The following is a 72,089-nucleotide window of genomic DNA, read 5'->3' as shown; positions in this document are numbered from 1 at the left end:
AATTGGATATTTATATGATGGATAAGATACTTTGGAGGGAAGAAAGCCTGAAAGGCATGGACATTAAAATCAACATTAATGGTATCTGGTTATTTGTGGCGTTCACTGTCTAGTATTTCGTTCGTACAAAACTTGAATGTCAAGCGAACGCTCAATTTTGTGACGTAGGTGCATACTTTCATCACACTAAAAAATGGAAATAATGCACGACGGGGGCACACCCATAAACGAAAGTGATATGTTTCTACAAAGAGAAGTATATGTCTTTGTGTTTTTATGTGGTAAATTATAATATAATGAAAGAAAGTGATTCTCTAGTTGTTGTTCTTTCGTGGTCACTGTTCACACACCTGTGGTGCTGAAAATGCACTGGTTACTTTTTCTACCTTAAAGTCATAACACGAAAGAGCAGGTCACTTGCTGTTATAGTGTGAGATTTTACACTACAGCAGCAACAAGGGATCATTTTGACAGCTGCATTTAAACCTCTATTATAATGAAGATACATTCAATTTCATTGACTATCATTTTTTTAAAACCAAATCAAAAGTGAACGAATTTTAACCCAATAGCAGGCGTTTAAATATGCATTAAGTTTCTAACTGTGTCAAAAGTCAAACTGTTACAAGATACCAAAGTAATCTTTAAAATCAATTCATCCAAGAAATGTCACAATGTATTTCTATAACTCGGTAACAACTGTAATTGTATGAATGACAGTTCTAAACAGCAAGTCTGAAAGTACTTTATAGGAGCTGTTTCTCTTTTCTTAGTTAAATCTTATAATTTAGATTTAGTTAATTTTTATTTTTTCCTTATTTTCTAGTTGATTTATAAGTAAAATTTTTGTTCAGTTTATTTAGAATAAGTTTGCTGGTTAGTAATTCACTTAAGTTAATTGATTTAATTTTGGGACGTGGGTGTTATGCAGTACAGATTTGAACTAGCACATTATGCACGTGGGTGGCCAAAAGGTTTTTTACCAGTCTATTCAGTTAGTCATCAGTCAGTCTATCCAATCGGTCAGCCAGTTTATAAAAACAACAGGTGTAGGAATCAGACTGAAAGAAGTAGTGGAATCCTGTTTTGTCTGAATAGTGGAATAAAACAAAGAACTGCATTTTGACCTTTTGTAGAATCCAAAAGGTGACTATTTGAGTTGAATTCACCTTCACAATTGATCATCTTTTAGTCTTACGTTTTGTTACTTTTGAATTTGAGTTTTGGACAAATAGTCAGTACAACCTAAATAAACATTATTTTGCAATTATGACATGAAACAGTGACTATGCCTAATCCTTTTTATAGCTGAGGTTAACAAGAATTTACTCAATTTTTCTGTTTTGTTACAGGATGAGCTGGATGACACAGCACAAGTATGGAATACACACCACATCAGGCCATCTAAAAACTTGCACGTTCCCAGCGGTCGGCCCAATGTGATGTATGCCCTACCTGAACTGTGCAGTACTACAGACTTCCTCACTCCTGTTGAAGTTGAACAGATTCAACTGTGTAGAGATGCATGCACTTTTCGGCAGACCATACCATGTGATTCTGCTGTGTATGACATTTGCAATGTTTTAATGGCAGAATATGGTCTAATGACACCATCAGATCCATATGATTCTGTGAAACTGTACATGTTACTGAGAGATGCCATTAGAGTATTACTGTGAGTATTGACTGGAAAGAGCCTGCCATGATAGGGTTCCACATGTCTCAAAACGGAGCTGCTTGTTTTCGATTATGAGACATTAACATGCATTCTAACTGTTAAACTTGATAAATAATCTGACTTTTTTTTTTTCTTTCTAAAGTATTAAAATAGAAGCAGAAAACTAAATGTTCCTATTACAACATTAATCCATCTAAGTGCTGATTTATGTTTGCTAAGTGCAAAAGTCAACATGCACAACACACAGCTGTGGATAAATGTAATTACTAAAAGTCCAGAAAATACAGTTCTTAATTTACATGAAGCATTGGAAACAAACTGCATATTTGTGTAAACATTTATTGTGAACATTCACAGGAAATCCAAACATGTATCCAAAAAAAAAAAAAAAACCTTGCAAGACAATTACTTAATGTTTAAGTTTACCTAAAAACATTTTTGGCACCACCAAAACAATAAAACAGGCCATAAAACAGAAAACCAAGGTTGGCAGATGTTACAAACACTCTGAATTTTGTTGTATTTTATTTATTGTTGTGTTTACTTCATTTCATCATCCAACCATCAAAATAAACTTTCTGTTGAATTTCTAAACATACTTTGATAAAGATGAAAATACAGCAATTTCACTGCTGGAATACTATCAGGAACTATTAGATAAAATTGCCAAAATTACAAGAACTGTGAATTCTTATCCCTTCAATTCCTAAAAACACTCTTTTACATTTAGAAATTCTACAAGAAAACAATGTTTTTAAACCAGCGTTATGTTATGTTCTCAACATTGTACGGTGGCCCTGAGGTGCTTGAAACACAACAACATTAACGAAAACACAACAACATTAACAAAAACACAACAACATTAACAAAAACACAACAACATTAACAAAAACACAACAACATTAACAAAAACACAACAACATTAACAAAAACACAACAACATTAACAAAAACACAACAACATTAACAGAAACACAACAACATTAACGAAAACACAACAACATTAACGAAAATACAACAACATTGGACGACAGGTCGTTTCTCTTTTGAACCGGAAGTTATGCTTGAGTGCTTCTTTTGAATGAGAACCCAAGGAAGCGGGAATACAGTCAATTCGTCATGTATTGCCCGAACTGTGGAAAGGAGGTGGTTGAGCCGTCACCAAATTTCTGCAGTAATTGTGGCAAAAGGCTTGAAGAAACTTTTATGGCGGATACTCCACAATGTTCAAGTAAGTTAAAAAGCATAAAGGAAGATTCATATTTCTTATGGATGTAGTAACTTGCTAACGCTAGTGGTCTCCAGACCGTGTCCACTGTCATTTAGTTGTTCATTATAAATGCAATTAAAAGTACACAAAGTCGCTATAATACAGCAGAATTGTATTAGCTATATATCGTAAGGTCCGTCACAGCCTTAGGCACTACTTTTTTTTAGGATAATTGGTGTCGTTCTGGTTCTGCTGCACTGCGATCAGGCTAGCCGCCTTTTTGGAAGCGAACTCGCACTTAATTTATACTTGTGGTAGCTTTACTTCAGTTCGTAATACATATCGTCTGTTTGCATGAATGTGATGTGCGACATTTTTTCTTTGCTTTACTTCTAGCACAACAGACTATCTCATCCTGCCCTACACCAGCCCTCAGCACCTTCCTTGAATACAGAAAAAAGAAAAATGAGGAGCGACAAAAATATTCTCTTGGGAAAAAGGGGTTAAAACAAAGGACAAAAAGAAAGTTAGGGTAGGTCCGGTATGGCTCCAACCAAAACAAGCAGCTTTTAACTAATGGACTTGCTTAAAGAAAGTTCTGCATAGCACAGCTATACAGAATAATTGTTTAACAGTAACAGCAAACTGTCAATTCATGATCAGTCAAAACAGTAAATCATCTATTGATTAATTACTGAGTAATAGTTGTCAAAGCATTGTTCTGTTTGTATCCAAATCTGTAGTTCAAAAGTAAAAGCTTGAAAATGACTGATATGAATAGCTAATGGATCTGTTTGCATGTTATTGTAATATAAGCCAGGAGGAATTAAAAACAACACATTTTTTTTACTATTCTTTAAAAAAAAAAAAAAACATTGCTCAATCTTCCACATAATTTTTTGTTTCAGATAAATATTGGATTGATGACCATTCTGAACAATTGTCTAAAGCCACGGCGTGGAAAAACCATTTCGGTTGCAACAAACCCAGAAGTCTCTGCCACACCTCTCCTCAGTCTTGCTATTAAAAAATGAAGGACTTCAACAAAGATGTCAAAGATGGACCTTTCCTCCTTCTGTACCCAGATGGGACAGAGGTTATTAATATCCCTGGGACACAAACACCTTTTACCCTTGCAGCTTACAAGGCTGAAGTTGGCAAGACATATCAAAGGATATGTCTTTTCCTCTGCTTGAAAAGAGACTTTGAAGAAGGTAAGCTCAGATGTCTGCGCTTACATTGGCACATTGCAATAACTGCAATAAATCTAAATCTTAAAGCTGTGCAATTAAGCATTAGTGGCATGAATCAATAAAGTAATAGGTGTACATAGATTGGCTCTGACATGTGAAGTTACTTTCTGGACACTTGATAGGTACATTCAGTTTTTTGTTTTTACCAGTGCTATGTTTGTCCTTTCTGATACAATGTAATATAGTTGACCGAATACAGTACTATCACTTAGTAGAAGTTAAGTTGTTTTGTTTTTTTCCCCTTGTTTTGCAGTTGGAAAATTGTCAGACTTGTCCGATTCTGACCCAGAGATTGTTATTAGAAAATCCTCTGACTTTGATCTTGCTGATACACTGGTAAGTCCAACTTCAAATGTATTTGGTCTGTCATTTTTATTTGGTTGAGTGATCACAACAAGCGCATTTTACCTAAGCTTCATTGGACTATGAAGATGTTAAATTGTGTTTCATTTTCTTCAGCCATGGGAACCTATGGATGAGAGCAGTCGTTTACAACAGGTGGCAGAAAACACAGTAAGTTATATTTTAGGGACATATCATAGCATGATGTGTGTACATGTATCAATAGTATTATAACCTTCATTGCATTTCATATAGTATGGATTGGTGACATGTTGAATGTGGATATTTGTAAATTATGTGGTTATGGGAACATGTCCAATGAAGTTTTTTTTTTTTTTTCAAGATGCTTGTTTTTAAATGTTGAATATACTGGATTGGAAATAATTATTAGACCACCCTTGCTTTCTTCATATGACTTCATATGTTCAAATTACCCATTAATATGTTTTTTCATTGTCCTTTAAGTAATGGTGTTGGGGATCTTGCACTTGCAAATGAAGTAAAACAGGTACAACTTTTTATTATGTCACACCACAATCCACAGATTTTTATCTCAAACCTTTTAGTAAAATATTTTGATAATTAAAAATAACTGTAGAATAGTCAATTATTAAGTTTCATTTTACTCTTTTCTCTGTTTTCAGGTTATGGATTTGGATGACAACAGCAACAATCCAAGCACCAGTGAATGTGTCCCTGTCCAGAGCTCCTGTTACAGGTGTGTAATGGCTTCTGTCATAAAGAAGAAGGGTGTGTGTTGTGTCATCATGACAAGGTGATACTGATAGATCTATTGTGTCATCTAAAGTGCATTTATTTACTTCGAATGTTGTAAATATAACTTCTGACATAAATGGAATGTTTTGTGAAGGACAGTTGGAAGTTCCCCCCCCTCCATCTATATTGTGTGCACGTTTTTGCTCCACAGAGACTACACCAATCTCTTTGAGCCCATTGTTATTGATGATGATGATGATGATGATGATGATGGGATTGAATATTTAACCGAAGACAAAAAGCAAGACCTGCCCCCAGAAGAACATGCGTTAGTAATTTTAATATTTTGTATTAAATTAACCAGCATCCTGCTCATGCATAATTACATAATGCTAAGTGTGATCAGTCAACTGCTTTAAAATATTTTTTTTTCTAGAGAAACAAATGTGCAGCCACATGATATTATTGCAGAACTGGCCATGGGTATTGACCACAAGAAAGTCAGCCGGTTCAATATATGTCGGACTGATGTGTGGGATGGAGCTGTTCGGGGCTTTCAGAGGAGCACATACTCCGACAAGAATGACATGTTCATCAAATTTAACGATGATGCTGGCTGGTTGGAGGAAGGGTTGGACACAGGTGGCCCGAGGCGTGAGTTTCTCACGCTTCTCATGGCCATTCTGAGAAATCGCCCGATCTTTGATGGACCCCAGAAAGTCGTTACATTGTGTGCAATTCGAGAGGTGAGACATTTTTTTGGGTTTGTGAAGTGGTAGTACTTCTAAAATCAAAATTTGCTGAAAAATCAGCTTATGTTTTTGTCATAAGCAGATCTAAGATTTAATTACCCACAGTAATTCTGTGCTCTGTACAACAGCTGCCAGGGAAGATGAGTATTTTTTAGCAGGAAAGATGATTGCCGTATGTATTGTACATGGGGGACCAGCACCACATTTTCTCTCAAAGAACCTGGTCAACTACATGATAGGGAATCCAAGTTTCAGCGCCACTGTTGAAGATGTTAAAGATGAGGAGATAGGGAAAGTTCTGAAACAGGTAGGAAATTACCTAGGCATAGGGAATAGATTTATTGTATGCCAAACTGGAGATTATTTTCATTTTATTTATTATTAATTTCAGATTGAGTTTACGAAATGATTATGACAAAGTACCAAGTTTGTTTTATCAAAGCTTGACAAATGTTTTTGCTGTGAAAGGCCCGATTTCAGCCTGTCTCAACAGATGTTACATTACAACACACAAAATGTTAATGCTATGTTTTTATTCATAACAAAGATGTTTTTAAATTTATAGTTCTGTACTTCTTCTGGAATACTGCTTGTTTTGTAGGTCCTGGAAGCTGATTCAGATGAATCTCTGCTAAATGTAATTTTGCAAAATAGTGGGATGTTCCAAACTGCTGGATGCTTCAGAGGGGTGAAGGCTTCTGAGAAGAAAGCTTTTGTAGAGGAGTATCTCAGATGGTACATCCTTGACAGAAACCACAGTGCCATTCAACGGTAATCAATAAATAGTTATAAATAATTAAAAACTATTCTGAAGTTCTATGCTCAGTACTCAAGATCATTGAGTGTTGATCTAGAGTATCAATGCTCAATGTAAATACTGTGAACAACTGCCACTGACATCATGACACTAATTAACTAAGAAAAACTAATTAGGTATAAAAAATTGGGATCAGATTAGAGATATGACATTAGTAGATCAGACATCAAATTAACCAGCTTCCTTCCTTAATTGTTTTTGTTTTTAATCTGTCGTAGGTAACACATCTTTTTGTGTTTTTCTGAAAAATTGTGTGAAATATTAGAATATACAGAGCAATACTTGCCAAATTCTGAGTTTCACCACTTCTATCATCCATTCGGAATTTTATGTGCAACAGGTTTTGAATCGTTGTTCACCATTACACAGATTAATCATAGGCATGGCACATGAAAAATATTTCAATGTGACTTATAAAAATATACTGTTGCATGACAATTTCGTTTTTTGCACAATGAAAACATTTTTTTAAGTTTCAATTTTATATTTTACTTTTAATGATAACTTTTGAGCACTGTGGAAAATTAGCTTTACTTTTTATTTTTGTTTATCTTTTTGACTTTATATATACTCTATCAATACAGTACATTGCTTATCGTTAACAGATTCAAAGATGGACTGGCAAGTCTTGGTTTTTTGCTGCACTGCAGCAGCATTCCAGTGTCCTGTCCCCCAGTCCTATGTTTCTCTGCCAAGGCTCTGACTGCTTCAGACTTGGAGACCATGTTCCAACCAGATCTCAGCCCTGTAGGAAGCAACAGGCGGCAAAAGGAGGGCAAAACAATTGTCTTCTGGGCAGATTATTTGCTTGATTGCGAAGATTAGTAAGAACAAATTGTGTTATTCTAAAATTGTTTGTTTTATTGGAAAACAAAAATAAAAAGAAATAATTTGTACAAGGCATTATCTATTAACTACATTGTTTATCATCTTTCAGAGAAAACAACTGCTGTATCTCTAGAGGAAGTCCTGATGTTTGCAACAGGTCTCACAACGATTCCACCAGCAGGCATGATGCCATCCCCACATCTTGAGTTTTTGAGTGATTCACCCTTTCCTATTGCAAACACCTGTGCAAACACACTTAAACTGCCACTTTTGGAATCTTACGCTGATTTTAGAGCTAACATGGACTTTGGAATACAAAATGCTCCGGGATTTGGATGTTACTAAAATTCAAAAACATGGTTTCTTGGTTAAATGTGTTTCCAAAAAATAGTTTGTTTTGCAAAACCTTTTCTTGTTATGTTCTTTCTCGCAACTTTTAGCAAGTTAAAACAAATACTCAAAACTGTTAATTAAGAGTGTAATGTCAGATTTTATCTTCATAGTTCAAACTAAATGCACAATTTTGTGTATTAAAAAAAGTTTAATTCCGAATAACAATGAAGTTTTCACTTTATATCAACAAAATGAACAGGAGACAAAATATAAGATTTGATGTTGCTTGTTTGTGTTCACAGCCTCGCAATGTTTTTGAGCAATAAATACAATTCCATTGCTGACTCCCAGTCTTGTGACTGCTGTTGTCCATGTTGTTGCATGGCTTCCTGTAGGTATTCCTCGATGTCTTTATCCCCACACAACTCTGTCACCTGACTTGCTTCTGGGAAAACATCCAGATCGCTGTCCTCAACAGGAAATCCACAATCTCTTGATCCATATCTGCAAAGTCAGAATATAATTAATAATAGAATTGTGACAGCTGTTTTCTCTATTTAGTACAAATACTTGGAATCGTCTTTTTTTTTGCTGGCTATAGTGAGCACTATCAGTGACAGCTTATACAGTGTATCACAAAAGCAAATACACCCTTCACATATAAGCTGTACTCACACTACTTTTCATTGTGTCAAAGTGAATTGTTGGTGTTATCCCATGACAAAATATACTTTAATAGCTGCGGAAATGTGAAGGGTGTACTTACTTTTGTGTACATTAATAGCTATAGGTTACTTGTACATAGATAATAAGTGTCCTAACAACACTTCTGCATTGTTATGTAATGTCAAGCATTATTTCTATTTGTGAAGATGTCAATTACCTGTGAGGCAAGAGATAGAGTTCGTTAGGAATCCCCCCAGGACATGATGCAAGTCTGCTTGGCCGGATCCTGTGGTTATTCCAGAGACCTTTGCATTCATCCAGGTCTTTCTGCAGAACTCTGGTGAAGCAGAATCTGAGCAAGCACTGGTGCTCATGGCTTCCGTTGAAGTTTCCAGAGTCTCTTAAATCTCCGAACAAGTCCATCCAAAACTGAGACCTGAGGATAAATTGAATTAGAAACGGTTCTGTTCTTTTTCATATTAAAATGATAAAAACAAATTGTCCTTCTCCATGTCCATAACATTGAAAGCATGCTATAAATGTATGTCACACTGAATATCGCGCCCTACTTTTCCACGTGCAAACTAAAACTTGTATAACATCTGATACCAAACAATGAAAAATTATAACTTGGACAAAAAAATTGCAAAAGCCTTATGAAAATAAATGTTTGAAACAAATTCACTTATTACCTGGCAACACGATAGCCATGTGACTGTCAACTCCATAGGCACTTCCTATGAAGTTGTCATGACAACAATAAACAAATCACAAGCTTAAACCTGCCTAACTAGAAAAATTTGCTTCACTGACATCTGACTTACGTGTATGTTGCTATAATCACCAGAACCTTGTTTTTCACACAAAGAGTTTGGACGTACTTTATAAATCCGTTTAAACTCAGACTTTATGCTTACATGGACTTTACACTGTGATCAGCTTTCGCTGTACTTCACATCTGAAAAACACAGATGTACCCACCTTCCTCTCCTGAAAGAAGACCACCATGACTCGATGCGTTGATTCCCTGTGGATGATCCGTAACTGTGGCTTGATGATCCAGCATAATAATCCGTATGCGCATGCCGGAGGGTACATTGTACTGCTGCCATAGTCCCGTTCTCTGTGCCTAGGTCTGTTCGCAGTCTCATTGGTATTACGCCAAGACTCTTGACACAGTTTATGTAATGCTGGGCAATGACAGAGGGATTGTTTGTTGCCCCACAAACAAGCCACATCATTCTTCTAGAAAACCCATCAATGCATCCTGAGATGGCCAAGCCGAATGGCTTCAGTTTGTCGTAGCCATCTACATGCCATATGTAATTGGGCCCCATAGAGTGGTACGTGCGTCTGGTAAACTTCCTGCGAGTCCTCAGAGCGATGCCCTGAGGATTCAGCTGCCTCAGCAGTCTCATTACAACATCACGTTTGACACGCAGGTTGTTTTTTGTTTGAGAACCTGCCACATGGTCCGATAGCCAAATAATTGGCCTGGTCCTCTAAGCTCGGTCATAATGGCACGTCTCACGTCAGAAAGTGGAGAGTAGTTGCCTCGTCTATGCAGCCCTGCTACTTTCAAATGAGCCTTTAAAGAACGCAGGCTAACCGACACTTCGTGGTTGGTCTGGAGCATGTCCAGTATCACCTCGTATGTATATCCTGACTCAAAATATTCCCGAATAACGGTACTGAGGTTTGGATCACTGAGAACATTCATGTTTTTAGCAATCAAGTTAAAGCCAGAATAACTTCCGGTTCAAAAGAGAAACGACCTGTCGTCCAATCAGCGACTTCTTAGGTCTCCCACTGGGACCTACCTCTTCCGTTGTGTTTTCGTTAATGTTGTTGTGTTTTTGTTAATGTTGTTGTGTTTTTGTTAATGTTGTTGTGTTTTTGTTAATGTTGTTGTGTTTTTGTTAATGTTGTTGTGTTTTCGTTAATGTTGTTGTGTTTTTGTTAATGTTGTTGTGTTTTCGTTAATGTTGTTGTGTTTTTGTTAATGTTGTGTTTTTGTTAATGTTGTTGTGTTTTTGTTAATGTTGTTGTGTTTTTGTTAATGTTGTTGTGTTTTTGTTAATGTTGTTGTGTTTTCGTTAATGTTGTTGTGTTTTGCACCTCAGGGCCACCGTAACATTGTGCTTACCAACAAATGAAAGGGTAAAGAATGAATGTATTTTGATCAATTAGTCAAACTCCAAATTTGGTTCTATTGCAAGTTTTTTGTCTGCAAACAAGTGTACTATTAAAATATCTTGATAAAATTTCAGCTGCGTGACAGAACTTTATTAAAACAAATGTGAAAACTAACTACTGGTCTAATCGCAACTGGCGGTTATTACAATTCTGGAAACTATACAAAATTGGAAATTGAAAAAACAACTCTTTTGCAATGTTCAGGACTTCTGACACAGTGGTGTTTCTCTCAAGTACAAGATGTCTGGTTCCACCTCCAAACTTGGACCTAACTTGATGAAAATCCCCACTTTGACAGTGCAGCCATCCCACTTCAACTCATTTTTCTGCATTATTGTTGTTAGGTCTTGCCATCGAGCCATAATTTCGCACAGTTGTTTGCTGGGGTACTTCAACATGTTTTTTCCTTGTCATCCTCCTTGTCTCAATCGTTTGTCTAATTCTATTTAAAATGCCTTCCTTGTCAAAATTTGCTTCCCTCTGTCGACAAAATGACACAACAGCCAAACGATCGCCATATGAAGGGACATATCTGGCAAAGTCTTCATCTTCCATGACACAAATGACGCCTCTGTCAATCTGCAATTAGATATGAAAATTTATAGAATGCAATAAGGACTTTTATACTTGATGCAGGAAAACTTTAGTAAATACTGTGTAGCATTTTCATATTGTATCATATATGATTGTGTTATGTGTAGCATCATGCTGTATTGCAGGGGTGGGCAATCCTGGTCCTCGAGGGCCGTTCTCCTGCAGCTCTTATCTGTCTCCCTGGCCCAACACACTTCATTGAAATACCTGAATCACCTCCTAAGAGCAGTCAAGTTCTCCAGAGTCTTGTTGATGACCTCATTATTTGACTCAAGTGTGTTGAAATAGAGATGCATCTAAAAGTTGCAGGACACCAGACCTTAAGGCCTGGAGTTGCCCACCCCTGTTGTATAGTAATTATATTTGGAGAAGAATTTCCCTTTCAGGAGAACAATCTTGAAGTTTACTTCAATTTCAACACAATGACCCAACATAATTTTTGTACAAAAACTGTATACACTTTTAATTAAACAAGGTGTAGTCTTACTATAAACTTTATAACTGAATGTGTCATCACCTTATCCGCTTTCATCTGATTTATGTCTTCTTCCGTAACATGCCTTGATCGAAGGAAGGCTTCTAGGTCCTCCTCCATGTCTAAATACAATAATTTGGAAAATGTAGAACAAGTCCATAAAAATATATTTTCAAAGCAAAGCTTTCTAAAATCATAATGTACACAATTAATAAAACTACAAGAGTTCAAACTCATAACTATTTTGATGTCACTTTTCTGTGGGGCACCATACATTATGTAAGCAGGAGCGAGTGCATGTACTTAAAAGAGGTTAAAAGAGATAGAGAAAAATACAGAATCTACAACAGAAAGAAAAAACTAAAGCATAACATAAGGTCACCAGAGCTGACCAGCCATCCTAGTAAAGCAGTGCCTCTCAATTCCAGTCCTCAGTCCTACTCTGCATGTTTTACATGTGCCTCTATTCCAGAACAGTTGATCCAAATGATTGCATGAGCTCTTCTGCAGCCAAGTACTGCAGATTCAATCCAGGTGTCTGGCAGAAGGAAAACACATAAAACATGCAGGGTAGGGGGGGCTGACGATCAGAATTGATAAACACTGTAGTAAAGAGAAAAACAGGAAGTGGTCACGGGGTCCTCAGACTTTCTGGTGCCCCAAAATAATGCCTGTTTTTTTTTTTTTCTTTTCATGTCTGACTGTTGACAAAAAAATATATATATATAAATATTTTTAATTCAATTTATTGATACTTTTATAACTATTTGGATACTTATACTTAATTGTCATAATATATTTTTTTAGTATTTCTTTAATTGTTTTATACTATTATAATGTACTGAGTTCTACTCCAGGTCAAGGGTTTTTACAGACACTTACTACATAGTTTAAAATAAAAAGTATTTTAATAAACCACAACAATGTATGAAAACATATATTGTGCTGACATTTCCCAGATTAGTTGTAATATTTAATCAAATTATTCTTTGTCTATATTTCAAAGAAATTCTGTGCTTTATCCAGAGGACATGTTTTGTCCCTCTTCCTTGTGATTGTATCGTATCATATTTTCCTGGTGACTGTAATCATATTTGCCCTAAATGTGTAATTAATGAGCTGTTGCATAGGCAACCGTGACATCGACATCAGCAGTCAGGCATTAGAAAGTCAGTAGCAAAAGTTTTGCCGGCTTTGATAATTCTCATGTTTCAACAACATTTAACTGCCAAATAAAGAACGATTCGGTATTTTAAAAGATAGTGTCAGTTCTAGCCTTGGCATTAATCCACATTGCAGCCCCCGCCTCCTTACTCTTTTCTTTAAGCAAGCAAACGGATGTCTGAACTACCTTTTCTTCCAACGGACACGATTCATATTTGAAATAGTAGTCATAAATGAAGGTAAACATAGTGTAGTGATTGTGTGTTTCCCCTTATGCCAGTATTATTTCCCGTACTTGCGAGGCTGATCTGAGGAAGTGCGTTACTGTGCATTTATTTCGTTAGCGGAACTCTGCATGCAGGTTGTGTGTTCCAGGGGGAGGGTTTTTGGTCAAGGGACTTTGTTTTGTGTTGATGCTCGCTGACTCTGGTGTGGACGTGTAAAGTTCGTCTGCATCGGCGTTAGAGCACATAAACCACTCAGTTGTACTCCTGTTCGCTATCTTCATTAAAGGAAGATCAACATTATCTCCTCCTGGAGTGTTTTTTATCCTGCACCTTCACAATCCGTATCGCGGACCCCGATAACAATATATTAATATTGCTAAGTATACAGTATTTATGGTGGATTAAGATAATTTACCTGTTTCGAGGTGTCTGTTATCTTTCTGTTGTCTGCTCCACCGCTTCCTCAGTTGCGCGGTAATCTAAAAGGTTTTGCGAGGGAACGCAAAAGTTTTGCGAGAGAACGCAAAAACAAAACAAAAAAAAAAAATCCCCATGTCCCCTAGGTGGCTCCCAGTAGAAGGGGATTATGGGAAGGAGAAGCGAGAAGAACGCGGGAGAGAAAGGAGGGAGGAAGTTAATGGAGGCCGATGCTAATGTTTCTAGAAGTCAAGGTTGGAGAAGGAACTGTATTTTTTGGATGTTTTGTACCAGTGATTCTGCACACGGAGTGTAGGATACCAGCCCAAGTGTTCTGTAGAGAAAGTACGGAGGAAAAACTGCGGTTGATCCGAGGAGAAGAGGAACCTAGCAACACGGCGACATGGATTTCAGCGCGACGGAGGAGTAGTCCTGCAACTTGTGTGGCTCTCCTACATGTCATGCAGGAGAGCACTTCAGGGACTTTAGGAAAGAAATTTGGACTCGCAAAGAAACCTTGACGGTGAGGACGACGGCTGAGCGAGTAGGTTTGAGTTATTTTCTGGTTACAATTGAGAGTAGAGGAGTGTCGGAACGCCATCGCACCCTAGCTTCATCAGGCCTGCAACGGAAACTTTAACCGGTACCGGACAGTGTGTGTGAGAGAGAGAGTATGGGCCCATGTGTGATATTGTGTTTAAAATGGTAAATTTTTGGTAAATGTATGGAGTTCTGTTGGTGACTAAAGTTACATTTTGGTTGTAGTAAGACCATAGGTTAAGGTGATGTTTTTCTTAAAAGACCAAAAGTTAAAGTGAGGAAAACAAAAGGGACTGAAAAGAAAAGTGCCTTATCGGCTTTATTTTATGTTGGGAAACCTTTACTGTAGTGGATTAATAACTTTGCTCTATATTTAAGTTCCTTTGATTATTTCGGGGCATTGTGAGCTAAAACGTTATTTCTTCAAGTTCTGATTAAAAGAAACTGTTCTGTTAGCTGGTTGTCTGGAGTTATTTATGTTACATCAAAGTCGTGTAAGATTGGATGAGTAATGATTTACTTCACATAGGTAAACCTGCGTGGTATCTACCAGAACTTAACGAACCCAAATAGCACCCCATCAGTGAGTTGGAGTTCTCGTCCCAGTTATTAGGTGACAGAGCAGTGGGGTGCTACATATATATAAAAAAAATTGTGTATTTATATATACATGTCATGCAGGAGAGCACTTCAGGGACTGAGTTACATTTCATTTTTAATATGTCAGCATTACAACCAAAAAATAATTGTTTCAAAAAAATCATTTATATGTATTTTAAAACAAACAAACCAATTTTTACTGTCTTTAAGTTTACAACAACCAAAAATAATAAAATTTTAAGTTATATTCTTTATCTTAGTTTAATACCTTAGTTTAAAATGCGTAATTTTTTTCTGGTGGTTAACAGAATTCATTCCCTAATCTTTTTTATTTTTATAAATTCTGGAATTCAAGAAGGAACACATTAAAAACAGGCATATGGTGTTCATGTTATTTGGTGCAATTAACCTCTAATTGTTAATAATCTTCATAAATATCTATTTTGAGAACAACCTATTTTCATTCTCTGCTATTTAATATGTACTTTGCCATGCTGCCTTTAATTTTGAATGGCTAATCTTATTACAGGGCAAAAAAATAATAGTTACTGAAATTATATTAAGACAAAAGGTGTTTTATTTATCAGCAGTTTATCACACATCACTGAAAGTTTCTGTGGTGGCCCCGGCGTGTCAGAATGTTGTCAGGTCATCGTGTTGGCATGGCTACAGGATAAAGAATGATGTCACAATGATGTCACAACTCCTCTGAGGTCACAGAGGTGGTATCCTATAATTCATTGTAAGGTTCACTTAGCTGATTCTGAAGAGAGAACGCATCGTCTCTGCTTACAGAAATTGCTGCAAACCTTTTAACCGAAAGAAGTTGTTCATCAACTCAGCGGAAAATGTTTTGAAAAGATTCGAGATTTATGTCAGACACTTAAATCTCAGGAAAAGATTTACTAGAAGTGTTGGGAAACTTATTGACAAAGTATGCCGACATCTCCACACAGCCAGCACTCTCGGGAAGAGAATGAAGTTTTGGCTAAGGAAATAGAAAAAATTGCCATGAAATAGAAGACACTGAAGATCTGAAGAAGATTGTAAGTTCCTGGAAAAACAGATAAAATCGATCGTGCGGTAAACCAGAAAATTGAAAAAAGAAGGCTTGCTCTGAAAATGAAACTGGACTCTCTCCATATGTTGGAGGAAAAATGCAAGATACAAGAGGAAGAAATTAAAGACCTGGGGGAAAACATGAGAGATCTTCAAGAAGACCTTGCTGTCTTGACCATGAAAGTGAAGAAGATGAGTATATTGAAAGAAAAGTACAAGATGTCAAAAGACAAGACGAAAGCTCTGATTCAGCAAAACAACGATTTGATAAAGCATGCTGAGAAAATCCATCAACACCTGTTACTACTCCAGACAGAAAGGAATCTGTCAGACCAAATTGAAGAGCAATGTATGCTTTCACGCGAGAAAAAGAAGAAAACCTGAAAGATTACTTCCTGCCGAGAATTTCAGAAACCAAAGTGAGCGATTACATATTCACAGAAACAAAAACATAAAAACTCAGACAGATTCCAGGCTGGAAGAAATCTGTGAGACAACCAAAGTGAGTGATTACGTCTTCATAGGAACAACACAAAATCTCTGACAGATTTCAGGCAGGAAGAAATCTCTCAGACAAACAAAGTGAGTGATTTACGTCTTCATAGGAACAACAACACAAAATCTCTGACAGATTTGAGGCAGGAAGAAATCTCTCAGACAAACAAAGTGAGTGATTTACGTCTTCATAGAAACGACAACACAAAATCTCTGACAGATTTGAGGCAGGAAGAAATCTGTGAGACGACGGAGGTGATTGATTTACGTCTTCATAGGAACGACAACACAAAATCTCTGACAGATTTGAGGCAGGAAGAAATCTATCCGACATTCAAAATGAGTGATTTATATCTGCGCAGCAATGAAACTCTGACAGATTCCAGCGAGGAAGAAATCTCTGAGGTGATTGATGTACGTGTTCGTAGGGACAACACAAAATCTCCGACAGAATTAAGGCAGGAAGAATTCTATCACACATTCAGAATTAAGGATTTATATGTGCACACCAACAAAAAACCAAAAACTCTGACAGATTCCAGGAAGAAAGAAATCTGTGAGACGACGGAGGTGATTGATTTAAATCTTCATAGGAATGACGACACAAAATCTCAGACAGATTTCAGGCAGGAAGAAATCTGTGAGACGACGGAGGTGATTGATTTACGTCTTCATAGGAATGACGACACAAAATCTCAGACAGATTTCAGGCAGGAAGAAATCTGTGAGACGACGGAGGTGATTGATTTACGTCTTCATAGGAATGACGACACAAAATCTCAGACAGATTTCAGGCAGGAAGAAATCTGTGAGACGACAGAGGTGATTGATTTACATCCTCATAGGAATGACAACACAAAATCTTTGACAGATTTGAGGCAGGAAGAAATCTGTGAGACGACAGAGGTGATTGATTTACATCCTCATAGGAATGACAACACAAAATCTTTGACAGATTTGAGGCAGGAAGATATCTCTCAGACATTCAAAATGAGTGATTTAGATCTGCACAGCAACGAAACTCTGACAGATTCCAGCGAGGAAGAAATCTCTGAGGTGATTGATGTACGTGTTCGTAGGGACAACACAAAATCTCCGACAGAATTAAGGCAGGAAGAATTCTATCACACATTCAGAATTAAGGACCTATATGTGCACAGCAACAAAAAACCAAAAACTCTGACAGATACCAGGCAGGAAGAAATCTGTGAGACGACGGAGGTGATTGATTTACATCTAAATAGGAATGACGACACAAAATCTCAGACAGATTTCAGGCAGGAAGAAATCTGTGAGACGACGGAGGTGATTGATTTACGTCTTCATAGGAATGACGACACAAAATCTCAGACAGATTTCAGGCAGGAAGAAATCTGTGAGACGACGGAGGTGATTGATTTAAATCTTCATAGGAATGAAGACACAAAATCTCAGACAGATTTCAGGCAGGAAGAAATCTGTGAGACGACGGAGGTGATTGATGTACGTGTTCGTAGGGACAACACAAAATCTCAGACAGATTTAATGCAGGAAGAAATCTCTCACACATCCAAAATGAGTGATTTATATCTGCATAGCAACAAAACCCCCAAAACTCTGACAGATTCCAGGCAGGAAGACATCTATCAGACATCCAAAGTGAGTGATTTTTATCTGCACAGCAACAAAAACCCCAAAACTCTGACAGATTCCAGGCACGAAGAAATCTATCCGACATCCAAAGTGAGTGATTTTTATCTGCACAGCAACAAAACCCCCAAAACTCTGACAGATTCCAGGCAGGAAGAAATCTATCCGACATCCAAAGTGAGTGATTTATATCTGCAGTGCAACAAAAAACCCAAAACTCTGACAGATTCCAGGCAGGAAGAAATCTATCCGACATCCAAAGTCAGTGATTTTTATCTGCACAGCAACAAAAACCCAACACCTCTGTCATATTCCAGGCATGAGGACATCTATCAGACAAGCAGAGTGAGTGATTCACTTCTTCACAGGAACCAAAACCCAAAACCTCTGTCATATTCCAGGTATGTAGACATCTATGAGACAAGCAGAGTGAGTGATTCACTTCTTCACAGGAACCAAAACCCAAAACATCTGTCATATTCCAGGTATGGAGAGATCTATCAGACAAGCAGAGTGAGTGACTCACTTCTTGACGGGAACCAAAACACAAAATCTCCGACAGATCCCAGGCAGGAAGAAATCTGTCACACAATCAATAAGAATGATACACGTCTTCATAGGAACAGATCACGGAAATTCTAAAACTACTCTGAAGGGTAATCTTCAGAGTATTCCCTTCTTTTTTCCTTCAGAAAAGACTGACAAGTAAGTTTGATCAAATATTAGCTCTCAACTGAGATAAAAAATATCTCTGAGATGAAGCAAAAGTGGTATGGACCAATACCTCTTGTCTTTTGGAGTATTTAAAAACAATGATGAGAAGTGACTGATTGCACAATACAGAGTTGGTGCTTGTCACCAAGGCCTCAAATGCCAACATTTTGTTTCTCCATGGAGAATCCAGGAAATTCCCATGCAGATGTGGGTTCTCTACAAGTGATTTGACTTCTCCCACCATCAGAAAAGCAAGTTTCTTTAACATTTCCTACGTTTCCCACGAAGAAAAGTGAAAATGTGAGGATTTGAGTATTTGTTTCAACACTGGAACGCAGTGGCACGAACAAACTTTGTTCCACCAAAGTGGAACCGTGATTGGAGTATCACGGAAACTCTGCGTGGATTTTCCGATGTGCAGATGTGGGTTCTCTCCAAGTGCTTTGGCTTCTCCCACTCTAAAAAGAAAAGCAACATGTTCATTTCTACATTTCCACTGAAAAAGAGTGTTTGTTCCACCACTAGATGTTTCTGCATGGAGTTTCCACGATATCCCTATGCAGATGTGGGTTCCCTGCAAGTGCTTTTGCTTCTCCCACGCTCAAAAAAGTACGTTTCTTTTACATTTCCTACATTTACATTTCCCAGAAAAGTGCATGGATCTGTATGACGATTTGTGCCACCACTGTATCGCAGTGGTAGGTGACAAACTTTGTTCCACCAAAGTGGAACCATGATATTCCACGCAGAGTATCACGGAAACTCTGCGTGGATTTTCCAATGTGCAGATGTGGGTTCTCTCCAAGTGCTTTGGCTTCTCCCACTCTAAAAAAAAAAGCAACATGTTAGTTTCTTTTCATTGGGCTCTCTACATTTCCATTGAAAAAGAGTGTGTGCATGCAGGTTTGTTGCACCACTGGATGTTTCTGCATGGAGTTTCCACGATATTCCTATGCAGATGTGGGTTCCCTCCAAGTGGCTTCTCCCACTCTCAAAAAAAAGCAAGTCTCTTTTACATTTCCCTTGCAGAAAAGTGCATGGATGTGTATGACAATTTGTGCCACCACTGTAACGCAGTGGTAGAGCAAACTTTGTTCCACCAAAGTGGAACCATGATATTCCACGCAGAGTATCACGGAAACTCTGCGTGGAGTTTCCATGATATCCCTGTGCAGATGTGGGTTCTCTCCAAGTGCTTTGGCTTCTCCCACAGTCCAAAAAGCTGGCGAGTTTCGGTTAATTGGCCCCTTTATATTGTGTTGTGATTTACGGTTGTTGCTGTCTCACCTCTCCAAAAGCAAAGAGGTGAGGCAGCAACTGAGTTTTGAGGATTTGATGAGGATCTTCAGAGAGTACAAAAGTCCAGGCAGCATAGCCTGGAACTCAGCAAAAACTCAACACTCAGGACTCATAAACATAATTAGTGGTTTCTTGATCATACCACTGTCCCCAGTTGAAAGAAAATGCAAACTGCACTGCAATCACCATTTGTTGTTGTATCATTAGCTCATAACAAATGATTCAATAAATTATTTCCTAGTGCAAGTTCAGTTTTGCAATATAAAATTATAAATTGTCTGATGGGCTTTTCAAAAATAAGCCAATATCCTATTTTCTGTTGAAATCTAACTTAAATCCAGCCACAAGGGATTACCCTTGTGGTTGGATTCTGAATGTTACATTTTCGCTGTACTTAACTAATTTACTGATTTCTTTACTGCTTCAGGATTTCATAATGATCACAATTAAAAGAAATAAAATCTGCATAGTAAAATAGTTTCAAGAAAATTAATTCTTTTAATTACATGCAATTATTTTAATTTATTTAATTATTTTAATTACATGTAACTATTTTAATTCTTTTAATTACATGTAATTGAAATCGTGCTTTTAATTACATGTAATTAAAATCATGCTTTTAATTACATGTAATTAAAATCGTTCTTATAATTACATGTAATAAAAATCGTTCTTTTAATTACATGTAATTAAAACCCTTCTTTTAATTACATGTAATTAAAACCCTTCTTTTAATTACATGTAATTAAAATCGGGCTTTTAATTACATGTAATTAAAATCGTGCTTTTAATTACATGTAATTAAAACCCTTCTTTTAATTACATGTAATTAAAACCCTTCTTTTAATTACATGTAATTAAAATGTAATTAAATTCATGCTTTTAATTACATGTAATTAAAATCGTTTTTTTAATTACATGTAATTAAAATCGTTCTTTTAATTGCATGTAATTAAAATCGTTCTTTTAATTACCTGTAATTAAAATCATTCTTTTAATTACATGTAAAATCGTGCTTTTAATTACATGTAATTAAAATCGTGCTTTTAATTACATGTAATTAAGATCGTTCTTTTAATTACATTTTAATTACATGTAATTAAAATCGTGCTTTTAATTACATGTAATTAAAATCGTGCTTTTAATTACATGTAATTAAAATGTAATTAAAATTGTGCTTTTAATTACATGTAATTAAAATCGTTTTTTTAATTACATGTAATTAAAATCGTTCTTTTAATTGCATGTAATTAAAATCGCTCTTTTAATTACATGTAATTGAAATTGTTCCTTTAATTACATGTAATTAAAATCGTTCTTTTAATTACATGTAAATAAAATCGTTCTTTTAATTACATGTAATTAAAAGCAAGATTTTAATTACATTTTAATTACATGTAATTAAAAGAAGGGTTTTAATTACATGTAATTAAGATCGTTCTTTTAATTACATGTAATTAAAATCGTGCTTTTAATTACATGTAATTAAAATCGTGCTTTTAATTACATGTAATTAAAACCCTTCTTTTAATTACATGTAATTCAAATGTAATTAAAATCTTGCTTTTAATTACATGTAATTAAAATCGTTTTTTTAATTACATGTAATTAAAATCGTTCTTTTAATTGCATGTAATTAAAATCGTTCTTTTAATTACATGTAATTAAAAGCACAATTTTAATTACATGTAATTAAAAGCACAATTTTAATTACATGTAATTAAAATGTCTTTTAATTACATGTAATTAAAATAGTTCTTTTAATTACATGTAATTAAAATCATGCTTTTAATTACATGTAATTAAAATCGTTCTTTTAATTACCTGTAATTAAAATTGTTCTTTTAATTACATGTAAAATCGTGCTTTTAATTACATGTAATTAAAATCGTTTTTTTAATTACATGTAATTAAAATTGTGCTTTTAATTACATGTAATTAAGATCGTTCTTTTAATTACATGTAATTAAAATCGTGCTTTTAATTACATGTAATTAAAATCGTGCTTTTAATTACATGTAATTAAAATCGTGCTTTAAATTACATGTAATTAAAATGTTGCTTTTAATTACATGTAATTAAAATGTAATTAAAATCGTGCTTTTAATTACATGTAATTAAAATCGTGCTTTTAATTACATGTAATTAAAATGTAATTAAAATCGTGCTTTTAATTACCTGTAATTAAAATCGTGCTTTTAATTACATGTAATTAAGATCGTTCTTTTAATTACATGTAATTAAGATCGTTCTTTTAATTACATTTTAATTACATATAATTGAAATTGTTCCTTTAATTACATGTAATTAAAATCGTTCTTTTAATTACATGTAAATAAAATCGTTCTTTTAATTACATGTAATTAAAAGCAAGATTTTAATTACATGTAATTAAAATCGTGCTTTTAATTACATGTAATTAAGATCGTTCTTTTAATTACATGTAATTAAAATTGTTCTTTTAATTACATGTAATTAAAATTGTTCTTTTAATTACATGTAAAATCGTGCTTTTACATGTAATTAAAATCGTGCTTTTAATTACATGTAATTAAAATGTAATTAAAATCGTGCTTTTAATTACATGTAATTAAAATCGTTCTTTTAATTACATGTAATTAAAATCGTGCTTTAAATTACATGTAATTAAAAGAAAGATTTTAATTACATGTAATTAATAGCACGATTTTAATTACATGTAATTAAAATCGTGCTTTTAATTACATGTAATTAAAAGAAAGATTTTAATTACATGTAATTAAAAGCACGATTTTAATTACATGTAATTAAAATCGTGCTTTTAATTACATGTAATTAAAATCTTTCTTTTAATTACGTTTTAATTACATGTAATTAAAATAGTTCTTTTAATTATATGTAATTAAAATCATGCTTTTAATTACATGTAATTAAAATCGTTCTTTTAATTACTGTAATTAAAATCGTTCTTTTAATTTGTTTTTTAATTACATGTAAAATCGTTTTTTTAATTACATGTAATTAAAATTATGCTTTTAATTACATGTAATTAAGATCGTTCTTTTAATTACATGTAATTAAAATCGTGCTTTTAATTACATGTAATTAAAATCGTGTTTTTAATTACATGTCATTAAAATCGTGCTTTTAATTACATGTAATTAAAATGTAATTAAAATCGTGCTTTTAATTACATGTAATTAAAATCGTTCTTTTAATTACATGTAATTAAAAGCACGATTTTAATTACATGTAATTAAAATCCTGCTTAATTAATGTAATTAATTAATTAAAGCACATGTAATTAAAATTGTTCTTTTAATTACATGTAATTAAAATTGTGCTTTTAATTACATGTAATTAAAATCTTTCTTTTAATTACGTTTTAATTACATGTAATTAAAATAGTTCTTTTAATTACATGTAATTAAAATCATGCTTTTAATTACATGTAATTAAAATCATGCTTTTAATTACATGTAATTAAAATCGTGCTTTTAATTACATGTAATTAAAATCGTTCTTTTAATTACATGTAATTAAAATCGTTGCTTTTAATTACATGTAATGAAAATCTCGCTTTTAATTACATGTAATGAAAATCGTGCTTTTAATTACATGTAATTAAAATCGTGCTTTTAATTACATGTAATTAAAATCTTGCTTTTAATTACATGTAATTAAAATTGTGCTTTTAATTACATGTAATTAAAATCGTGCTTTTAATTACATGAAATTATTTTATTTCTTTTAATTGCATGTAATTTCTATATGCTTCTCAAACAGAAGCGTCAAAGAGGAACAGACTGCAATAGATTGCATCAGAGTGAATTACCGAATTTTTAGTAAAACAGACACCAAATAGAATATTTTTTCATTTACAAAATACCTTGATTTAACCAGGAACATCTACATTCAGAAGAAGCCATTATTGTAGGAGAGAAGCTAAAGATGCTGCAACACAAGTACAATAAAGTTATATGAAGTATTTTACTGAAACGGCTATTGTTACAGATCCTCTATATGATGAAAAAAGAAACAGTACACATTGGAGACAATCTATTATTGCAGAGTTTAATGATGTCAACCTAAAAATGTTTTAAAAGATAGAATAGTCACCTTTAAAATATTATGACACTAATCTATGAATCTCCACAGAATTATATAATTAGAAGAAATTATCCGTTTTGTCACAGAATTATTGTGTTTCACAGAGGCAGTTAATACCAAATACATGTAGTTGATTGTGAACAGGAACTTGTCTATCTATGATCAATGTAATGGTCCGACCAGCAAACTCAAGGACAAAGGCATATATAAAAAAATAACTATTTAATTTTTCAAAAGAGCTTAACAAAAGATTTTTACAACAAATCTCAAAATTTAAGAAAAATGGGCCCAAAAACAAGCAACTCAACCAACTCAACAAAAACTAACTGACTCTTCTCATTGAACGCACAGGGGAATTTATATACAAAGGCTAGCCTACACACACACACAAGGAGGGGTGGGGGAGAAAACAAAAACAATCAATACATAAACATAAATGACAATTCAAATCACAACCTAACACCGTAAATATTATAACAATAGAGCGAGAGGAGGAGTCTTCCACATCAAAGTCCCTGCTTCCCGCAGCCTGATGGTTCGTTCCAATTACTGGTTTGAGACAATCAAGTCCTCCCAGCCAGTCCTTCAACTCAACCAAAAACAAAATAGTTAATATTCTAAATAAACCAAGCATTTACTAAATGTGTGCACCCAATGTAGTAAACAACTTAATACCAAAAACCCACCACCAAAGAAAAAGTGATATTACCAATATAAATATTATCAATATACTAGAAAATTCCTGAAGAACTTTAACCGGGGCCTGCCAAAGTGTGCCCGTCGATTTGGACCCAGCGTTCTGATGCTAAACATTAGCATCCATGCTAAAGAAAGCATGACTTACTGTCACAAGCATGACTTACTGCCTTCAGTAAGTCATGCTTACGGAGGGAAAAAGATCATGCAAGCTAATATCATTGCAGCGCCTGTGGTGCTGCATTAGCCACAAACAAATCTTAAGGCTTTTATTTTGAAGTTTTCATTGATCTTGAGATTGGCAATTTTAAATTGCCAATCTAATCCCATGTGTAACAGTGATTGGATTAAATAACACATATAATGGTCAAAAGAGCACTTACTTGATGGAAAAATTGTCAAGGCTTTTATTTTGAAAATTTTTAAAAGCTTAATTTAAAATTGCCACAGTAATTCCATGTGTAACAATAGTTGGTTAAAATGAGTTAGGCCCAAAACACAGGCAGTTCTAAAGTCCAGCTTTTTCCTCTGAGTTCTGCCATAGTTAGAACTACAGTGATGCGTTTTTGTAGTCCTAAATCAGCTGGCCCTGCTGTGTTCCGTTGCTATGGTAATGGATCCTCTGCAGGCTGAGTCAGACAGGGGGAGACATAATTCTATCAGTTTGAGGCAGCCATTTTCACTAAAATAGGCATGAGCCAGAAAGGAATCTTAAGGCTTTTATTTAGAAATTTTCAGTAAGTCTCGTTTTAAATGTCCAATCTATTCACATAAGTAACAGTGATTTGGTTAAATCATTTCTAAAATGCTCCAAACAGCAATTGATATGAAAATACATGGTGGAGAGCGTCAGTTAGGCTAGAACTTGATTTTGCTCTAAAGCACCTTGACAGAAAACCGTAAGCCCTAGAAAAATTTTGAAAACATTTTACCGGAGCAGACATTCGTATTGATGTCATGACCGAGTTTGATACCGATTGCAGGATATTTGTGGGCGTGGTGGCGATTTCAAAATTTATTTGGGGTCAGAAATCCACTTCATTCTCCACTCTAGCGGAGCGGCAGTTGGTGGCAGTTATGCTCTGCGTTTCGGCAGTTGGAAATTTCGCTCGTTTTTCGCTTTTTACGTCGCCGTCGTAAGTCCGATTCCCAATAAAAGTAATAGCACCCCTCCCGGCGCCGAGCCGCACGTTTTGATACCACTTTTGTGAGTGTAACGTCAGTTACACTCTAGGTTTTGGCAGTTAAGCTTTTCGGTTCGGCAGTTGGAAATTTTGCTCGTTTTTCGCTTTTTACGTCGCCGTCGTAACGCCGATTCCCCATAAAAGTAATAGGTCCAATGCCGGGAACGAGCCGCACGTTTTGATACCACTTTTGTGGGTTGGCTCGCAGCAGTGCAAGCCGCATTCCGGTCTACGGAAGAATAAGTTATAAGAATAAAGAGGCATTCTATTAGGTGAAGAACAATAGGTGCCTGCCATGCAATGCATGGAGGCAGTGACTGACTTGCTTCGCAAGTCAGTCACTGCTCTCCTTATGCATTGCTAGGCAGGCCCCAATAAATAAATAAAGAGACATTCTATTGGGTGTAGATTAATAGGTGCCTGCCATGCAATGCATGGAGGCAGTGACTCACTGCTCTCCTTATGCATTGCTATGGGCAGGCCCCAATAAAATTAACATTTAAGACAGCCCACACAAAGGAAAAAACACACCTCCTAATGCATATATTTAAATGAAGGGAATACACATTATTATAAAATGGTTTTTTTTAGAGCAGAAGTCCGAATCTCTTTGTGCTGAGTGAGAGTTTCTCAGAAGATGCATCTTTTGTCTGTTTTTGTTTCTGTCCTTTTTACTCAGTTAATTGTTTCTGTTTTGTCATGTCTTGGACTTTTGATAATCTAGGTGAGATGCTTATTGTAACATTCTCCTTGCATTGATTTTCTCTGGATAAAACTCTGGGTATCTGAAGTCTGACGTCTTATGATTGGTCTTTCTCCCTGCACACGTATACAGACGCATAGGAACCTAGGACAGGAGGAATAAGTTAACGAGCTAAATCAAGTTATTCCTCTTTTTAATTCTTAACAATTGGGGGCTTCGTCCGGTTCTTTTTCTCTGTGTATCTGTATGTGTCGCAGTGGAGACTTGTGTGTTTGTGTTGGCCCGAGGAGCACAGCCGGTTTGCAGAGCGATCTGCGGCACAGCTTAGCTGTTCCCGCGGACTGATCTTGGTTAGTGTGTGATCTCTTTGTGTTGTTTTGTTTTGTGTTATATGTACTGAACCATTAGATAAGCTGGTTACACATCGTAGTTGGCTTGGCAAGCCTCAACCATATTTGACGAAATGTGGATTTTGCTAGGTTTGCTCGGCCTGAGAAGTTACTACTCTCGAACGAAACCTGTGTCATGGGTGAGAGTTAGGAAAAGCCCTGAATCGACCTTGGAGTTTTGGTTCGCACTGAAAGCAGCTGATTATTCGCAGGGCTTATGAGAATTGGCTACGGTTGTATCACCACGTTCCAGTTTTGTTCTGGATCGAAAGGACCTCCAGATTTAAAGTTGAATCACTTAAGCTATTGCCCGAGCTTGAAAGGACTTATGCTAAATTGGGAGACAGTCTCCTTCCGCAGCAACTAGTGCTGAAAATGAAAGTTTTGTGAAGTGAAATAGAGACGTGGGGCCCCGAAAACTCTTCTGTCACCGGTAACAAGTAGGGTCTATTCTTTTGCTTTCTTAAGTTTCCTCTTTTGTCTCTATGTGTTAACATTATTTTGATGTTTTCCTGTTTGTTGACCACCTTGTCTGTTCGTGTGTTTTCGCTGTTGTTTGTGTGTCTGTGTTGTTTCGCCGGCGTGTCTTTGTGTTTTTATGTTTATGTCAGTACGTTATCTGTTTGTGTGGCTATGCTGTGGTGTGTCTGAGTGACTGAGCCGTTGTTTGTCTGTGTGTTCGTTGTGCGGTGGCCGTGTGAGTTTCGCAGTTCTCTGTGTGTGTTTTGCGGCTCTCTGTATGTTATTGTGTGTATGTGAGACGGCGTTTGCAGCTACTGAGTGAGTGTTGTGTTATTTTTTGCCGCGGTTTGTGCTTATATACTATTTTAGAACTAATTATAAGACTACTACTCTCTAATATTAATAATACTGATGATATAAATTTTATCATGCTATGTGCTTATATGGCGGTTGATTTTAATAATAACGTGTTAGCTTGTTATTCTGGTCCTGTCTCGTGGCTAACGTTAGAGGCACAGGTACTGAGCTTCATTAGCATTTAATTCAGCAGTTGGGTTGTTACGTTTGATGTGACTCCGGCTCGCTTTACAGTTCTCATGGCAGATGTAGTTCATCAATAAGGTGCTATTTTCATTTTGACTGTCTGTTTCACGAAGGTCGGTGGTTGTAAACACTGTCTGCAGAACAACTGCAGGCTGATTTTTTCCCTGGACAGCTGCGTCTGTGTGGTTACAGGAGGCGACACAGGAAAGAAAGTTGTGGACCTGTTTTGGTGAGTTGGCCAGACATTGAACACTTCTTTGTGCAACGATTGTTATCTGGGACTGTTGAGATTTTTATGAGGAACCGCTGACTTATAGTAAGAATGCTAAATTAAAAGCAGTGTCTGAGGTTTTGTCGCGCCCCAGTCTACTCCATTCTCTGCAGTGCTGTACTCTATTTTGGTTGTTGATTAGAGTTTAAAAGTAGAACCACTTTGCAGGGTTATTTTTTTTTTGGCTTTTTCTCCTCCTTCATCACTGTTTGCTAAGTAAATGTGTTGTTGATAGCCTTCCTATGGTGATTAGAATTAAGCCTGTTTATCGGTATAGATCGGATTACAAGTGTTTTGCCTAGTTCCGCCTCTTCCTCCTCCCATAGGAGGAACAGGGGGATGTGTTATTGTATGTAGATAGGATTGGATCACATAACACCAGTATTAAAATCCCTCCACTGGCTAACTGTAGCTCAAAGAATATATTTTAAAATACTGTTGTTAGTTTACAAATCACTGAACGGTTTAGCACCACAATACATCTAAAGATCTGCTGTTGTTGTATCAACCTTCCAGACTCTCAGGTCTTATGGTTCTGGTTCTGGTCTGCAGAGCCAGAACCAAGAGAGGGGAAGCAGCTTTCAGCATCTGTGCACAAACGTTTGGAATAAACTTCCAGAAAACTATAACAACGGAAACCCTTATTTCCTTTAAATCTCAAATAACACGCACCTGTTTAGAATTGTATTTGAAATGTAATATGTATGGATTTGTATTTGTGGATACATATGTAATTTTTTCCTGTTGTGGGTAACGGGACCCGGCAAATACCCGTGGTTAAACGGACGGCGGAGTCCGGCGGTAACAGGCGCTTAAATTCCGTGACACAAAGTGAAAGTGGAAAAATAAAAAAGCTGAAATGTGCTATACAAATAAAATTTGATTTGATTTTGATTTAGAAGTTAAATTAGTGGGTGGTCTTGTTTCGCAGGACCTACTTTCACACGTCATAGTCTGGTGCGGTGTCATATTGCAAATGTAATGAATGAGAAACAAATGAAAGTAATTGTATAATGACTAAATTATTGGATTCTTGTGTGCAGATGGCTGTCCCGTTTCTTAGACGTGTCTCCTTTGTCACGTTGATTATCAGTCACACCTCTGGAGAACAGATGTGAAACTTTGTCTTTGGTGTTGTTCCGTTCAAATAGAGAAGTTTGTCTTTTTGGACTTTAATACTGGTGCTGTGTTGTGGATTGATGTCTTTTATTTACTTATGAGGGATTTAAATTTGATTTGGGGGAATTTCAGGCCCTTTTTAGGTTGGACACCCTATACTAAATTCTTATGATTTTGCATTAAGTGCTAAACCTTCCGTTTTTCTCTGACCACACACATTTTTACTCAGTTTTGGTTGTTTGGATGCAGACCTGATGAATTTATTTTTTCTTTTCCCACTCCGGCTGTTATTTCTACATTTTTGTCGGACATTTACATACATCCCTATATGTTTTTATATAAGGCCATAGAGTTGTGGAAGGGATAATGTTTTTCTGATAAACTATAAACTATATTTTTATTCTAATTTGTAGGAGCATTTTCGACTGGATGTGCTGCCTGTTGTTCCTCCCTCCGTGTCTATATTTGATAACAAAAACATTCAGATTTGACTGGTGGTGATGATTAATGGGGGAATAATTTGTTGCATAATTTGCACATGTTTCAGCCTATGGAGAGTAATTGGGTGGAAAAGGGGGACTTCACTAGCGATTGCTTCAGCTCCAGTTAGTGGATGCTTGGTATTCAGTGCATAAACAAAACAAAATGTCACTGGTGGGTGTGGCCATGGTGGCTGCTGCTCTTCCACTGTCTATTTTTCACTCAGGCTCCTGTTGCAGCCACACACTCTGGTCCCCGTATGTACTTGGCTCCAAATTGGCAGACTGCAGTTTCAGGTTGGCATGGCAGTCGCAGGCAGATGCCCGGATGGTCAGGTGTCAGGTAAAGGGGTGGATGGAGGACGAATGTGTGCTTCAACACTTGTCATTGCTGTGGCGAGGAGGGACATTGAGCTCTGCAGTGTCCCCATGGGCCGCCATCATCTGCTGAAAGACGATGTGCTGTGTATCCTGCCTCCTGCACACCCCCACATGCTGCATTGGTCTCAGGACATGGTAGACTTTGACCTCACATTTCAGTTTATGAACACGCCCCACAGAGACTTGTGGATGAGGGATTGATGGGAGAACTCCTGATCAGCATGACAGTTCCTGGACATTTGTTGTCATTTTTGGTGGATGCTGGAGCCACCTATATGAACACTGTCATGCCTTCGACATGCTTTCTGCTGTGACTGTATATTCTGCGGTTTGCACTGCTGAACTGTTTTTGCTGCAGCCGCTGGAGGAACACCTCTCTGGAAACCCTCCACCCAGGCACTTACACCTACGGGCAGAAGTCTGACCTGTCTCATGTCATTCTGTTTTTAGGATCTAGCCAATCTGAATGGTATCAGGAGCAATTTGAGGTAACATTTAGTTGGCAGGGGCTGGACAGTGGTTTCTCAGGTTATTTTGTGGCACCAGAGAGTGTTGCTGCCGCAGCTTGTCTGACTATGGTACAATTGGTTTAACATGCAGGACGAAGCAGTAACACGTGTTTCTTTGGTTCTGCAATACAGCTCAGGACTTAGGTGGTGTGGTAAAATGCCTTTTATATGTTTTGAATTTGAACACTATAGTTTCTCCTCTTCTAGTTTTTCTCTCCATCGACTGTAACGTATTAAATGTATATAATAGTGTTCGGCTGTGGAGACAGTCATTTTGGAACATGTCCTGCTTCCTCGTGCTCTGGTCAGAGAATTCAGAGGTCATCCAACAGTGGTTGCCATGTTGGGTTCTCTGCCTGAGACTCTGAGGGATGAGGTTCACTGTGGGGTTTGTGGACATCATACCAGTCACATTTGGTTTACAACCTGGTCCTCCCATTTGATTTACAGCAATCCTCTTTGGAGACAGGGAAATAAGATATCTAGCAGGACACATAATTTGTAGAAGACTGCTTTGACTTTGTTAACCTTGTGGTGCCGGTCAGTACTTTTGGGTTCCTCTCTGACTTATATTTTTATGTTGATTTTGATAGCGTTTTATTTAGTTTTTCTCTTGCCGGGGTTGTAGAGATGTGTTTTCTTTCCCTTACACAAGGTGAACGTCTGTGGTATGTACTTCTACGACAGAGGTTTGTTTTTTATTTAGGAATGTTTAATCGGGTTTTGCAATGATACTTGGCTGGTTGTCTATTGTCAGTAGATGTGATTTTGATTTAGTATGTTGATAATCTCCTGCTAGCTGCTGCTGCACATTTGGCTATACCTAAGAATAATTTGTCATTTAATTAGGATTTTTCTATAACAGAACTGATGTTCTTTGCAGTTCTGTTTCAGAAAAAGGGGGAGAGCAGATAATTCTCCAGTAAAACATGAGATTGAAATGAGAGAGCTGGAGGAAGCATTGCTTTTGTGGTGATTCATGCGAGGACTGTTGATGCTCAGCTATAAGAGTTTGTAAATGGTAAGTATTGCGATTGAATAGGTGGAACAGAACCACTTGGTAAAATCATTCAACATCAACAGAGTTTTCGCCAGAAGAACTATATATGTGGAAGGCAAGAAGAGCCATTTGTGAAGGATGAGCCATCATGAGCTGACATCTAATTAAAGAGTATGTGCCATCCAGCCCACACATATACACAAATATGCACAATCAATAACTTATTTTTGCAGCATAAACGGAGACGGTTCATTGTGGGTGCACATGTGTTTCTCGTTTAGGTTGACATGCTTTCAAATCTATTTTCAGTCAGACATTTTCCCAGGATTTCTTTTGGAGTGTATTTTAATTACAAATTTATTCATTATATTCTTGTATTATACTTTAATAGTTTATTTGAGTTAGAAGTAAGTGCTTAATTGCTTAATTTTTTGATACACTGCACAGATAGAAAATAAATATTTTTCCAGGTAACACATGGAACGACACAGGTAGGTTTTCACAGGTAGGTATTGAGGTGTTTTGAAGCCATTTTCTCAGGATGTTCTTCATCTACAAGGAGGACAGTAAACTGTCATCAAGGGTTTGATTACTTATTAGATTCCAGTGATGGCTTTCAGGGACTAATGAGGTAGGTTGATGCTACATTTCAGGTATCAGGATCTCCAGGCAGTGGAACAAAATGCTGGGTTTGAATCACTTTTTTGGTACAATATATTATCCATAATTTACAGGCAAATGTGGAGATTGAATGAAACAATAAACAAAAATTGGCTAAAATCTGTGCACAGACAAAATTTAATGGGGTAGTTGCATTGCCTGTTATGTTGCCTGTTGCTTTGTTGTCTGTTAGGATGTCCATTAATAAATTTACAGGGCTTTCTCTCCGTATGAGCATGAGATCAGAAGAAGATTTCCAGGACCAGCCGTCAGAACTCCCGGATGGACAGGTGACCCTCTACATTTATCTCATAAAAGATTTTTTTGATGAGTTACAGTTAATAGCAGCGGAGTTTGTGAAGTACCAGGGGTCACAGGAGAGGTCGGAGAAGAGACCTGCATCAGGGCACAACTCAGTGAGGCTGAAGGTCATCAAAACAGAAGTGGTCTGAATCCTGCTTCACTGGGCTCTACCAAGTCATGGAGAGGACGTCTGAGCCGCTCCGACTGACGGTATGGATGAGAGACCTGGTTCTGACGGGGCCAGCAGAGGATCTTCAGTTCACATCAGATGTGGAAGAGCGTTCTCATCCCCAGTCTGACCCAGAGGAGGAGCCGCAGTCTGGGCCAGAAGTATAGCAGATTTGTTCTTGCTATAGGGTCTGGTTCATGGAGTGCAACGTTTTGAGGCCTAAAAAGGCATAATAATCCTTTTTGGGTTTTCTCTGATTGAATGAGAGGGTGCAATTCCTCAATTACACTCACTGTGTTGGCATAATAATCCAATATTCAGTGAGCATCGCATATTCAGGATGGATGCCTGAAAAACTGTCGGGTTCAAGAGGAAAGGAGTAGCCGATTATTGCGAACTGTTGCGAACATTTCGTCCTATTTTTTTCTCAAGTCTTTTTAATTTTTCTTCACTAAAGATTTTATATCTTTCAGGAACAATCGATCGACACGAAGCAACATAATGAAGTAAAGACATTGTTTAATATAAGTTTGTGACTGTATGTATCTGTTATTTTTCTCTTCACAGCATTGTTGTGTTTGTACTGTTGTTATTCTATGATGTTATTTTACTGTATGGTTATTTGTTGTGTATGGTTGGATGTTTTTTACTGCTTTAGGTGACAGGAAGTTTTTATGTTTTTGTGATTTTGTATTTATGTTATGTGATGTATGCTTTTCTTCTTTTTGATGTGACTGGGGGTATCAAATCTTATTCTTTTTGGAAGGTGGAGAGACGGAGCTGTTTGGGTTATGTCTGTCGGGGGAATGTTAATCTTTCTGTTAAATCCTTATGTGTTTGCTCCCAGGTAAGTATGGTCAAATACTTTAGGTGATCTCTTTTTTTAAAGAGATCAAAAGGGGGAATGTTGAAATAATATTTTAAATTAGCACAACACTGCACAGGATAGTTTTGATACATATGAAATATACCATAGAAAGTTAAAGTACACTCTACGTTCACATAAATTTAGATAAAGATCCAAACTAAAACAACTGCTGAATCTCTGAACTTATATAAATTCTTAGGGAGGATTCTACAGAAAAGACAGGCCTAGAATCTCTTTAGACAGAGAGTCTGTCTGCCAGGCAATTAACAAATTCCTTAGCATGGTTCAAAAGTTCACTAGGATCTTAAAACTTTTTATAAATAATTTTATCTATATTAGAAAATATATTTCTTGAAGCATGTTTTGAATTAGTTACTTCTTAGATCCAAACTTATAGTCATTATTTAGCATTACATTTTGTGCAAGCTTGGTTTAAAAAAACCCCAACTGGTTTCTTGTTGAAGCAGTTTGACGCAGAGATAATGTTCCAGACCCACCCTATAAATCTGATCGCCTAAGAAGGAGACAGGTACGAGAAGAGCTGGGTGTTTCATTGGGTCTCAGAGGTAATAAAATTAACATTTAAGACAGCCCACACAAAGGAAAAAACACACCTCCTAATGCATATATTTAAATGAAGGGAATACACATTATTATAAAATGGTTTTTTTTAGAGCAGAAGTCCGAATCTCTTTGTGCTGAGTGAGAGTTTCCCAGAAGATGCATCTTTTGTCTGTTTTTGTTTCTGTCCTTTTTACTCAGTTAATTGTTTCTGTTTTGTCATGTCTTGGACTTTTGATAATCTAGGTGAGATGCTTATTGTAACATTCTTCTTGCATTGATTTTCTCTGGATAAAACTCTGGGTATCTGAAGTCTGACGTCTTATGATTGGTCTTTCTCCCTGCACATGTACACAGACGCAGAGGAACCTAGGACAGGAGGAATAAGTTAACGAGCTAAATCAAGTTATTCCTCTTTTTAATTCTTAACAATAGGTATTATGGAAGTATAGATGTGTGGTTTAATACAGTCAGTGAGATGAAGACATGGCGTGAGTTATAAAAGGCTTCAGCTGATCGGTTCAAATATCAAAACACACTGGTTTAAAATGAAAAGAAATTATTCTACCAAGAAAGGCTGTATGTAAACATCTGCAATCTTTAACTTCAACTAGTCCTATAGTGAAACAGTTCTACACTGAATAACTGAAATTAATGTTAATTTAACATTTTAAGTGGCAGATTTGGGTAGATGCACAAAGCTAATAAGTTTTCCTGTCAACCCTAATTTCTATCAATATTTTAAATAAAGCTTTGGAGTCCAGACTTCATCTCATCCATCACAATTTAGACAAAGCAAACCAAACATTATTTAAGATTTGTGATACAGTTATTCCACTTCTGAAAAATAAAACTGAAATTTAACATGCTTTCTAAGCATAAGATCCAAAATAATGGACTGGTTTCATCAGGGCTGGAATATTCAACCAGGATTATTGATTACTTCATGTACTGTTTGTAATTTGTGAAAACTGTATTCAGTGAAAACCTTGTATCTTGGATTATCGAAGCTCAGAAGCTGAATGTTGTTACAGCCTGAACAATAGTAGACAGATTACAATCACCTGATCATCGTACTATGGTTTTTAAAGCGATTTTTTTTTCCTGTTTAGATAAAAAGGAGAAAAAAAATTTAAATACAATTTAAAATATATGTTGTGCATTTGTAATTTTTAATATGCTCACAGCCAAAAGCGCCAAACATGGTTGCTCTTCTGTTTTTTAGGCAAGCATCACACCGGTGTGGAAAACTGATTTTACTTTACAAATAGAAATACAAAAGATTTGCTGCAGAAAAGGCTGTGTTTAGTTTAGATGCCAGAATGGACAACAACAGTTTTGAAGAATGTAAAGGTTCTGATGTAGAAATTAACTCAGAAATTTACCTACTTTGGTAAATATTAGTCTACAGAAGGCCATGATTTTCATATTTGCACAAGGTTAATTATACTTTACAATATATATCTAGTCCAACTCTGTAAAAAACAAAAACAAAATTGGAAACCCAAATTCAAAATTGGTATAATATAAACACAAGAAAGCTTAACAAAACAACAATTCCAGCACAATCCTCTCAGTGAAGATATTACAATGACAAGATGGAACAGGTATAAAGTCGTCTCCAGCTGTAATGTTGCCTAAAATTTAGATTTCAAATTTAAAACCCATTTTTTTACAGTTTTTAATAGCAGAGGACAAAAGTCTTCATTCAAAGCTTTGCTCTGTTCTGTGGACAAAAATGACATTTTCAGTTGATAATCATAGTTTCTGCAACTGTACTTATTTCCAGTGTTGGTGAAGGATATGCCGATTCTTCTTGGCTTATGCAAACTCTGCACAGTTTATGGAAGTTAAAGGCATACAGCAGTGGGTTAATGCAATTATTTAGAAAAGCAATTGCTTTGACAATGTCCCATATGTTCACACAAGACATCAACAAACTGTCATTTTTGAAGCAGATAGCTCCCAGGGCCAATACATTTATGGTATGAAGGGGAGACCACAGAACAAAATTGCTTACAATGATGCTGGTCAACAGCCTGGTCGTCTGTGGATTGTTGAAGAAGGTTGCCTGTCTAATCCTCCTGTGGAGGCGAATGTAGGAATAGGCCACGACAAAAAAGGAAACAAAGCCAGATGTGGTCTCTGACAGCAGCACTGCCAATCCTCAGCCCGAGATGAAAACTGAGGGTAGCAGTACGTCCACTGCTCTTTAGTTTCCACCTGCTCCGTCACCAAAGCAGGGATAGACAGGATCAGAGCGCCAAACCAGAGTGGAACCAGCAGGTGGCTTTTTTGTACCTGAGCGCAGCTCCGTTGGTTCACCACCACAACGTACCGCTGGACACCCAACGCTGTCACAGTCAGCAAGCTGCCATAAAGGCTGCAGTACACAAGAAATCCTAAAAGCTTACAGGTTTCAAGGCCGAATATCCAGGCGTTGAGCAGAGCGTAAATCCACAGTGGGAGAGTGAGCAGAGAGAGCAGGTCAAAAATGGCCAAGTTGAGCATCAAACTCTGGCTCAGGTGGGACATGTTCTGCCATTTGGGCTTTAAAAGAATCACTGCGATGTTTCCAGGAACTCCTAGGAGAAAGCAGAAGGACAGCAGAACCGCCGGGATCAGTCCGTTAGGCACCCAGGTGCGAGGAGGTAGAGAGAAATCAAAGGTGTTCATGTAGGAGTTATTACTCATGATGCTGTTAACAGTGCTAAATGTGCTGTTACGGAAGTAAACTGGTCAGATTAAGAGGAATTGAAAGAAAAGAACCACTAAAAAGGGCTGGATTTTGTTGGTTAGGTTTCTATATTCAGTCAAAAAAAAAGCTTGGTTAGATTGCACTTGTCTATCACATAAGTACAATCTAACCAAGCTTTTTTTTTAATCAAGCCAGAAACTTGATCAACCAACTCTAGTCATTTGTTACTGTTGTTCTAAGCAATTGAATCATCACTGCTTTCTATCAGTGCTTGCTATTTTTGTGACGAGGATGTCCAGGCAACACGGTTTGTGGTAGACATAGGCAAAAACATACATATCACTTCTGCAACATAACTGCCGATGTGCTTCTTTGTTGGCATTTTAGTTCACAAAATCCTAAATGTCACAGATCGCCAAAGTAGAATTTAGCTGCAACAGATTAACATAAAAAAATGCATTGTCTTCTTTCAACCAGCCTGATTCCACTAAACATTTTAGTCTTTTTATCTTGGTCCAGATTTAGGTCCACCAACACAGGAAGGAAGTTAAACACAAAATTATCTTAGTTATAAACAACACTAATTGAAGCTTTGAGAGAGATTTTGTTCTGTGTAAAAAATAGAAATAAAAATAGATAAGACAAATCTCTTAGACCAAGTAACATTTTCATAAAGATCTTTTGTGCTATGATTTAATTTCACAAGTGATTAACAAAAGTGCTCTATAACCTGCTCTGAAAAAAGTAATCTGACATTGCACGTAAAAGATAACACAAAAGCGCTTTTGCCTCTGAAAGTAACATTTCTGTTTTGCTTAAAAGGTGTCAAAACATATTGATGTTATCAAGTTTCAGTGATTGTACTGATCTCAGTCTGGGAATTTCTGAACCTTTGCTGCAACTCTTCTGTTTTTCTGCAAACTCTGCACATTTTACGAGAAGTGAATGCGTACAGGAGTGGATTTAGACAGCTGTTTAAGAACGTCACTGCTCCAAAAACGTTCCAGGTTTCATGGCAAAAGTTGAGCAAATTGTCATTTTTCAAACATATTGCTACCACTCCCAGCACATTTATTGTATGATATGGAGCCCACAGAACAAAAAACTGACGATGATACTGGTGAGTAGTCGGGTTGTCTGTGGGTTGTTGAAAAAGGCTGACTGGTTAACTCTTTTTTGAAGACAGACATATGAAAATGCCACGAGAATAAAACAAATGAATACAAACACGGTCTCCGTTAGCAGAACAGCCACCCACTGGGCATCAGAAGAATACTCTCCTATGCATCTAATCCATTGCTGATTGGTTTGCAGATTCCGAACCACCAAACCAGGGATGGCCAAGATACTGGCAACAAACCAGAGCATGAACAGCAGTGCTCTCCTTTTTACCTGATGGCACCTTCTTTGGCGCACCACAACAAGGTAGCGCTGGATGCTTAGTCCAGACACAGTCAGCAAGCTGGCATAAATGCTGCAGTACACGACATATCCTAACAGTTTGCATGGCACCAGATCAAATTTCCAGCCAAACAGAAATGCGTAAATCCAAAGTGGAAGGGTCAGCAGACTGAGCAGGTCAGAAATGGCAAGATTCAGCATTAAACTCTGACTCAGATTGGACATATTCTGCCAGTTGGGCTTGAGTATTAACACCGCGACGTTTCCAGAAACTCCCAGGAGAAAACAGATGGACAACACCGCGGCAGTGACGAGATCATTGGTGCTCCAGGGGTGCTGCGACAAATGTCCTGCAGTAGAGAAGTTGCCGTTGACCACAGTGGAAGTGAGTTGCTCCATGCCGGACCTTGTTAGCAAAGTTGTTCTCTGAACAAGTGATGGGGGCCAGTCAAAGTAGAACTTGGAAGCAAAAACGGGAAATGTGTGATTATGTAGAAATTGTATTTCTCTAAAAAGCAGGTGAGGTGCTTTGTTCCCACCCAATTGTGTAAGCAGTTGACTGAAAAACATTCTGCAGTGTTTTGGAACAGATTGTTCTTTGAGTTGGTAGATTGAATGTCAAACATCTTTTTTGACCTTTTTCAATCTTTTGAAAAGTTCTGAAATTGATGAACTTTTTCACTTTTACTGAAGGAATCATATCTGCGCAATCCTGTTCTACCTCTGTAACTCCAAAGTGACACACTGGCACGGCTTTCTTTTGACGGGCTCTTTTATTAAATGCTGTGAAAACTACAGAAATAAAAAAACAGCTTTAGACATAGACACACTTACAAAAAACAGGTGACACCTGTTCTGACAAATTACCTCATGGCCGCCTGCCACTTCGGAGGGTTTTCACAATGAATTATCTTAACTCAATCGTTCACACTAAATTAAAATAGCAAACAATTAAAACACTATAATCAATACATTAACAAATTACAAACATAATTGAAAAATACCTGATAACCACGAGGCTGCTACCTGTAGCTTTTTTCAGGCTTCTGCTCCTCTTTTCCTTTTTTTTCCTTTAAGTCTTGCAGTCTCACATACATAAAATCTCGCGACAACTCCCGACAAACAGTTCGACACGATATAAAATACAATTATTCTACACAACTGTCGAACTTGAACCAAACTTAAAATACATCATAGTAATTATCAGAAACAAAGTTTTCTCAAAACATAAGTTATTTCACTGACACTTACACTCCCACTTAAACATAAGTTATTTCACTGACACTTACACTCTCAATTAGTCATTGAGAACCAATGACTAATTGGTTCTCAATGTGATTTTCCAAAGAGTGTCAAAAATAGAAACTGTTTTACTCTGTATTAGTCTCGAGTAAAGTCACTACCTTGTGAATAGGTTTTTCTAAATATATCAACCTTGTCAATGGTTTTCCTTTGTCAAATGTCGTTTCACTTGTCTTTAGTTTCACCTTTCGAACCTTGCCGTCTGGGCTTTCTAGAGTCTTTACAACTAGAGCTAGTTTCCATTTAAATCTTGGAGCATTATCATCTTGTAGGATCACAATGTCATTAATGTGCAGATTCCGTGAAACTTTCTGCCATTTCTGTCGCTGTTGGAGATTTAGCAGATATTCTCGTTTCCATCTTTGCCAAAACTCGTTTGCTAGAAATTTTACTCTTCTCCATCTTTTGTTCAAGTACAAATCCTCTCTGCAAAACTGTCCTGGAGGAGGTAGAACAACTGAAGACTTCATCGTTAATATGTGATTGGGAGTTAATGGCTCTGGACCCAAGGGATCATTAAGATACTCCACACTCCTACTGTTAATGATGGCCATTGTCTCGTAAAGGAGTGTTCTTAGACTAGTCCTATCAAGTCTGTTTGAGAATTTATCTAACATTGCTGTTAGTATGCTTCGTACTGTCCGAATTGCCGTTCTCAGATGCCTCCCATGTGGCTAGCTGATGGAACGTTCATCACAAACTCGCAACCAATAGCTCTTTGTGGTTCTTGGTCCACATCTTTCATTAGCTCCAGGAACTCTCTTCTGGCTTCCATAAAATTTGTCCTTTGGTCGCATCTTAATTGTCGGACAGGACCTCTTATGGCAATCAGGACCTGAAGAGGGTTCATGAAAGCACCAGTTGATAAGTCATCAAGTGTTTCAATATGCACAGCTCGTGAACATAAGCATGTGAACAATAATCCATATCTTTTTACTTCCTTTCTTCCTTCCTTTATCATGAATGGACCAAAACAGTTGACACCACAATAAGTAAAAGGAGGTGCTGTTTTTGTTCTTACTTCTGGTAACTCTGACATCTGTTGGACATTTGTGGCCCTTCTATATCTTCTACATTTAACACAATGGTAAATGTAAGAAGAGACCATACTTCCACATCCTAGAATCCATATGCCATTTGCACGCAATTAATTTATTGTCATGCCTCTTCCTTGGTGATGTACACGTTCATGGTAGTGTTTAACGAGGAGGGCTGACACATGAGAATCCTTTGGAAGAATTGCGGGATGTTTGACATGATGATGCAAGGCTGATTGGGTTAATCTTCCTCCCACCCTGAGAACATCGGACTTGTCCAAGAAAGCATTTAGCTTCTTTAGTCTGTTATGCTTGTGCAGAGAATTTTCCTTCTGAGATCTGATTTTCTGTATTTCCTCAGTAAAGGCTTCTCTTTGCACTAGCTTGATAATGAACACTTCTGTGTCTCTTCTTTCTTCAAGATTTGTTGTTTTGTTTGTTCTTTCTTGAACACCTTTTATGCATCGTTTGAGTCTGGCAATAGCTTTTACTGCTCTCGACCAATCAGAGAACCTTTTTAGACGCTCTAAAACTGGGTTCCCTTCTTTTGACTGCACGGTGTGTGCGTGACCTGTGCGGAGTTCAGGATCTGTCTCTTCAACTTCTCCTGGCATTTCCTTTTTGATTGGAAGATCCAATAAAGACAATCTGTGCTCAGCACTCTGCTTATTATGCTTAAGGCGGTTTTAGACGTCGGAATATGTGATCTGTTGACGGGAATAAACTCTCCTGTATAGACTGGTGGCAATGTAATTCTCTTTTCATCCTTATATCCTCTCACTTGAAGGTTTACCAGCTTGTCACATGGTATAACTGTTGACTTGGCAGACATAGTTGATAGGCTCAGATTGACTTTACTTTTGTTTGTCAAGATCTTGGGCCACTTCATCCAAGATGAAGGATGTCTCACTCTGTGAATCAAGAAGTGCATAAACTAAAACTTCTCTGTCTGGGTTGTTCTTTGCCGAAACCCATACATGATGTCAACGTGCTTGAAGTTACTTGAGCTACTCTGTTAGAGATTGCAACTGATGGTTTGTCTCCTTCTGTAGTGTCAGCTTCATCCTTGTCTTGAGACCTTTCACTCACTGCAGGTATTACCCTTTTACGCTCAATGAATGTCTCATCATGCAGACATGTTGGATGCTTCTTTTGGCATTTTTCACATGTGCTTCTTTTGTCACACTTCTTAGAATTATGTCCTCTTTTTAAACATCCAAAACACAACCTTTCTGCTTGTGCAAACTTGATACGGTCTTGAAGTGTGGTTTCTGTGAATTTGAAACATTTATCAAGTGTGTGTCCATTTCTTTTGCAGAAAAGACAAGTTACAGTATTTGTGTGATTTGAGTTTGTTGTTAGCGTTTTTGCTTGAACGACTTGGTTGCGTAATTGTTTGGGTTTATTCATTTCCAAACCTTTCAAAGCTTGCATTGAGGCTATGGGATCACATGCCAAGTCTGCTTCAGTAGAAACAAAATCAGCAAACACATGAAAAGATGGATATTCTCCATCACTAGCCCTTCTTATTTTTATGGCTGTCCGGTTCCATCTTGTGGTCAACCAATCTGGAAGTTTCAGCAAAAGTTTCTGGATTTTCATACAGTCATTGAGAACCTCCAATGACCTTATGTGCAACATTGAAGCTTCACAATTCTGCAGGAAGTCAGCAAATTCTCTCAACTCACTCCTGTCCTTGGAATTTATTTTAGGCCAACTGTGAAGCTTGTCTCTGAAGCATTTTCCGATGGTGAATAGATCTCCAAAACGTTTTTCCAGCACTTTTCAAGCTGAGTCATATGCTTCATCTGTCCCCACCAAGAGAAAACCTTCAACTGCTCTCTTTGCGGGTCCACCGAGATACTTTCTGAGATAATAGAGTCTCTCATTCTTTGGGATGTTTTTCCTTTCTATCAAGGTTTCAAATGACAACTGCCCATCTTTGAACTTTAATGGGTCACCAGTGAACAATGTAGGCTCTGGTGTTGGAAGACGATTAGCACTTATTGCTTCTGCTAGTATGCCAACTAGCTCATAATTTGACTGTTGTTGAGCTGCAACAGAGGAAACCTGTGTAGCTTGAGGGATAAATGGTGGACTTGATGCTTTAAGTGTTTGCCTTATGGTGGCTTTAGGTCGTTCGCCAGGACTTAATTGAGTTTGGTTTAATACTGTAGGAATGTGTGGCACAGAACCAACGATTGTAGCGTTATGGACTTGGGATACATTTAAAGCTGGAGAAGAACTGTGTGCCATGACAGGGATCGCTTGGATTTCACTTTCTGCTTTAATGCTTTGCGATGAACTCTGACTTGCATAAACACTTTCAGCTTCATCATAAACCTTTAGTCGTGCTTTTGCAGCATTAAATCTTTTAACTTCTTCCAAGCGTTTAATCTTTCTTCGCTGCTCTTCCATTGCTTGCTGCCTTTCAAAATTCTCACGTTCCAGTTTTTGTAACTCAATTGTTTCCTTTTCTTGTTCTTCCATAACTGCTAATATTTCTTGAGATGCAGCTGCCTCAGCCTCTGCTTCCAGTCTCTTGGTTGTTTGTGAACTACCTAAGCTACTTTTAGACCTTCTGGATTTTGACCTTGATGTCGTACTTTCAGATCCTAAGCATGACCCAAAATCTGGCCATGGTTCTTTGTCGCCTTCTGCAAAGTCTCCTTGCAGTTGTTTCTCAGCTCTTCTGATAATGAATGCAGAAAGTGATGTACATGCATCTACTTTGCGCCTTGCGTCTGCATCAGGAGTTTGTATTTGTCGTATTTCCTCATAAATGGTTTGCATATCTGTGCAGGTAACCTTTACATTGTTAATGAGTTCCTTTAATTCACTGTCTGAAGCTTCTCTTCTTAGTATTACTTTGCTCAGTCTTGCTTCATATCTCCATTTTTCAAAACTGACTGCATATCTGTGTTGAAGCATTTTAAGTTTCTCCTCTTGAAACTCTTTACCCTTTTCGGTTAACGTTCTAACTCTTTCACTTCTTCGAACAGTCTGTGGTTCTGAGATTTGCTCAGTATCATTTTCCCCCACTTTAGTACTTGATACAGCATAGAGCTCTGTATGATCTTTATCAGTCATCTTGTAAGTCTGGTTGAAAGTCAATCAAAGCTCAACGTAAATTACAAAACACTCTAATTTCTAGCTTATGTGACTTAAATATTACTTTTTAACTGTATCTTTAAACTGTAATTAGCTTCACTCTTATACAGATGTATTTCACATTAAACAACTTTGTTAACTTAGCACTTAGTTTGACCTCAAGATAAATACACAACTCTTTCCTTAACGACACATAACTTTGAAGTACAGTAGAAAATAAGTAACCTTTTGACAAATGTGTTATAGAAACTATTATAGCTTTAAACATCACTTAAAGCACTCTTCTTCGACTTTTAACACTGTCCTTTCTTAATTTCTACCTTACTGCAGTCATACAAGGTTGTTACTGCTGTGTTTGACGTCTTGTGAACGGCGAGCTTGAGAAATGGTGCCCTCTTGTGTTGCACCATGGTATCGTCACTCACTGCAGCTGCCGTCGTCTTAACGAGCTTCTTACCGGCGCTGGCTGGGCGAGTTTTCACTGTAACTCCAAAGTGACACACTGGCACGGCTTTCTTTTGACGGGCTCTTTCATTAAACGCCGTGAAAACTACAGAAATAAAAAAACAGCTTTAGACATAGACACACTTACAAAAAACAGGTGACACGTGTTTTGACAAATTACCTCATGGCCGCCTGCCACTTCGGAGGGCTTTCACTTAACTCAATCGTCCACACTAAATTAAATAGCAAACAATTAAAACACTATAATCGATACATTAACAAATTACAAACATAATTGAAAAATACCTGATAACCACGAGGCTGCTACCTGTAGCTTTTTTCAGGCTTCTGCTCCTCTTTTCCTTTTTTTTCCTTTAAGTCTGGCAGTCTCACATACATAAAATCTCGCGACAACTCCCGACAAACAGTTTGACACGATATAAAATACAATTATTCTACACAACTCTCGAACTTGAACCAAACTTAAAATACATCATACTAATTATCAGAAACAAAGTTTTCTCAAAACATAAGATATTTCACTGACACTTACAACCTCTCTCAACATGAATGCGCTCTGAAAGGAATGCATTCAATGTATTAGCACCGGGCACATCAACAAAATATCTGCCATTTTTCTATGTGGTGGATGCTATTAAACTCTCTGGTTGTGCTGTTAGAGTGGTGTTAGTGTTGTTGTAAGTATAGTTTTAGCACCCCCAACAGGAGATTTTGTAAATAGCAAGTGACGTCACAGGAAGTAAAAATCGGTGGATGTTTACATGGTGCTTGATGTCTGATTGTTATCCACGTCCATCTGCCTCCATCCTTCGTCTTTCGTATCATCGTCTATGTATACTGTTTATCTACTCATGTTTAGTTTTTTCATGATATTTTACTGTAACACAATGGTGCATGTTGTAATCGTATTTTTTGTTGTATTTATTTCAGTTCCACACTTTCTGCATTATTAAACCTGTGGACAAAGAGAATTGTCTTCAGTGTGTTAATGGAAGAAAGGTGTTGAACCTTGCTGCCGGTCCTTTACTTCGTGGTGAAGTGGGAAAGACAGTACACTGGTAAACACATTTTTAAAAGAGAAACTCAATACTTCCCCCAAAATCTGAGCTGAGAAACAAGCAGGGTAGAATATTTGTTTTTGTCCTATTCTACAGATGTTTTCACTTTTGTAACTTGTTTGTAACCAGTAGAAAGAAAACGAAGCACAAATCTTCTGGCTGTAGCGTACATGAGTGCTGACAAACCAATGTATTTTGCATATTCCTGTTTTTGCTAAATCTTTGTTCAAATCTTGGTTTTGACAATTTTCCGCTCCCTTATGGTTTGTGTGACATTTATAAGCCACGTGTGAGCGGAAGCCTCTGGTGTTTGCATTATGTGGTAAGCAAAGCATTGCTCACCAAATAAAGATGAACTCCACCAGAAATAAAAACGACAGTTTCAGGAGAAAGACATTCACATTTAACATGTTACCTGTTTCTTAGAAGCACAAACTGAAGAATATTCTTCTGTCAGCAGATACGGCCTCTAAAGTGGGAAATGTCTGCCGTCAGTTAAATAATGAAGATTTGTTTTCAGTTCCCTCCAGTCAGTGCTTGGTAGACCTGCCTTTTAGTGCAGTAACACCAACCTTTGTTAGGTTAGGTCAGTGCTTCTCAAATAGTGGGCGGGCCCCCTTTGGGGGGCGCGGTGCGATACCTGGGGGGGCGTGTGATCCTGGGGAAACAGGCTTTTTTTTTGGCCGTACTAGTAGAAAGTGTAATTGCGCACAGTAGGCGGCAGTGGGCGCTCTCATTGTTACTTCTGTCACGTTTGCGACAGTGCAACATTTTACGACTTACAAGACAACAGGTTTGCCTTGGTTGGCAGTGTTAAGTCAACAAAAGCTCCGACTGCGTTCTGTCTATGGCGTCCGTTATTCAAACAACCCCCAACATGAAAAAGTTTTTAACAGGGATGAAAAGAAAAGGAGAGAGACAAAGATAATGAGACAACAGAAAGTCAACCGAAAGCTAAGAAGAGGAAATACGACGAATCTTATTTAGCGCTTGGCTTCACTGTGACTACAGTTGGAGAAGAGGAAAGACCGGTGTGTTTGCTGTGTCCAAAAATGCTTGCAGCGGACAGCATGAAGCCAAATAAATTAGCGCGTCACTTAAATACGTTACATCCCAATCACGCCGATAAGCCGCTAGTTTTTTCAGCGAAAACGTGCTGAATATTGCCAACAGTCATCCCGCTTTGTGAAGGCTACTTCAGTAAACCATCGAGCGCTGCTAGCATCATATAAGGTGGCGTACCAAATTGCGCAGTGCAAAAAGCCCCACACCATAGCAGAGGAGCTGATACTGCCTGCAGCAGTAGACATGGATTTATTTATTTTTAATTTCAGGCATTGATGCACTTAAAATCTTTTCTGTTGCAGACTTAAAACACGATTTAATAAAAGTTATTCTTTGTAAGTTTGACCATATGTCTTTCTTTTTTTCTTTAATGTTAATGAAAAAATGTTATGCAGAGATGGATAGTCACGGTGGGGAGTGGGGGGCGCGAATAGTTTTCTTCTTGCTAGGGGGGGCGTAACGGAAAATAATTGAGAAGCACTGGGTTAGGTTAGGTTGTCTCTACCCCCACTGTAAATCCAGAGATTGACATTTATCCATGCTTGTGCACAGATTGTGTGGAGAGTGTCAGGGTCTGTGTTCTTCTTTTGTTTCTTTTTGTTGTCTCCCTGGAGCACCTGCTGCTTCCCATGGCACCCACCAGGTGTCGCTAGGATGCAGAGCCCCTGGAGTTGTGCCATGCCAACCCCGTCGACACACCTGCAGCTTGTTTGGAGGGCTCGGCCTGGGTGCTTATAGGACAGTGGCGGAACGACTCCTCTCCGCCTGAGTGTTTTGTTTACCTAGGTAACAATCGTTGCATGATAGGCCCTCCGAGATCTCCGAGATCTACTCCGATCTAACTCCTGTTTTCTCTCACGTTAGGTAAACCCGCCGTCTCCTTGTTGATTTCCCGAGTGGGCCGTCTGCCCCGGAATTCCTAGCCTCCGTTGCTACTCGATCGCTTTGGACGCCTCCCCAAGAGACCAGGATTTCCTGTCCGCCCTCCAACCAGCTCAGTTCTCCAGTGCTCTGCCAGCAGTCATACTCACCTCCAAGTAAGATCCAATCTGTTAAATCCGGAGAGACTCTCTCCTACCCGCTCACTAACCTGTACCATCTCATTGACAGTCGGACGAACCGGTTACCCGCTCCAGAACCCATCTCCTTTCCCTTTTTCCTCTGTCTCAATAAATCATTTTTGTGCTTTAACCGCCTACCTGATTGTGTTCTTGCATGTGGGTTAGAAACCTTAGAGCAAACATGACAGAGAAGTTGTAACCAATGATGACAAGGAAGTCTTTGTTTTTCTTTTTTTTGCCAATTACTTCTCTAAAAACACATTTTAACTCAGAAAGTAGTCAAATGAAAATGCTGCCCATGCTTAGTCAGGTTGACATTCATGTTATTTAAAAAAATTGGCCTTTTGTTGTGGCTCTTGAAACTCAATCATTAAGTAGGTTTTCAACATACTTTACATTGAGAACAAATTTATCAAAAATGTTTTTATTGGTCTGACTTAGTCTTCTAATCTTAACATTAGGAGAAACAGAAAATTCTCAGTGAAGATAAATTAAGGCTTATAAAAAAAATCAGTCTGTATTTTTATAGAAAAAGGTCATTATTAGGAATAATATATATATATATATATATATATATATATATATATATATATATATATAGCCCCTGGTTAAAAACCAATGCACTTAAGGCCTTTTAATATTTACAAAATATTTCCGAGGTTGGTTTTGTGTAAAAAATGAAAAAAGGGAATAAGGAGAAACATGCATTATTGTTTTGTACATTTTAATCTGAGTGATTAAATGGATTAAGGGAGAAGTACTGTGGTAATGTGAGAAATAATGAAAAAAGCAGAAAGCCAAAGTTTTCTGGAGGTAACTTGTGTACATACATAAGTGTATTTTTGTTTTAGAAATGATCTCATCAGTTAAAGACTATTGAATTTCCTAGCTATGAAGGTAGTTTAAATTAACGAGGGACAAGTGAACTCAACACAGAGAAAAAAAAACTCAGTAGAAGGGGATTATGGGAAGGAGAAGCGAGAAGAACGCGGGAGAGAAAGGAGGGAGGAAGTTAATGGAGGCCGATGCTAATGTTTCTAGAAGTCAAGGTTGGAGAAGGAACTGTATTTTTTGGATGTTTTGTACCAGTGATTCTGCACACGGAGTGTAGGATACCAGCCCAAGTGTTCTGTGGAGAAAGTACGGAGGAAAAACTGCGGTTGATCCGAGGAGAAGAGGAACCTAGCAACACAGCGACATGGATTTCAGCGCGACGGAGGAGTAGTCCTGCAACTTGTGTGGCAAAGTTGCCAAAGAAATTTGGACTCGCGAAGAAACCTTGACGGTGAGGACGACGGCTGAGCGAGTAGGTTTGAGTTATTTTCTGGTTCAAATTGAGAGGAGTGTCGGAACGCCATCGCACCCTAGCTTCATCAGGCCTGCAACGGAAACTTTAACCGGTACCGGACAGTGTGTGTGAGAGAGAGAGTATGGGCCCATGTGTGATATTGTGTTTAAAATGGTAATTTTTTGGTAAATGTATGGAGTTCTGTTGGTGACTAAAGTTACATTTTGGTTGTAGTAAGACCATAGGTTAAAGTAAGGTGATGTTTTTCTTAAAAGACCAAAAGTTAAAGTGAGGAAAACAAAAGGGACTGAAAAGAAAAGTGCCTTATCGGCTTTATTTTATGTTGGGAAACCTTTACTGTAGTGGATTAATAACTTTGCTCTATATTTAAGTTCCTTGATTATTTCGGGGCATTGTGAGCTAACATTATTTCTTCAAGTTCTGATTAAAAGAAACTGTTCTGTTAGCTGGTTGTCTGGAGTTATTTATGCTACATCAAAGTCGTGTAAGATTGGATGAGTAATGATTTACTTCACATAGGTAACCTGCGTGGTATCTACCAGAACTTAACGAACCCAAATAGCACCAATCAGTGAGTTGGAGTTCTCGTCCCAGTTATTAGGTGACAGAGCAGTGGGGTGCTACATATATATATATATATAAAAAATTGTATATATATATATATAAATATACAATTTTTTGTATATTTATATACAAAAAACCTCTGTCATGCAGGAGAGCACTTCAGGGACTGAGTTACATTTCATTTTTAATATGTCAGCATTGCAACCAAAAAATAATTGTTTAAAAAAAATCATTTATATGTATTTTAAAACAAAACAAACCAATTTTTACTGTCTTTAAGTTTTACAACAACCAAAAATAATAAAATTTTAAGTTATATTCTTTATCTTAGTTTAATACCTTAGTTTAAAATGCGGAATTTTTTTTCTGGTGGTTATCAGTATTCATTTCCCTAATCTTTTTTATTTTTATAAAAATTCTGGAATTCAAGAAGGAACACATTAAAAACAGGCATATGGTGTTCATGTTATTTGGTGCAATTAACCTCTAATTGTTAATAATCTTCATAAATATCTATTTTGAGAACAACCTATTTCATTCTCTGCTATTTAATATGTACTTTGCCATGGCTGCCTTTAATTTTGAATGGCTAATCTTATTACAGGGCAAAAAAATAATAGTTACTGAAATTATATTAAGACAAAAGGTGTTTTATTTTATCAGCAGTTTATCACACATCACTGAAAGTTTCTGTGGTGGCCCCGGCGTGTCAGAATGTTGTCAGGTCATCGTGTTGGCATGGCTACAGGATTAAAGAATGATGTCAACAATGATGTCACAACTCCTCTGAGGTCACAGAGGTGGTATCCTATTAATTTCATTGTAAGGTTCACTTGGCTTGATTCTGAAGGAGAACGCATCGTCTCTGCTTACAGAAATTGCTGCAAACCTTTTAACCGAAAGAAGTTGTTCATCAAACTCAGCGGAAAATGTTTGAAAAGATTTCGAGATTTATGTCAAGACCCTTAATCTCAGGAAAAGATTTACTAGAAGTGTTGGGAAACTTGTTGACAAAGTATGCCGACATCTCCACACAGCCAGCACTCTCCGGGAAGAGAATGAAGTTTTGGCTAAGGAAATAGAAAAAATTGCCATGAAAATAGAAGACACTGAAGATCTTGAAGAAGATTGTAAGTTCCTGGAAAAACAGATCAAAATCGATCGTGCGGTAAACCAGAAATTGAAAAAGAAGGCTCATGCTCTGAAAATGAAACTGGACTCTCTCCATATGTTGAGGAAAAATACAAGTTTCAAGAGGAAGAAATTAAGGACCTGGCGGAAAACATGAGAGATCTTCAAGAAGACCTTGCTGTCTTGACCATGAAATTGAAGAAGATGAGTATATTGGAAGAAAAGTACAAGATGTCAAAAGACAAGAAGAAAGCTCTGATTCAGCAAAACAACGATTTGTTAAAGCAAGCTGAGAAAATCTATCAAGACCTGTTACTAGTCCAGACAGAAACGAATCTGTCAGACCAAATTGAAGAGCTTTCACGCAAGAAAAAAAAGAAAAGTCTGAAAGATTACTTCATGCCTAGATGCTTTCAGAAAACCAAAGTGAGCGATTTACACATTCACAGGAACAAAAACATAAAAACTCAGACAGATTCCAGGCAGGAAGAAATCTGTCAGACAACCAAAGTGAGTGATTTACGTCTTCATAGGAAGGACAACACAAAATCTGACAGATTTCAGGCAGGAAGAAATCTCTCAGACAAACAAGGTGAGTGATTTACGTCTTCATAGGAACGACAACACGAAATCTCTGACAGATTTGAGTCAGAAAGGAATCTGTCAGACAACCAAAGGGAGTGATTTACGTCTTCTTAGGAACGACAACACAAAATCTCTGACAGATTTCAGGCAGGAAGAAATCTGTGAGACGACGGAGGTGATTGATTTACGTCTTCATAGGAACGACAACACAAAATCTCTGACAGATTTGAGGCAGGAAGAAATCTCAGACATTCAAAATGAGTGATTTATATCTGCGCAGCAATGAAACTCTGACAGATTCCAGCGAGGAAGAAATCTCTGAGACGATGGTGATTGATGTACGCGTTCATAGGGACAACACAAAATCTCCGACAGAATTAAGGCAGGAAGAATTCTATCACACATTCAGAATTAAGGATTTATATGTGCACACCAACAAAAAACCAAAAACTCTGACAGATTCCAGGAAGGAAGAAATCTGTGAGACGACGGAGGTGATTGATTTACAACTTCATAGGAACGACAACACAAAATCTCAGACAAATTTCAGTCAGGAAGAAATCTGTGAAACGACGGAGGTGATTGATTTACATCCTCATAGGAATGACGACACAAAATCTCAGACAGATTTCAGGCAGGAAGAAATCTGTGAGACGACGGAGGTGATTGATTTACGTCTTCATAGGAATGACGACACAAAATCTCTGACAGATTTTCAGGCAGGAAGAAATCTGTGAAACGACAGAGGTGATTGATTTACATCCTCATAGGAATGACAACACAAAATCTCTGACAGATTTGAAGCAGGAAGAAATCTCTCAGACATTCAAAATGAGTGATTTAGATCTGCACAGCAACGAAACTCTGACAGATTCCAGCGAGGAAGAAATCTCTGAGGTGATTGATGTGCGTGTTCGTAGGGACAACACAAAATCTCCGACAGAATTAAGGCAGGAAGAATTCTATCACACATTCAGAATTAAGGATTTATATGTGCACAGCAACAAAAAACCAAAGTCTCAGACAGATTTCAGGCAGGAAGAAATCTGTGAGACGACGGAGGTGATTGAATTAAATCTTCATAGGAATGACGACACAAAATCTCACACAGATTTCAGGCAGGAAGAAATCTGTGAGACGACGGAGGTGATTGATTTAAATCTTCATAGGAATGAAGACACAAAATCTCAGACAGATTTCAGGCAGGAAGAAATCTGTGAGACGACGGAGGTGATTGATTTACATCTTCATAGGAATGACGACACAAAATCTCAGACAGATTTCAGGCAGGAAGAAATCTGTGAGACGACGGAGGTGATTGATTTACATCTTCATAGGAATCACAACACAAAATCTCAGACAGATTTAATGCAGGAAGAATTCTATCACACATTCAAAATTAAAGATTTATATCTGCACAGCAACAAAAACCCAAAAACTCTGACAGATTCCAGGCAGGAAGGAATCTCTAACACATCCAAAGTGAGTGATTTATATCTGCACAGCAACAAAACCCCCAAAACTCTGACAGATTCCAGGCAGGAAGAAATCTATCAGACATCCAAAGTGAGTGATTTTTATCTGCACAGCAACAAAACCCCCAAAACTCTGACAGATTCCAGGCACGAAGAAATCTATCCGACATCCAAAGTGAGTGATTTTTATCTGCACAGCAACAAAAACCCCAAAACTCTGACAGATTCCAGGCAGGAAGAAATCTATCAGACATCCAAAGTGAGTGATTTTTATCTGCACAGCAACAAAAACCCCAAAACTCTGACAGATTCCAGGCAGGAAGACATCTATCAGACATCCAAAGTGAGTGATTTTTATCTACACAGCAACAAAACCCCCAAAACTCTGACAGATTCCAGGCACGAAGAAATCTATCCAACATCCAAAGTGAGTGATTTTTATCTGCACAGCAACAATAACCCCAAAACTCTGACAGATTCCAGGCAGGAAGAAATCTATCCGACATCCAAAGTCAGTGATTTATATCTGCACAGCAACAAAAACCCAAAACCTCTGTCATATTCCAGGCATGAGGACATCTATCAGACAAGCAGAGTGAGTGATTCACTTCTTCACAGGAACCAAAACCCAAAACCTCTGTCATATTCCAGGTATGTAGACATCTATGAGACAAGCAGAGTGAGTGATTCACTTCTTCACAGGAACCAAAACCCAAAACATCTGTCATATTCCAGGTATGGAGACATCTATCAGACAAGCAGAGTGAGTGATTCACTTCTTGACGGGAACCAAAACACAAAATCTCCGACAGATCCCAGGCAGGAAGAAATCTGTCACACAATCAATAAGAATGATACACGTCTTCATAGGAACAGATCACGGAAATTCTAAAACTACTCTGAAGGGTAATCTTCAGAGTATTCCCTTCTTTTTTCCTTCAGAAAAGACTGACAAGTAAGTTGATCAAATATTAGCTCTCAACTGAGATAAAAAAAATATCTCTGAGATGAAGCAAAAGTGGTATGGACCAATACCTCTTGTCTTTTGGAGTATTTAAAAACAATGATGAGTAGTGACTGATTGCACAATACACAGTTGGTGCTTGTCACCAAGGCCTCAAATGCCAACATTTTGTTTCTCCATGGAGAATCCAGGAAATTCCCATGCAGATGTGGGTTCTCTACAAGTGATTTGACTTCTCCACCATCAGAAAAGCAAGTTTCTTTAACATTTCCTACGTTTCCCACGAAGAAAAGTGAAAGGATGTGTGAGTATTTGTTTCAACACTGGAACGCAGTGGCAGAACAAACTTTGTTCCACCAAAGTGGAACCGTGATTGGAGTATCACGGAAACTCTGCGTGGATTTTCCAATGTGCAGATGTGGGTTCTCTCCAAGTGCTTTGGCTTCTCCCACTCTAAAAAGAAAAGCAACATGTTCGTTTCTACATTTCCACTGAAAAAGAGTGTTTGTTCCACCACTAGATGTTTCTGCATGGAGTTTCCACGATATCCCTATGCAGATGTGGGTTCCCTGCAAGTGCTTTTACTTCTCCCACGCTCAAAAAAATTACGTTTCTTTTACATTTCCTACATTTCCCTTGCAGAAAAGTGCATGGATCTGTATGACGATTTGTGCCACCACTGTAACGCAGTGGTAGGACAAACTTTGTTCCACCAAAGTGGAACCATGATATTCCACGCAGAGTATCACGGAAACTCTGCGTGGATTTTCCAATGTGCAGATGTGGGTTCTCTCCAAGTGCTTTGGCTTCTCCCACTCTAAAAAAAAAGCAACATGTTAGTTTCTTTTCATTGGGCTCTACATTTCCACTGAAAAAGAGTGTGTGCATGCAGGTTTGTTGCACCACTGGATGTTTCTGCATGGAGTTTCCACGATATTCCTATGCAGATGTGGGTTCCCTCCAAGTGGCTTCTCCCACTCTCAAAAAAAAGCAAGTCTCTTTTACATTTCCTACATTTCCCTTGCAGAAAAGTGCATGGATGTGTATGACAATTTGTGCCACCACTGTAACGCAGTGGTAGAGCAAACTTTGTTCCACCAAAGTGGAACCATGATATTCCACGCAGAGTATCACGGAAACTCTGTGTGGAGTTTCCATGATATCCCTGTGCAGATGTGGGTTCTCTCCAAGTGCTTTGGCTTCTCCCACAGTCCAAAAAGCTGGCGAGTTTCGGTTAATTGGCCCCTTTATATTGTGTTGTGATTTACGGTTGTTGCTGTCTCACCTCTCCAAAAGCAAAGAGGTGAGGCAGCAACTGAGTTTTGAGGATTTGATGAGGATCTTCAGAGTACAAAAGTCCAGGCAGCATAGCCTGGAACTCAGCATAAAACTCAACACTCAGGACTCATAAACATAATTAGTGGTTTCTTGATCATACCACTGTCCCATCAGTTGAAAGAAAATGCAAACTGCACTGCAATCACCATTTGTTGTTGTATCATTAGCTCATGACAAATGATTCAATAAATTATTTCCTAGTGCAAGTTCAGTTTTGCAATATAAAATTATAAATTGTCTGATGGGCTTTTCAAAAATAAGCCAATATCCTATTTTCTGTTGAAATCTAACTTAAATCCAGCCACAAGGTATTACCCTTGTGGTTGGATTCTGAATGTTACATTTTAGCTGTACTTAACTAATTTACTGATTTCTTTACTGTTTCAGGATTTCATAATGATCACAATTAAAAGAAATAAAATCTGCATAGTAAAATATAGTTTCAAGAAAATTAATTCTTTTAATTACATGCAATTATTTTAATTTATTTAATTACATGCAATTATTTTAATTCTTTCAATCACATGTAACTATTTTAATTCTTTTAATTACATGTAATTGAAATTGTGCTTTTAATTAATCGTTCTTTTAATTACATTTTAATTACATGTAATTAAAATCGTTCTTTTAATTACATGTAATTAACATCGGGCTTTTAATTACATGTAATTAAAATCGTGCTTTTAATTACATGTAATTAAAATGTAATTAAAATCGTGCTTTTAATTACATGTAATTAAAACCCTTCTTTTAATTACATGTAATTAAAATCTTGCTTTTAATTACATGTAATTAAAATCGTTTTTTTAATTACATGTAATTAAAATCGTTCTTTTAATTACCTGTAATTAAAATTTTTCTTTTAATTACCTGTAATTAAAATTTTTCTTTTAATTACATGTAATTAAAATCGTTCTTTTAATTACATGTAAAATCGTGCTTTTAATTACATGTAATTAAAATCGTTCTTTTAATTACATGTAATTAAGATCGTTTCTTTTAATTACATTTTAATTACATGTAATTAAAATCGTGCTTTTAATTACATGTAATTAAAATTGTGCTTTTAATTACATGTAAATAAAATGTAATTAAAATTGTTCTTTTAATTACATGTAATTAAAAATCGTTCTTTTAATTACATGTAATTAAAATTGTTTTTTTAATTACATGTTATTAAAATCGTTCATTTAATTACATGTAAAATCGTGCTTTTAATTACATATAATTAAAATCGTTAGTTTAATTACAGGTAATTAAAATCGTGCTTTTAATTACATGTAATTAAAATCGTTCTTTTAATTACATGTAATTGAAATCGTTCTTTTAATTACATGTAATTAAAATTGTTCTTTTAATTACATGTTATTAAAATCGTTCATTTAATTACATGTAAAATCGTGCTTTTAATTACATGTAATTAAAATCGTCCTTTTAATTACATGTAATTAAAATCGTTCTTTTAATTACATGTAATTAAAATCGTGCTTTTAATTGCATATAATTAAAATCGTTCTTTTAATTACATGTAATTAAGATGTAATAAAATAGTTCTTTTAATTACATGTAATTAAAATCGTTCTTTTAATTACATGTAATTAAAATCGTTCTTTTAATTACATGTAATTAAAATCGTTCTTTTAATTACATGTAATTAAGATGTAATAAAATTGTTATTTTAATTACATGTAATTAAAAGCACGATTTTAATTACATTTAATTAAAATCGTGCTTTTAATTACATGTAAATAAAATCGTTCTTTTAATTACGTTTTAATTACATGTAGTTAAAATAGTTCTTTTAATTACATGTAATTAAAATCATGCTTTTAATTACATGTAATTAAAAGCACGATTTTAATTACATGTAATTAAAATCGTTCTTTAATTTAAATGTAATTAAAATCGTTCTTTTAATTACATGTAATTAAAATCGTGCTTTTAATTACATGTAATTAAAATCGTGCTTTTAATTACATGTAATTAAAATCGTGCTTTTAATTACATGTAATCAAAATCGTGCTTTTAATTACATGTAATCAAAATCATGCTTGTGAACAGGAACTTGTCTATCTATGATCAATGTAATGGTCCGACCAGCAAACTCAAGGACAAAGGCATATATAAAAAAATAACTATTTAATTTTTCAAAAGAGCTTAACAAAAGATATTTTTACAACAAATCTCAAAAAAAATTTAAGAAAAATGGGCCCAAAAACAAGCAACTCAACCAACTCAACAAAAACTAACTGACTCTTCTCATTGAACGCACAGGGGAATTTATATACAAAGGCTAGCCTACACACACACACAAGGAGGGGGGGGGAGAAAACAAAAACAATCACAATGTTTACAATTACATGTAATTAAAATCGTGCTTTAAATTACATGTAATTAAAATCTTGCTTTTACATGTAATTAAAATGTAATTAAAATCGTGCTTTAAATTACATGTAATTAAAATCTTGCGTTTAATTACATGTAATTAAAATGTAATTAAAATCGTGCTTTTAATTACATGTAATTAATTAAAAGCACATGTAATTAAAATTGTTCTTTTAATTACATGTAATTAAAATTGTGCTTTTAATTACATGTAATTAAAATCTTTCTTTTAATTACGTTTTAATTACATGTAATTAAAATAGTTCTTTTAATTACATGTAATTAAAATCATGCTTTTAATTACATGTAATTAAAATCGTGCTTTTAATTACATGTAATTAAAATCGTTCTTTTAATTACATGTAATTAAAATCGTGCTTTTAATTACATGTAATGAAAATCTCGCTTTTAATTACATGTAATGAAAATCGTGCTTTTAATTACATGTAATTAAAATCGTGCTTTTAATTACATGTAATTAAAATTGTTTTTTTAATTACATGTAATTAAAATTGTGCTTTTAATTACATGTAATTAAAATCATGCTTTTAATTACATGGAATTATTTTATTTATTTTAATTGCATGTAATTTCTATATGCTTCTCAAACAGAAGCGTCAAAGAGGAACAGACTGCAATAGATTGCATCAGAGTGAATTACCGAATTTTTAGTAAAACAGACACCAAATAGAATATTTTTTCATTTACAAAATACCTTGATTTAACCAGGAACATCTACATTCAGAAGAAGCCATTATTGTAGGAGAGAACCTAAAGATGCTGCAACACAAGTACAATAAAGTTATATGAAGTATTTTACTGAAACGGCTATTGTTACAGATCCTCTATATGATGAAAAAAGAAACAGTACACATTGGAGACAATCTATTATTGCAGAGTTTAATGATGTCAACCTAAAAATGTTTTAAAAGATAGAATAGTCACCTTTAAAATATTATGACACTAATCTATGAATCTCCACAGAATTATATAATTAGAAGAAATTATCCGTTTTTTCACAGAATTATTGTGTTTCACAGAGGCAGTTAATACCAAATACATGTAGTTGATTGTGAACAGGAACTTGTCTATCTATGATCAATGTAATGGTCCGACCAGCAAACTCAAGGACAAAGGCATATATAAAAAAATAACTATTTAATTTTTCAAAAGAGCTTAACAAAAGATGTTTTTACAACAAATCTCAAAAAGAAATTTAAGAAAAATGGGCCCAAAAACAAGCAACTCAACCAACTCAACAAAAACTAACTGACTCTTCTCATTGAACGCACAGGGGAATTTATATACAAAGGCTAGCCTACACACACACAAGGAGGGGTGGGGGAGAAAACAAAAACAATCAATACATAAACATAAATGACAATTCAAATCACAACCTAACACCGTAAATATTATAACAATAGAGCGAGAGGAGGAGTCTTCCACATCAAAGTCCCTGCTTCCCGCAGCCTGATGGTTCGTTCCAATTACTGGTTTGAGACAATCAAGTCCTCCCAGCCAGTCCTTCAACTCAACCAAAAACAAAATAGTTAATATTCTAAATAAACCAAGCATTTACTAAAATGTGTGCACCCAATGTAGTAAACAACTTAATACCAAAAACCCACCACCAAAGAAAAAGTGATATTACCAATATAAATATTATCAATATACTAGAAAATTCCTGAAGAACTTTAACCGGGGCCTGCCAAAGTGTGCCCGTCGATTTGGACCCAGCGTTCTGATGCTAAACATTAGCATCCATGCTAAAGAAAGCATGACTTACTGTCACAAGCATGACTTACTGCCTTCAGTATACTAAACATGGGTAATAAGTAAGGGAAATAGGATAATGCAGGATAATCTTCTTGCACTGCCTATGGCAGTGCACTAGTGGGGAACAATAAAATTCTAATGTTTGTGATGTTAATGCGGAGGGAAAAAAATCATGCAAGCTAATATCATTGCAGCGCCTGTGGCGCTGCATTAGCCACAAACAAATCTTAAGGCTTTTATTTTGAAGTTTTCATTGATCTTGAGATTGGCAATTTTAAATTGCCAATCTAAACCCATGTGTAACAGTGATTGGATTAAATAACACATATAATGGTCAAAAGAGCACTTACTTGATGGAAAAATTGTCAAGGCTTTTATTTTGAAAATTTTTAAAAGCTTAATTTAAAATTGCCACAGTAATTCCATTTGTAACAATAGTTGGTTAAAATGAGTTAGGCCCAAAACACAGGCAGTTCTAAAGTCCAGCTTTTTCCTCTGAGTTCTGCCATAGTTAGAACTACAGTGATGCGTTTTTGTAGTCCTAAATCAGCTGGCCCTGCTGTGTTCCGTTGCTATGGCAATGGATCCTCTGCAGGCTGAGTCAGAGAGGGGGAGACATAATTCTATCAGTTTGAGGCAGCCATTTTTACTAAAATAGGCATGAGCCAGAAAGGAATCTTAAGGCTTTTATTTAGAAATTTTCAGTAAGTCTCGTTTTAAATGTCCAATCTATTCACATAAGTAACAGTGATTTGGTTAAATCATTTCTAAAATGCTCCAAACAGCAACTGATATAAAAATACATGGTGGAGAGCGTCAGTTAGGCTAGAACTTGATTTTGCTCTAAAGCACCTTGACAGAAAACCGTAAGCCCTAAAAAAATTTTGAAAACATTTTACCGGAGCAGACATTCGTATTGATGTCATGACCGAGTTTGATACCGATTGCACGATATTTGTGGGCGTGGCGGCGATTTCAAAATTTATTTGGGGTCAGAAATCCACTTCGGAGCGGCAGTTGGTGGCAGTTATGCTCTGCGTTTCGGCAGTTGGACATTTCGCTCGTTTTTCGCTTTTTACGTCGCCGTCGTAAGTCCGATTCCCAATAAAAGTAATAGCACCCCTCCGGCGCCGAGCCGCACGTTTTGATACCACTTTTGTGAGTGTAACGTCAGTTACACTCTTAGGTTTTGGCAGTTAAGCTTTTCGGTTCGGCAGTTGGAAATTTTGCTCGTTTTTAGCTTTTTACGTCGCCGTCGTAACGCCGATTCCCCATAAAAGTAATAGGTCCAATGCCGGGAACGAGCCGCACGTTTTGATACCACTTTTGTGGGTGGGCTCGCAGCAGTGCGAGCCGCATTCCGGTCCACGGAAGAATAAGTTATAAGAATAAAGAGGCATTCTATTAGGTGAAGAACAATAGGTGCCTGCCATGCCTGCCATGCAATGCTTCGCAAGTCAGTCACTGCTCTCCTTATGCATTGCTAGGCAGGCCCCAATAAATAAATAAAGAGACATTCTATTGGGTGTAGATTAATAGGTGCCTGCCATGCAATGCATGGAGGCAGTGACTCACTGCTCTCCTTATGCATTGCTATGGGCAGGCCCCAATAAAATTAACATTTAAGACAGCCCACACAAAGGAAAAAACACACCTCCTAATGCATATATTTAAATGAAGGGAATACACATTATTATAAAATGGTTTGTTTTAGAGCAGAAGTCCGAATCTCTTTGTGCTGAGTGAGAGTTTCCCAGAAGATGCATCTTTTGTCTATTTTTGTTTCTGTCCTTTTTACTCAGTTAATTGTTTCTGTTTTGTCATGTCTTGGACTTTTGATAATCTAGGTGATATGCTTGTTGTAACATTCTTCTTTCTTCTTCTTTTCTCTGGATAAAACTCTGGGTATCTGAAGTCTGACGTCTTATGATTGGTCTTTCTCCCTGCACACGTATACAGACGCAGAGGAACCTAGGACAGGAGAAATAAGTTAACGAGCTAAATCAAGTTATTCCTCTTTTTAATTCTTAACAATAGGTATTATGAAAGTATACATGTGTGGTGTAATACAGTCAGTGAGATGAAGACATGGCGTGAGGTATAAAAGGCTTCAGCTGATCGGTTCAAATATCAAAACACACTGGTTTAAAATGAAAAGAAATTATTTTACCAAGAAAGGCTGTATGTAAACATCTGCAATCTTTAACTTCAACTAGTCCTATAGTGAAACAGTTCTACACTGAATAACTGAAATTAAATGTTAATTTAACATTTTAAGTGGCAGATTTGGGTAGATGCACAAAGCTAATAAGTTTTCCTGTCAACCCTAATTTCTATCAATATTTTAAATAAAGCTTTGGAGTCCAGACTTCATCTCATCCATCACAATTTAGACAAAGCAAACCAAACATTATTTAAGATTTGTGATACAGTTATTCCACTTCTGAAAAATAAAACTGAAATTTGACATGCTTTCTAAGCATAAGATCCAAAATAAATGGACTGGTTTCATCAGGGCTGGAATATTCAACCAGGATTATTGATTACTTCATGTACAGTTTGTAATTTGTGAAAACTGTATTCAGTGAAAACCTTGTATCTTGGATTATCGAAGCTCGGAAGCTGAATGTTGTCACAGCCTGAACAATAGTAGACAGATTACAATCACCTGATCATCATACTATGGTTTTTAAAGCTTTTTTTTTTTAATATGTTTTCCTGTTTAGATAAAAAGGAGAAAAAAACTTAAAATACAATTTAAAATATATGTTGTGCATTTGTAATTTTTAATATGCTCACAGCCAAAAGCGCCAAACATGGTTGCTCTTCTGTTTTTAGGCAAGCATCACACCGGTGTGGAAAACTGATTTTACTGTACAAATAGAAATACAAAAGATTTGCTGCAGAAAAGGCTGTGTTTAGTTTAGATGCCAGAATGGACAACAACAGTTTTGAAGAATGTAAAGGTTCTGATGTAGAAATTAACTCAGCAATTTACCTACTTTTGTAAATATTAGTCTATAGAAGGCCATGATTTTCATATTTGCAAAAGGTTAATTATACTTTACAATATATATCTAGTCCAACTCTGTAAAAAACAAAAACAAAATTGGAAACCCAAATTCAAAATTGGTATTATATAAACACAGGAAAGCTTAACAAAACAATTCCAGCACAATCCTCTCAGTGAAGACTATAATGTTGCCTAAAATTTAGATTTCAAATTTAAAACCCATTTTTTACAGTTTTTTATAGCAGAGGACAAAAGTTTTCATTCAAAGCTTTGCTCTGTTCTGTGGACAAAAATGACATTTTCAGTTGATAATCATAGTTTCTGCAACTGTACTTATTTCCAGTGTTGGTGAAGGATATGCCGATTCTTCTTGGCTTATGCAAACTCTGCACAGTTTATGGAAGTTAAAGGCATACAGCAGTGGGTTAATGCAATTATTTAGAAAATCAATTGCTTTGACAATGTCCCATATGTTCACACAAGACATCAACAAACTGTCATTTTTGAAGCAGATAGCTCCCAGGGCCAATACATTTATGGTATGAAGGGGAGACCACAGAACAAAATTGCTTACAATGATGCTGGTCAACAGCCTGGTCGTCTGTGGATTGTTGAAGAAGGTTGCCTGTCTAATCCTCCTGTGGAGGCGAATGTAGGAATAGGCCACGACAAAAAAGGAAACAAAGCCAGATGTGGTCTCTGACAGCAGCACTGCCAATCCCTGAGCCCGAGATGAAAACTGAGGGTAGCAGTACGTCCACTGCTCTTTAGTTTCCACCTGCTCCGTCACCAAAGCAGGGATAGACAGGATCAGAGCGCCAAACCAGAGTGGAACCAGCAGGTGGCTTTTTTGTACCTGAGCGCATCTCCGTTGGTTCACCACCACAACGAACCGCTGGACACCCAACGCTGTCACAGTCAGCAAGCTGCCATAAAGGCTGCAGTACACAAGAAATCCTAAAAGCTTACAGGTTTCAAGGCCGAATATCCAGGCGTTGAGCAGAGCTTAACTCCACAGTGGGAGAGTGAGCAGAGAGAGCAGGTCAAAAATGGCCAAGTTGAGCATCAAACTCTGGCTCAGGTGGGACATGTTCTGCCATTTGGGCTTTAAAAGAATCACTGCGATGTTTCCAGGAACTCCTAGGAGAAAGCAGGACAGCAGAACCGCCGGGATCAGTCCGTTAGGAGGTAGAGAGAAATCAGAGGTGTTCATGTAGGAGTTATTACTCATGATGCTGTTAACAGTGCTAAATGTGCTGTCACGGAAGTAAACTGGTCAGATTAAGAGGAATTGAAAGAAAAGAACCACTAAAAAGGGGCTGGATTTTGTTGGTTAGGTTTCTATATTCAGTCAAAAAAAAAAAAAGCTTGGTTAGATTGCACTTGTCTATCACATAAGTACAATCTATCCAACCTTTATTTTAATCAAGCCGGAAACTTGATCAACCAACTCTAGTCATTTGTTACTGTTGTTCTAAGCAATTGAATCATCACTGCTTTCTATCAGTGCTTGCTATTTTGTGACGAGGATGTCCAGGGCAACACGGTTTGTGGTAGACATAGGCAAAAACATACATATCACTTCTGCAACATAACTGCCGATGTGCTTCTTTGTTGGCATTTTAGTTCACAAAATCCTAAATGTCACAGATCGCCAAAGTAGAATTTAGCTGCAACAGATTAACATAAAAAAATGCATTGTCTTCTTTCAACCAGCCTGATTCCACTAAACATTTTAGTCTTTTTATCTTGGTCCAGATTTAGGTCCACCAACACAGGAAGGAAGTTAAACACAAAATTATCTTAGTTATAAACAACACTAATTGAAGCTTTGAGAGAGATTTTGTTCTGTGTAAAAAATAGAAATAAAAATAGATAAGACAGAAATCCCTTAGACCAAGTAACATTTTCATAAAGATCTTTTGTGCTATAATTTAATTTCACAAGTGATTAACAAAAGTGCTCTATAACCTGCTCTGAAAAAAGTAATCTGACATTGCACGTAAAAGATAACACAAAAGCGCTTTTGCCTCTGAAAGTAACATTTCTGTTTTGCTTAAAAGGTGTCAAAACATATTGATGTTGTTATCAAGTTTCAGTGATTGTACTGATCTCAGTCTGGGAATTTCTGAAACTTTGCTGCAACTCTTCTGTTTTTCTGCAAACTCTGCACATTTTACGAGAAGTGAATGCGTACAGGAGTGGATTTAGACAGCTGTTTAAGAACGTCACTGCTCCAAAAACGTTCCAGGTTTCATGGCAAAAGTTGAGCAAATTGTCATTTTTCAAACATATTGCTACCACTCCCAGCACATTTATTGTATGATATGGAGCCCACAGAACAAAAAAACTGACGATGATACTGGTGAGTAGTCGGGTTGTCTGTGGGTTGTTGAAAAAGGCTGACTGGTTAACTCTTTTTTGAAGACAGACATATGAAAATGCCACGAGAATAAAACAAATGAATACAAACACGGTCTCCGTTAGCAGAACAGCCACCCACTGGGCATCAGAAGAATACTCTCCTACGCAACTAATCCATTGCTGATTGGTTTGCAGATTCCGAACCACCAAACCAGGGATGGCCAAGATACTGGCAACCAACCAGAGCATGAACAGCAGTGCTCTTCTTTTTACCTGATGGCACCTTCTTTGGCGCACCACAACAGGGTAGCGCTGGATGCTTAATTCAGACACAGTCAGCAAGCTGGCATAAATGCTGCAGTACACAACATATCCTAACAGTTTGCATGGCACCAGATCAAATTTCCAGCCAAACAGAAATGCGTAAATCCAAAGTGGAAGGGTCAGCAGACTGAGCAGGTCAGAAATGGCAAGATTCAGCATTAAACTCTGACTCAGATTGGACATTCTGCCAGTTGGGCTTGAGTATTAACACCGCGACGTTTCCAGAAACTCCCAGGAGAAAACAGATGGACAACACCGCGGCAGTGACGAGATCATTGGTGCTCCAGGGGTGCTGCGACAAATGTCCTGCAGTAGAGAAGTTGCCGTTGACCACAGTGGAAGTGAGTTGCTCCATGCCGGACCTTGTTAGCAAAGTTGTTCTCTGAACAAGTGATGGGGGCCAGTCAAAGTAGAACTTGGAAGCAAAAACGGGAAATGTGTGATTATGTAGAAATTGTATTTCTCTAAAAAGCAGGTGAGGTGCTTTGTTCCCACCCAATTGTGTAAGCAGTTGACTGAAAAACATTCTGCAGTGTTTTGGAACCGATTGTTCTTCGAGTTGGCAGATTGAATGTCAAACATCTTTTTGACCTTTTTCAATCTTTTGAAAAGTTCTGAAATTGATGAACTTTTTCACTTTTACTGAAGGAATCATATCTGCGCAATCCTGTTCTACCTCTGTAACTCCAAAGTGACACACTGGCACGGCTTTCTTTTGACGGGCTCTTTTATTAAACGCCGTGAAAACTACAGAAATAAAAAAACAGCTTTAGACATAGACACACTTACAAAAAACTGGTGACACGTGTTTTGACAAATTACCTCATGGCCGCCTGCCACTTCGGAGGGTTTTCACAATGAATTATCTCAACTCAATCGTCCACACTAAATTAAAATAGCAAACAATTAAAACACTATAATCGATACATTAACAAATTACAAACATAATTGAAAAATACCTGATAACCACGAGGCTGCTACCTGTAGCTTTTTTCAGGCTTCTGCTCCTCTTTTCCTTTTTTTCTCCTTTTTTTCCTTTCAGTCTCACATACATAAAATCTCGCGACAACTCCCGACAAACAGTTCGACACGATATAAAATACAATTATTCTACACAACTCTCGAACTTGAACCAAACTTAAAATACATCATACTAATTATCAGAAACAAAGTTTTCTCAAAACATAAGTTATTTCACTGACACTTACACTCTCAATTAGTCATTGAGAACCAATGACTAATTGGTTCTCAATGTGATTTTCCAAAGAGTGTCAAAAGTAGAAACTGTTTTACTCTGTATTAGTCTCGAGTAAAGTCACTACCTTGTGAATAGGTTTTTCTAAATATATCAACCTTGTCAATGGTTTTCCTTTGTCAAATGTCGTTTCACTTGTCTTTAGTTTCACCTTTCGAACCTTGCCGTCTGGGCTTTCTAGAGTCTTTACAACTAGAGCTAGTTTCCATTTAAATCTTGGAGCATTATCATCTTGTAGGATCACAATGTCATTAATGTGCAGATTCCGTGAAACTTTCTGCCATTTCTGTCGCTGTTGGAGATTTAGCAGATATTCTCGTTTCCATCTTTGCCAAAACTCGTTTGCTAGAAATTTTACTCTTCTCCATCTTTTGTTCAAGTACAAATCCTCTCTGCAAAACTGTCCTGGAGGAGGTAGAACAACTGAAGACTTCATCGTTAATATGTGATTGGGAGTTAATGGCTCTGGACCCAAGGGATCATTAAGATACTCCACACTTAAGGGTCTACTGTTAATGATGGCCATTGTCTCGTAAAGGAGTGTTCTTAGACTAGTCCTATCGAGTCTGTTTGAGAATTTATCTAACATTGCTGTTAGTATGCTTCGTACTGTCCGAATTTGCCGTTCTCAGATGCCTCCCATGTGGCTAGCTGATGGAACGTTCATCACAAACTCGCAACCAATAGCTCTTTGTGGTTCTTGGTCCACATCTTTCATTAGCTCCAGGAACTCTCTTCTGGCTCCCATAAAATTTGTCCCTTGGTCGCATCTTAATTGTCGGACAGGACCTCTTATGGCAATCAGGACCCGAAGAGCGTTCATGAAAGCATCAGTTGATAAGTCATCAAGTGTTTCAATATGCACAGCTCGTGAACATAAGCATGTGAACAATAATCCATATCTTTTTACTTCCTTTCTTCCTTCCTTTATCATGAATGGACCAAAACAGTTGACACCACAATAAGTAAAAGGAGGTGCTGTTTTTGTTCTTACTTCTGGTAACTCTGACATCTGTTGGACATTTGTGGCCCTTCTATATCTTCTACATTTAACACAATGGTAAATGTGTGAAGAGACCATACTTCCACATCCTAGAATCCATATGCCATTTGCACGCAATTCATTTATTGTCATGCCTCTTCCTTGGTGATGTACACGTTCATGGTAGTGTTTAACGAGGAGGGCTGACACATGAGAATCCTTTGGAAGAATTGCGGGATGTTTGACATGATGATGCAAGGCTGATTGGGTTAATCTTCCTCCCACCCTGAGAACATCGGACTTGTCCAAGAAAGCATTTAGCTTCTTTAGTCTGTTATGCTTGTGCAGAGAATTTTCCTTCTGAGATCTGATTTTCTGTATTTCCTCAGTAAAGGCTTCTCTTTGCACTAGCTTAATAATGAACACTTCTGTGTCTCTTCTTTCTTCAAGATTTGTTGTTTTGTTTGTTCTTTCTTGAACACTTTTATGCATCGTTTGAGTCTGGCAATAGCTTTTACTGCTCTCGACCAATCAGAGAACCTTTTTAGACGCTCTAAAACTGGGTTCCCTTCTTTTGACTGCACGGTGTGTGCGTGACCTGTGCGGAGTTCAGGATCTGTCTCTTCAACTTCTGGCATTTCCTTTTTGATTGGAAGATCCAATAAAGACTATCTGTGCTCAGCACTCTGCTTATTATGCTTAAGGCGGTTTCAGACGTCGGAATACGTGATATGTTGACGGGAATAAACTCTCTTGTATAGACTGGTGGCAATGTAATTCTCTTTTCATCCTTATATCCTCTCACTTGAAGGTTTACCAGCTTGTCACATGGTATAACTGTTGACTTGGCAGACATAGTTGATAGGCTCAGATTGACTTTACTTTTGTTTGTGTCAAGATCTTGGGCCACTTCATCCAAGATGAAGGATGTCTCACTCTGTGAATCAAGAAGTGCATAAACTAAAACTTCTCTGTCTGGGTTGTTCTTTGCCGAAACCCATACATGATGTCAACGTGCTTGAAGTTACTTGAGCTACTCTGTTAGAGATTGCAACTGATGGTTTGTCTCCTTCTGTAGTGTCAGCTTCATCCTTGTCTTGAGACCTTTCACTCACTGCAGGTATTACCCTTTTACGCTCAATGAATGTCTCATGCAGACATGTTGGATGCTTCTTTTGGCATTTTTCACATGTGCTTCTTTTGTCACACTTCTTAGAATTATGTCCTCTTTTTAAACATCCAAAACACAACCTTTCTCCTTATGCAAACTTGATACGGTCTTCAAGTGTGGTTTCTGTGAATTTGAAACATTTATCAAGTGTGTGTCCATTTCTTTTGCAGAAAAGACAAGTTACAGTATTTGTGTGATTTGAGTTTGTTGTTAGCGTTTTTGCTTGAACGACTTGGTTGCGTAATTGTTTGGGTTTATTCATTTCCAAACCTTTCAAAGCTTGCATTGAGGCTATGGGATCACATGCCAAGTCTGCTTCAGTAGAAACAAAATCAGCAAACACATGAAAAGATGGATATTCTCCATCACTAGCCCTTCTTATTTTTATGGCTGTCCGGTTCCTTGTGGTCAACCAATCTGGAAGTTTCAGCAAAAGTTTCTGGATTTTCATACAGTCATTGAGAACCTCCAATGACCTTATGTGCAACATTGAAGCTTCACAATTCTGCAGGAAGTCAGCAAATTCTCTCAACTCACTCCTGTCCTTGGAATTTATTTTAGGCCAACTGTGAAGCTTGTCTCTGAAGCATTTTCCGATGGTGAATAGATCTCCAAAACGTTTTCCAGCACTTTTCAAGCTGAGTCATATGTTTCATCTGTCCCCACCAAGAGAAAACCTTCAACTGCTCTCTTTGCGGGTCCACCGAGATACTTTCTGAGATAATAGAGTCTCTCATTCTTTGGGATGTTTTTCCTTTCTATCAAGGTTTCAAATGACAACTGCCCATCTTTGAACTTTAATGGGTCACCAGTGAACAATGTAGGCTCTGGTGTTGGAAGACGATTAGCACTTATTGCTTCTGCTAGTATGCCAACTAGCTCATAATTTGACTGTTGTTGAGCTGCAACAGAGGAAACCTGTGTAGCTTGAGGGATAAATGGTGGACTTGATGCTTTAAGTGTTTGCCTTATGGTGGCTTTAGGTCGTTCGCCAGGACTTAATTGAGTTTGGTTTAATACTGTAGGAATGTGTGGCACAGAACCAACGATTGTAGCGTTATGGACTTGGGATACATTTAAAGCTGGAGAAGAACTGTGTGCCATGACAGGGATCGCTTGGATTTCACTTTCTGCTTTAATGCTTTGCGATGAACTCTGACTTGCATAAACACTTTCAGCTTCATCATAAACCTTTAGTCGTGCTTTTGCAGCATTAAATCTTTTAACTTCTTCCAAGCGTTTAATCTTCTTCGCTGCTCTTCCATTGCTTGCTGCCTTTCAAAATTCTCACGTTCCAGTTTTTGTAACTCAATTGTTTCCTTTCTTGTTCTTCCATAACTGCTAATATTTCTTGAGATGCAGCTGCCTCAGCCTCTGCTTCCAGTCTCTTGGTTGTTTGTGAACTACCTAAGCTACTTTTAGACCTTCTGGATTTTGACCTTGATGTCGTACTTTCAGATCCTAAGCATGACCCAAAATCTGGCCATGGTTCTTTGTCGCCTTCTGCAAAGTCTCCTTGCAGTTGTTTCTCAGCTCTTCTGATAATGAATGCAGAAAGTGATGTACATGCATCTACTTTGCGCCTTGCGTCTGCATCAGGAGTTTGTATTTGTCGTATTTCCTCATAAATGGTTTGCATATCTGTGCAGGTAACCTTTACATTGTTAATGAGTTCCTTTAATTCACTGTCTGAAGCTTCTCTTCTTAGTATTACTTTGCTCAGTCTTGCTTCATATCTCCATTTTTCAAAACTGACTGCATATCTGTTGAAGCATTTTAAGTTTCTCCTCTTGAAACTCTTTACCCTTTTCGGTTAACGTTCTAACTCTTTCACTTCTTCGAACAGTCTGTGGTTCTGAGATTTGCTCAGTATCATTTTCCCCCACTTTAGTACTTGATACAGCATAGAGCTCTGTATGATCTTTATCAGTCATCTTGTAAGTCTGGTTGAAAGTCAATCAAAGCTCAACGTAAATTACAAAACACTCTAATTTCTAGCTTATGTGACTTAAATATTACTTTTTAACTGTATCTTTAAACTGTAATTAGCTTCACTCTTAATACAGATGTATTTCACATTAAACAACTTTGTTAACTTAGCACTTAGTTTGACCTCAAGATAAATACACAACTCTTTCCTTAACGACACATAACTTTGAAGTACAGTAGAAAATAAGTAACCTTTTGACAAATGTGTTATAGAAACTATTATAGCTTTAAACATCACTTAAAGCACTCTTCTTCGACTTTTAACACTGTCCTTTCTTAATTTCTACCTTACTGCAGTCATACAAGGTTGTTACTGCTGTGTTTGACGTCTTGTGAACGGCGAGCTTGAGAAATGGTGCCCTCTTGTGTTGCACCATGGTATCGTCACTCACTGCAGCTGCCGTCGTCTTAACGAGCTTCTTACCGGCGCTGGCTGGGCGAGTTTGACGGGCTCTTTCATTAAACGCCGTGAAAACTACAAAAATAAAAAAACAGCTTTAAACATAGACACACTTACAAAAAACAGGTGACACGTGTTTTGACAAATTACCTCATGGCCGCCTGCCACTTCGGAGGGCTTTCACAATGAATTATCTTAACTCAATCGTCCACACTAAATTAAAATAGCAAACAATTAAAACACTATAATCGATACATTAACAAATTACAAACATAATTGAAAAATACCTGATAACCACGAGGCTGCTACCTGTTGTTTTTTCAGGCTTCTGCTCCTCTTTTCCTTTTTTTTCCCTTTAAGTCTGGCAGTCTCACATACATAAAATCTCGCGACAACTCCCGACAAACAGTTCGACACGATATAAAATACAATTATTCTACACAACTCTCGAACTTGAACCAAACTTAAAATACATCATACTAATTATCAGAAACAAAGTTTTCTCAAACATAAGTTATTTCACTGACACTTACAACCTCTCTCAACATGAATGCGCTCTGAAAGGAATGCATTCAATGTATTAGCACCGGGCACATCAACAAAATATCTGCCATTTTTCTATGTGGTGAATGCTATTAAACTCTCTGGTTGTGCTGTTAGAGTTGTTGTAAGTATAGTTTTAGCACCCCCAACAGGAGATTTTGTAAATAGCAAGTGACGTCACAGGAAGTAAAAATCGGTGGATGTTTACATGGTGCTTGATGTCTGATTGTTATCCACGTCCATCTTCTGCCAACCTTCGTCTTTCGTGTCATCGTCTGTATGTATACTGTTTGTTATCTACTCATGTTTAGTTTTTTCAATACTTCCCCCAAAATCTGAGCTGAGAAACAAGCAGGGTAGAATATTTGTTTTTGTCCTATTCTACAGATGTTTTCACTTTTGTAACCTGTTTGTAACCAGTAGAAAGAAAACGAAGCACAAATCTTCTGGCTGTAGCGTACATGAGTGCTGACAAACCAATGTATTTTGCATATTCCTGTTTTTGCTAAATCTTTGTTCAAATCTTGGTTTTGACAATTTTCCGCTCCCTTATGGTTTGTGTGACATTTATAAGCCACGTGTGAGCGGAAGTGTTTGCATTATGTGGTAAGCAAAGTATTGCTTACCAAATAAAGGTGATCTCCACCAGAAATAGAAACGACAGTTTCTGGAGAAAGACATTCACATTTAACATGTTACCTGTTTCTTAGAAGCACAAACTGAAGAATATTTATTCTTATTTCAGGAGATACGGCCTCTAAAGTGGGAAATGTCTGCCGTCAGTTAAATAATGAAGATTTGTTTTCAGTTCCCTCCAGTCAGTGCTTGGTAGACCTGCCTTTTAGTGCAGTTACACCAACCTTTGTTAGGTTAGGTTGTCTCTACCCCCACTGTAAATCCAGAGATTGACATTTATCCATGCTTGTGCACAGA

General features: G+C 37.1%; 2 long non-coding RNA genes and 5 pseudogenes across 2 annotated transcripts; 3 read left to right on the top strand and 4 right to left on the bottom strand.

The window, feature by feature from the left end:
* Window positions 1-4,611: 4,611 nt before the first annotated feature.
* Window positions 4,612-7,593, top strand: LOC129369276 (G2/M phase-specific E3 ubiquitin-protein ligase-like; annotated as a pseudogene).
* On the top strand, window positions 4,941-5,466 carry LOC129369087 (uncharacterized). Its single transcript, XR_008606918.1, has 3 exons — window positions 4,941-4,990; window positions 5,127-5,200; window positions 5,411-5,466. It is a non-coding gene; the product is annotated as an uncharacterized LOC129369087 (long non-coding RNA).
* Window positions 7,594-36,119: 28,526 nt separating the features above from the next.
* LOC129369084 (leukotriene B4 receptor 1-like) lies at window positions 36,120-37,084 on the bottom strand (annotated as a pseudogene).
* An 848-nt stretch (window positions 37,085-37,932) lies between these two features.
* LOC129369275 (apelin receptor-like) lies at window positions 37,933-38,888 on the bottom strand (annotated as a pseudogene).
* A 5,869-nt stretch (window positions 38,889-44,757) lies between these two features.
* Window positions 44,758-47,718, top strand: LOC129369086 (uncharacterized). The gene is made up of 3 exons (XR_008606917.1): window positions 44,758-46,048; window positions 47,017-47,313; window positions 47,392-47,718. It is a non-coding gene; the product is annotated as an uncharacterized LOC129369086 (long non-coding RNA).
* A 14,404-nt stretch (window positions 47,719-62,122) lies between these two features.
* Window positions 62,123-63,359, bottom strand: LOC129369148 (leukotriene B4 receptor 1-like; annotated as a pseudogene).
* An 857-nt stretch (window positions 63,360-64,216) lies between these two features.
* LOC129369274 (formyl peptide receptor-related sequence 4-like) lies at window positions 64,217-65,355 on the bottom strand (annotated as a pseudogene).
* Window positions 65,356-72,089: the final 6,734 nt, after the last annotated feature.

This window comes from Poeciliopsis prolifica, unplaced genomic scaffold (assembly GCF_027474105.1).
Source record: "Poeciliopsis prolifica strain line A6 unplaced genomic scaffold, Auburn_PproV2 SCAFFOLD020, whole genome shotgun sequence".
In the NCBI taxonomy this organism is placed as follows: Eukaryota; Metazoa; Chordata; class Actinopteri; order Cyprinodontiformes; family Poeciliidae; genus Poeciliopsis; species Poeciliopsis prolifica.
This window is presented reverse-complemented; position numbering and strand designations above follow the sequence as displayed.